We start from the raw sequence: 72,089 nt of genomic DNA on the forward strand, positions 1-72,089 counted from the left end.
GGTATGGGCTTGGTTGAATTTTGGATGAGAGAGGGATGGGTGGAGAGAGAGAGAGAGTTGACTTTAGGAAGACTTGTGTAAGAGAGGGATGAGTTGTGTACTTGACTTGTGATTGATTGATTAATGTGAAAGGTGATAAAGATTCTCTTGGGATTCGCAATGCATGACATTTTCTTGAAATATACACGGGCCCACAAGTCCTGGCTTGGGTATCACATCGACGCACAAGACGTGATGACGGCGCAGTTGTAAGAGTACAAGTCTAAGGTTGAGTCAACTCGGGTTGGCAGGGTGCAACTCAGGGTCACGCACAAATGTTATCTACGTGTCGCGAGTCATCGGAATTCGACGGGGAGGATCGTGGGAGTCTAAGGAATGGTACAGACTAGGTTATAAGCCTTACATGTGAGGCCCAAGATGGACATAGTGGCCTTGGGCCTACGATTCTTGATCCATCTGGGTTCGCAACTCCCAACTGTACACGTACAAAAGGCGAACTGTAACTGGATCACTCACAATCATTGAGGGGAGGCTTGTCACCCCAGCGTAGGCCGATAGCTCAAGCATAGTGTCACAGACCACCATGCTCGGCTCACAAGGCGATTTTAAACCTTAAATTGCTCATGGTTACTATGGGGAGGCTCGTCACCCCAACATAGGCCGAAAGCACGAGAATAATGTCTCATACCACCATGCTTGACTCTCGAGAATTATGTATCGTATCATTGCGGTTTTAAGTAAGCGTTCCAGGGGCGAGGGGTATCCTAGGTTCAGACAGGTATGACTATACATGGTGAACACACATGGTTGGCTGGCTAGTGGAATAATTCAGTTGATTTAGGCGAACTACAACACAATTGGCACTAGGTGCAAGCATTCCTTGTAGTCTAACTACTATCAGTTGTTCCTCTTCTACTTAAATAAGTCAGAATTGCTCATGGTAGCTGATCCAATAAGGTTGCCCTTGTGAGTTTTTCTACTTGCTAGTCAACCTAATTAACCAATAGGCTAAATTTTAATAGTATGTCACAAACATTTCTATTTCAGGAAGAGGCAAACATACATGTTAGTAATTCAGGATATCTCAGTTAATATGAAAAATCAATTGGAAATGCAGGAGCATTATTCGATCATCACAGAATTCACAACATTAAAGTAATTAGGTGCATGTGTGGGGGGAATGTAGAGCATATGGGAATGAAAATTTTAGTAGAGACAATATATTCTAACATGCACTCAATGATCATTTATTCTAGGCAAGCTATAAGTTATGGAGGATGTTCCAACTACGAATTTCTCATATGTTTGCATGAAAATTTCAAATTTCACTACACAATCATCAATTGTTACATAGGTTTGATAATCGGCAACCTAAAGGTAATGGTCTGCACCTAAGAGTAGTCTGTTGGATTTCTAGTGCCACCACTAGGATTCTGGTTCGTAGATGGGTGTATTGAAGCCTACGCTGATGGGATTAACTTTTAAGGGCGCATGCAAATGGCCTACAAGGCCAAAATTTGAAGAGGGCTAGAGGATCACCTTTTTTATCATCATTGGGCCGCCCACTATAGTGGGGCGCATTTGTGAGCTTCGATGTGGGTAGCAGCAAGAGAGAAATTCCCCAAATCTGCTCCCCAAGGAGCTCTCTCACACTTCTCCCCACTCCCTCTTTCCCTTGCAACTGAAATTTCGTATGGGAGTGAGGGGGTGTGAATTTGGGCTTTAAATAGTCTAGAAATTGTGTCTAAATGACCATGAGGGTCCTTTTCTAACATGCATGTCCCTAGTGGGCTAGATTTTGATTTACAGGGACTCTACGGGGACTTTGCTAGCTCATCTGCACTATAGGGTAGGTGCCCCATCATAGAATGAGCGATTGGTCCAAATTGGGTGGAGATTGGATGCCTCAATCGACTATGAGGGCCCTACTTGCAATGGACGGTCGTTGGTGATCAATCGGGGCCACAGTTATACAGATATGAGTAAGCAAATATCATTAACTCATGCCTCGAGTTTAGTTGCGATCCAACGGTCGGAAAGCCACAACTTTGGGAAATAGTGGAATGTCTATTTCACTTAAGTTTTTAGATTTAAGCCTAGGGGATTCGCGTGTTTAAAGCACTTGGCTTCTGGCCCAAGTTGAGTAGTTGTGGGCACTTTCTTAGTTTGCCACTCGCGATGGGCATCAAGCTTAATAAGATGGACATTATTTTATAGTTTAGGAACTAGTGGCCCACTAATGAGTTGTCTAGAGCTTGTTTGGATAATCTAGACATTTCTGTAATAAATTAGGTATCAAGATTTTTTGTGTGCAATGATCAGGGTTTAGATTAACTATGATCATAGTATGGCCTATTCAGAATTAGCAAAAATGGCGATTCGGTCACAATCACTCTAAATTATTGATTCATAGGAAAAATGGATAATTGGGTCACTTTGGTTTATTAATTAAGATTTGACCCATAGTTATCTTGGCTTTGGGTAGATCTCTAATTTAGTTGTGGTTGTCTTGATTAGTCAATGATAGGTCGGCTAGATTTAGGCCCTATGTGAATAAATCACGAGACTAAACTTGATGCTTAAGTGATCGGGCAGACTCGTTGGCTTTATATGGTTGATTAATTGAATTTGTGTGATTCTTTACTGGTACTACCCACATATAGGCTAACATTGAGTATTAATGGTTAGTAAGTGACAACATAAGTGAATTATATAAAAAAATTCAAGGGTTTTTGAAAAATCCAAAATAGTGAAAATTTAGGATGTTACAATACCCTTTTTAATTAGAAAACATTATAAGGATGAAGTAGTATGTGATGTGGTTGACATGGAGGCATATCACATACTACTCGGTCAACCCTGACAATTCGATCGTGACGCCACTCATAAATGGCCAGATAATGTGTATATTTTTGTAAAGGACAGCCGAAAAACCATATTGGCCCCTATGGATCTAGAAGGATCACCTGAAACTTCTAAAGTGGAGGGCTGTTTCCTTTTAATCATACGGGATTTCGTGGAGGAATCCAATGAAACAGGACAGGCTTATTAACTAATTGTAAAAGGGAAAGAACTCGATCACACCAACAACCATGATAAACTAAAACCCTTATTGCATGAGTTTAAAGAAATTTCGCCTAATGACCTTCTCGATAGACTACCTCTCATACAAGATATTCAACACCATATCCACCTCATCCCTGGGTTTGGCTTACCCAATCGTCCTCACTATCGGATGAGTCTGAAGGAGTATGAAATTTTGTAGGGGTAAGTGGAGGACTTGATTCATAAGGGTCTTATCCGAGAAAGTATGAGCCCATGCACCATACCTTCTCTATTAACTTCTAAGAAAGATGAGAGTTGGCACATGTATGTCAACAGTTGAGCCATCAACACCATAAAATATAGGTTTCTCATACCACGGTTGGACGATATGTTAGATATGCTTGAGGGTGTAAATTATTCTTTAAGTTGGATCTAAGGAGTAGCTACCATCAAATTCAAATACAGCCTGGTAATGAGTGGAAGATGTCCTTTAAGACTAAGGAAGGGTTGCATGAATGGATGGTCATGCCCTTCGGTCTTTTGAATGCGCCTAGCACATTCATAAGGTTGATGAATCAAGTTCTGAAACCATTCATTGGGCGGTTCATTTTGGTTTATTTCAATGATATTTTGATATACATTCAAGACGAAACCACCTATATGGACCACCTCAAGAAGCTCCTCCAAGTGCTCACTGAAAATAAACTGTATCTCAATTAAAAAAATGCAGCTTCATGATCGCTAGTCTATTATTTTTGGGCTTTGTCGTGACATGTATGGGTATCCAGGTGGATGAAGAAAAGGTGAAGGCAATTAGGGAATGACCGGTTTGGGAAGAATTTTAGCATCATTATGTCACCAATCATAAATTGCATGAAGAAGGGGCAGTTTCAGTGGACCGACGAAGCCGACAGGAGCTTTGTTAAAATTAAGCACGAGTTGTCCACAACCCTGATTCTTATACTTTCCAACTTCGACAAACTATTTGAAATCGAATGTGATGTGTCATATGTTAGAATTGGGAGAATTTTATCTCAAGAAGGTAGGCTGGTAGCCTTCTACAGTGAGAAACTTAGCGATGCACGCAAGAAATGGTCTACATTTGAGATCAGTTGTATGCAGTGGTCTAGGCATCGCGACATTAGAAACATTACTTGATTTAAAGGGAATTCATACTTTACACAGACCGTCAAGCTCTCAAATTCAGTAATAGCCAAGCTAACGTTAACCGTGTGCATGCTAGGTAGATTTCATTTTTACAGGAATTCACATTTGTATTAAAACATAAGTCTAGGCAATAGAATAAAGTAGCCGATGCACTAAGTCACTGTGCAACTTTGTTAGTCACTATGAGCAGTGAGGTTTTCGGGTTTGAGCACCTCAAGGACATATATGCCATCGACGACGACTTCAAGGACAAATGGGTTAGATGCCAAGAAGGTCACCTCGGTGACTTACATATGCAAGTTCCTTTTCAAAGGGAATCGACTGTGCATCCCTAAAAATTTGTTGAGGGAGTAAAGCAGCTAAGAGCTACATGGAGGTGACCTTAGTGGATACCTTGCGCGGTACAAAATGCGAGCACTTGTTGAAGAATGGTATTACTGTCCACAGTTAGTATGTGATGTGAGTAGAGCAGTGCAGGGTTATCATGTTTACAAAGTCTCCAAGGGGCAGCTTTAGAATTCGGGCCTCTACACACTGTTATTTGTACTTGATGGCCCTTGGAAGGACCTATCGATGAACTTCGTATTGGGTCTCCCATGAACACAACATAGCATGGATTCGGTGTTCGTGGTGGTTGATCATTTCTCGAAGATGACTCACTTCATACTATGTAAGAAGACCTTCAGTGCGACACATGTGACAAATTTATTCTTTAGAGATGTTGTGTAGTTACATGGGGTCCCTAAGACTATCACTTCTGACTACGATACGAAGTTCATTAGCCACTTCTAGCGAATTTTGCGGAACTAATTTGGTATATGACTTCATTTTAGCGGTATGTACCACCTACAGACCGACGGACAAACTGAAGTTGTGAATCGCATGTTGCGGAGCCTCCTTTGATGTATTTCAGGAGAAAAGCCAAAGCAGTGGGATTTAGCCTTATCTCAAGCAGAGTTTGCATTCAACAACATGGTAAACCGCTTAATAGAGAAGTCCCCATTCCAGGTTATTTATGGCCGAGTGCCCACCACACACTTAACTTAATCTCTTTACCCAAGCTTACAGGTATAAGCGTTGTAGTAGAACATATGGTAGATAGGATTATGGACATTCACATTGAGGTATAAAACAAGTTACATGCTGTAACATCCCAAATTTTTGTGGTCAAAGTTTATACTCGTGCCCGAGAAAAATCAGGTGTTAATAATTGAATGAATTGGATGCTTTAAAAATCGCACCATATTTTTTTTCATTTATTTTTATCACATCCAGTTATATTTATGAAGGTAACCATTCACAAGAATAAAATCAACATTATTTATTATTTCATCAAGTAAAAGAATTCAACAAATTATCAAATGCCCTCTTAATAGGAGTTTATTATATTATTGAGTTCGTAGTGGAAATATAAACTAAATCATAAAATTATCTTCTTATTCTTTTAGTACAATCTTGTATAGGGAGAAGGTCTTTTAGGTCTTGAATCTGTACATCACCTGCATCATCTATACGGTTGGAGAGGTCAACGCCCTACTCATAGTGATGGTTATCATTTAAGATTAATAATAATTCAAGAGATTCATAAAAGCAATGTAAAGGTTTTGATACGTCTCTCACTCCACTACTACGAGGGGTATTAGCATGTGCAAACAACCTACATGAGATACATGCTTAGCAAAGTATGTGCCGCTCATCATATATAGTGATTATCACAATGTAAAATACAATTTATAGAAAACCCGACTTGACCCGCATCCCATAACTATGGATATTCATCGGCATGTCCGACGCTACCGTGGATTTATGTGAACACCTCGAGGTGGCATAACACATGAGTCAGATAAATTACGTGACATGATTTTTTCATGAAGCGACTATTTGTGACATCTAATCCCAAAAGTGATATAACACTCATTGTAAATTACTTACATCGATTTGTACACCACTACCCAAAATCTATGGAATTACGTGTTGACTAAGAGGGTCACTACCCAGAGCGCATTACGTCTTCTATAAATATTTGAATCACTAGTTGTGATACCTCTTAACACGTCACTTGCACTGATAGAGGGATAAATTAAATTATGGGGGTTTTAGAAATCCAATGCACATGCCCAAGCCATAAAGGTAAAATAACACAAGGCTAACATAATAAAGGAGATGAGTAGCAATGGCTAACTCAACAAAGAGAAGAGTGGCAATGACGAACTCAATAAAGAGAAGAGAGGCAGTGGTCAACTCAATAAAAGGAGAGTAGCAAGGCTTAACTCAACAAAGAGGATATTGGCAATGGCCAACTCAACAAAGAGGGGAGTGACAATGGCCAACCCAATAAAGATAAGAGTAGTTAGGGCTAACTCAACAAAATTGGTAAAGGCAAGGGCAAGGCTTGTATCCATCGCCTCACATAAATTCATAAAGATCACTCATAATTAACATCACACCATAATCCCAAAGGGTAAATAATTGGTGATGATAAATTAAACAATTGCGGAGAGAAAATCATGAGAACGGATAAAAAAGCAAGACAATTCATATCAACTTAAATCAAAGTAAGCATAAAGGATAAAACCCTCACACAAATTCAGAAATGTCATGTATAATTAACAGCACACCTTAACCATTATTCCGAAAGGATAAATAATTGGTGGTGGTAAATTAAATATTTGTAAGAAGAATTCAAAGCATGTGAGGGAACAGAATAAATCATACCAACTTAAATTAATATAAGCTTAAAGGAAAAACCCTCACCTTAGCCTTAAATCTAAATTCTAGATAGATATCCATATGGGAAAGCCTCTACATGAAAAGCTTCAACATGAATCATGACATCGCTTGAGCAAGAGGGAGACACCATACATATGAAGAAGGAAGATGGCGTCTAGGCTTTTTCTTCTCTTTCTCCTTCTCTTTCTCCTTCTCTTTCTCTTTCTTTCTTTTTTCCTTTTCTTTCTCTTTTTCTCTCTCCTCCTTGGACGTAGGGGGTATGGGCTTGTGAGGGGAGAGGAGACGCATGCCCCTTTTTAAAAGGGGTGGGCATGTGAGAGGGGTTTGTTTCCCATCATACTTGGATTGGGTTTCTCCAATTTACCATTTTCTAATGATTTTTCTTTAAATCTAATTCGTTCATTATATCAGGGTCATCAAATAGAGCCCGCTATATATTTTCTTGCTGATCAGAAATTTAGATTGGCCTATCTTGAAAATTTTTCTAACGGGTGCCCAAACGAACTTGATCTCAATTAACGGTCTACACTTAATGATTAGGACCTAATTTTGAAAAAAAATGTGTAGTCAAGATAAGAAAACGATTGGACAAAATTTGGTGGTTAAACGATGGTAGAAGAAGCCTAAATCTAAAATTTCACCTTTTGTACCAAAATGAAGGAACTTGCTTCAACCTTCAATGGTGTAGGATCATAGATCGGGGCCTAAATTTTGTATAACCTCGTAGTCATATGAGACTAGAGTGTAGTCCAAATTTGAGTTGCGATGGATGGAAGGAAGTAGTTAAATCGAAACATCCAGATTTATAAGGAGTTAGTAGGACTGACAGGATAACTTCGCGCTTAGGGAAAAGCCTACCAAAGTGAGGTCTTCATATTTCACACTTAGTCTATATGATGGGCAATCTAAGTTGTTCGTATGAAGGAAAATATCTTACTACGACTACCCATGGGGTTTCTTGTAACACCCCGTACCTTTCAGTACTCGAGTGTTACCATGTAATCTAATTTAATGTAAATACAGGCATAGCTTCGGCAAACATTCATGTTCATTCTGGCTTAAATCCAATTGTTGAAAACAATCCTCATCCGTATACCAAGCTATCTAGCCATTGACTCTTAGGGTGGACCATCTTGCTATACTGAAACTGAAGTACAAATCATTATAATGAAGACCAAATCCATAGATCCACTAATCAACTAATCCATAACTAACAATGAAAGTTATCCAACCATTGGATTGATATGGATTAATAATTTGAAACCAATAAGATCGCGGGATTTTAAAACTTATAGGGATTATAATTAAATCATTTGTCGCCCACTTATTCACATGATCCACCTTAAAATAGGACCTTGGCCTTAAAAATCTTAGTTATGAAACTACCAAGATGATCCGACTATTAGATTGTTTGTGGCCATCAACTAAACACAAGAACCCATATTGTATGGCCCATTGAGCTATAGATCTGGCTCATGGTCAGATTAGTGGCCTATCCTAAGCCATTGAAACTGATGGACAGACTAGATTTCTCAAACTCATCATGGTGGCTCCACGCACATGGTGCGTGTACACCCATGGTGCACTGGGCGACACAGCTCCGTCAAAGCTGCCTTGACTGAGGATTTCTAAAGGAGGAAATATTCATTGTTCTTTCTGCCAACGTTGAAAAGGCCGAGTTAAAAGTCCGGGGGGGGGGGGAGGGTGGAATAGGACTATGCCAAATTAGAAAATTAACAGAAGAATTTAAATAAATAAATAGAGATAGAGCATAAACAATTTCACAATGCTGAAATGAATAATAACCTCAAATGTACAAGTATTGAGAGGCTGATACAGAAGTTATTCTAAGGACAACCTTACACCAAAAACCAAAGTTTTATGGTAGGATAACCTGATTCCTAGAATGGTCTGTGTATCAAAAACTCAAATTGATACAGAGGAATAAAGAAATAAATAGCAAAGGAAATAACTAAGCTATTACAACATTCCCACACTTGCATAAAAGAAATTACAACATTCTCCACAAATGCATAAAGGAAAATTACAACATCTACAAAATGAAATGAACAATCAATCACCACAAGACCAGAAGTTATAGTGGTTTGTTTGTGTGTACACTAACTATTTAGAAAAACAGTGACACAACTACTCTACTCCTAATATCCTCACACAGTGGATATTAACATTCACTATGAAATAGGTTTTTCAAGGTTCACCTAAAACTCTCACAATTGTGTCTTTCAAGTGGGCTTACACAATTCAAAAACCCCACACTTTGAGTTTTCTGGATCACCTCAGATAAACCAAAACAGAGATTTTCCTGGCACATTTTTAAAAAGTAAAACAGAAATTTATAGAAAAGTAAATAAACTTATCTGGATATTCTCCTTTGATGCAGTCCAGTAGAACTAAATCGGAGTATAAGTTCAACGTAGAAGTTCAATGTCCACACTCACTTATGAAATGGTTTTAGGTTCTAAATGATTTTTAAATTAAATCAAGTTGGGCCAGCTCGATTTGATTTTGATTCCAAGAAATGAAAAAATTTCAATCCCTTCTTCAAATATGATTGGAATGTAGAAACTCAAAATCAAATACAAAGAAAGCTAATTAAAGAGAATATGAAATGAACACTAAATAGCTTAAGAATATCACTAACTTATCTCTTAGAGTGGCGTATTGATTTTGCTTGAATTGAATATCAAACTCTGAATTTCGTGCTCTATTTATAAGTGCAGAAATTATACTCTTGACTAGTCCGGAGGTCGGCACGACTGGTCGAAGAACCAACAAACTTTTAAAAATTCGGGCGCGATAAGATAAGGCCGTTCCACGACTGGTCGAAGGACCTGCTTGACCGGTCGAGTAGCCTCTATGACCGGTCGAGTCCTGTCCATGACTGGTCATGTGGGACTCAATTTAGTTACTGGACTTTGAGTCGAGCCTGCAGGAATGGTCGAGTCCTATTCACAACTAGTCTTGTGGGACTCAATTTAGTTGCTGGACTTTGAGTCGAGCCTACAGGACTGGTCGAGCACTGTTCACACAACTGGTCGACCAGTCTCCAGGACTGGTCGAGGCAATAACAAAACATTCTAAAAATAAGTAACAACCTTAGGACTGGTCGAGGATTTCTTAGACTGGTCGAGCCAGTGTTAGGACTAGTCGAACATAGTCTAAGACTAGTCGAGAAACAGACTATGCATTTATAAAATGACCCAATTTAAATTATGTATTCAAAATGACCTATCCTATGGTCAATTTAGGGTCATTCATACCTTATACATGATGTATGAACATTGAAATTTCTTGTGCTAGTTGATAGTCAATCTTTGAAGTTCACGAAGCTTGAAATGATGAAGCTTGAACTTGAGACTTTTAAAGCTTCAATATGACTAACATTGAAGCTTGAGCTTGAGGTTCAAAGTAAAGAACTTTGTCTTGACTTGGACGAAGGTTTGAAAACTTGAACTATTGAAGCTTGAGAGATTGAATTCACACTTAGTGTTATGCTTGAACATGAACACGTAATCTTGCATTTGAAGTTCTTGAAGTAAAGACCTTTGATCTTGTATATGAGATGCAATGTCTTGAATTTGTAGAAGCGCTACACAAGACACAGATTCCAAGAGGTTTTGGCACTACAAAATTTGACAATAATAGGAGCTAGAAAACATAGCACTTACAAACATTCATTTTAAACAGATTATTGCCATTTAGGTTAATCTGTGGCCCACATCATGGCCCAGGGCCGTGATTTGATCCGTCCATCTGGTAGAGGGGCCACAAGAGACCCAAACCTCATAAGTTTTGCAAGCTGGTGGACCCGTTCACACACACGGCATTGATTGCAAGAAGGCTGGTGTGTATAAGGATTATGATTCTAGCCGCCCCGAAATCAATCCATTGTGATCATGGTGGGCAACCTAGATCCAATCTAGATCATCCAAATGATTCAGATAGTGAGCTCGACTAAAACCCAACTAATTTCTCGGGTTCTTCTAGACATTTGGGCACACAAACTCGGCCTAAATTGGAGTTGTGCATGGCAATATCCAAAAACGGAAATCATTTTTCACCTTACCAACTTGGCAATCCGCGTGCGCCCTCATCCTTAAATCTCAGCCATCCATGGGAAGAAAATCTTGGCTGTCCAATGTCAACAGAATTCCATCTGTGTAAATAAAAGAAAAATAAAAATAAAAATCGTCAGCGATCTGGGAGCCTTGGATTGAATCCCAACCATCCACTATCAATCTAATGGCATGGGGTTCGTTAGGGCAACACTAAACAAGCAATGAAACCCAACAACAACCTCTCTCCTTTGGTCTCATGCAGCAGCCTAAGAGAAAACTGCTGTTTTCTTCTCCTTCCGAACCCACCACCCAAACGAAGGTGGAGCTTTGAAACATCTTATCTATAAGCTCCACGACATCCATACAAACCATCCCACATAGTCGGAATGAAGAAAGAAGTAAAGGGAAGAAATCCACCATTGTCGCTCGGTCATCTTGCTCGTTTGGAGCTGCATCGAGTTGTCACAAGTTTGGGGCAATGTCTGTTCGAGTCTAGACCTCGTGAAAGTCCAGAGAGAGAGAGAGAGAGAGAGAGAGAGAGAGAGAGAGAGAAGAAAGGAGGAGAAATAGAGTGATTAACAACTGAGCTCTAGCTGTTGTCATGCTTAGCTGGCAGGACCGAGATCGACTTGGTTTGGTGGCCTTGGCTCGCTGAGTCTACTCAGTAGGCGCTGAGGTCCACCCAGGAGTCCAACAACATTCCTCCGGAACTCCAGCCAGGTAGTAACATGGATTTGAGGGGACGGGCTCGCTTGGTTTCACATCAAACCGTGACGGCCGAGTCGGGCCTTCACTCACCCACGGTTGCTGAGTTGGGCTGGCTTGACTCGCCCTTGTGGAAGCTAGTTTGGGACCCTTGTGTCATGACTGGATTCTGTGGCTGAGCTCCACTCTAACTGCAGTCGTTGGTCACTCGAGCCAATCTAGACTCGAACCCACCGAGTCAGTTGAAGGATGGCTCAGTGGACCAAGGCTTGATATTCAACTGAAATCCACAGCCCATCTATCTCTCCTTAAGGAACTAAACATTCCAGCAACCTCACACTGCTGTGATGAGTCTACGGGTCGGGTTAGATCACCAATTTTAGCACTCACATGGTGCAACATAGTGACCCATTGAGTCTATTTTTATTTCAGGTTTAAAATCGTCAGTAGGACAGCAACGTGCCCCTCCCGGGTCAACTTGACTTTCGGGGTAAGGCCTTACTTAGGGAGCTAATAATTTCGAATTCAATTTACCTAAATTGAATGTTAAAGCTAAGGCCCAATCCATGGGATACGACCTTAGCCATGGGCGAGGTGTAAGGCTTGAACCTAACTCTATGATCGAAAAACTTAGGGTAAGATTTGATCCTAGGAGCGTGCACATCTTACGACAACACTAGCAATCAAACCAAGCCCAAAGGTGAGGATTCTACCCCTTGAGCTTTCCTCTTCCATGTTCTCAACTCTAATTTTACCTAATAATTGATGACTCTATTTTTAAAACTATTTACGTTAGTTATTAAATTTAATTGCATGTTCAATACTTATTTTGTGGAAACATATATATGTGGTATGTCAATTCATGCTTAAAGGATATTTATGAAATGCATGCTTGTAAACCTTAGACCATTACACTTATTTGAATGTCTACCTAAATTCGCAACTTGCAAATTGGAATAATAATGGCTGGGATTAATCATACATTCATGGCACTTCCACTTTTGAATTGACTGACTATTTGAAAGGTCCTTTTTCTTATTAGGGATGAGCCGACTATTTAAAAGGCTCATCCCCTAGCATGAATGAACCAACTATTTAAAAAGCTCATTCATTGCTTAATTGAGCTAACTGTTTGAAAGGCCTATTATCGTATTTGAACGGGCCGACTATTTGAAAGGTCCACTACTTATTTGGGATGAGTCGACTGTTTGGAAGGCCCATCCCCTAGCATGAATGAGCCGACTGTTTGAAGGGCCTATTCATTACTTAAGTGAGCTAACTATTTGAAAGACCCACTATCATATTTGAACGGGCTAGCTGTTTGAAAGGTCCACTACTTATTTGGGATGAGCCGACTGTTTGAAAGGCTCATCCCCTGGCATGAATGAGCCGACTGTTTAAAAGACCCATTTATTGCTTAAGTGAGCTGATTGTTTGAAAGACCCACTATCGTACTTGAGTGGGTCAACTGTTTGAAAGGCCCGTTCTCTTGTAAGTTGAATGAGCCGACTGTTTGAAAGGCCCATTCTCTTGCCTAATGAACCGACTGTTTGAAAGGTTCATTCCCTTTTAAGGATGAGTTGACTGTTTGAAAGGCCCATTCTCTTGCCTAATGGACTGACTGTTTACAAGGGCCATTCGTTGGCCAACTGGATGTGTATCTCTAGTTGGTGTGCATTCACGCATCAATGCACCTAAATAAGATCACGTTTGTGAATTGTTTTTTAATGTTATATTATCTGGAACAATGCTTAGTTAATTCAGTAGTGTGTAATCTTAAGGGGAGTTCCCACTGAGCTGTCCACTCATCCTTTGAATATATAACTGTATAGGTAGTGTAGGTGGTTTAAATGATATTCATGTTTTGATTGATGAGGAGCATGGTGTCACGCCCCGAACTTGAAAACCGGGCTCACAAAATTCCCGATCGCCGAATCCGGCGCTGACAGCCTCCGTAGAACCCCATTCTCGGCTCCCGGCACCCATTCACTAGGTTCCGATCCTGGGATATTATAAGGAGGATTTATAATCATCAGTCTGATTTATAATGAGCATAACCAAAAGCATAACCCACGAACAATAACCACAAGAACACCACCACAAAATCCACTATGATTAAAAACTTTTAAGTATAATGCATCTAAAAAGGAAAATACAATGTAACGAAAGAAACAAAACTCCAAAAGCTCGGTTGCACGCTCTAATTACGGTGAGACTATGGCTGCGACTGCGTCCTGGCGTCACCTGCACGCATCAATCGTGCATAAGCTTATAGAAAGCTTAGAGGGTAGTGTAAGTATGTGCGCAATATAAGCGTGCTCAAAATACAAGGTCAGAGTAATGCGGAATCATGGTGATGAGCACATGAATGCAATCAGCCGTACCAAGGCTATGCGATGCAAGATATGAATGCTATCGGCTATAACACAGCTATGCGATGCGAGATGCAACTCAAGCATGCCAAACCTCATCATATATCAGTACAGTTCTCATTCTGGATAATCACCGGGGTTCAATACACTCCAAATGACACTGTTGCTCTCCTAGCTGCACAGTCCAAGTGAGCATAAGAAACCTCACTATCCGCCTAGCCAACAGTCTGCCAATACCTATCCGGCACGTCGATAGCGGACCCATTCACGAGCTGGTCAAACTCAGTCTAGTATTGCCCCCTACCCTCGGGCGAGTAAGGCCACACTCCTTTCCAACCGACCACGACACAGTGAGAGACGTGGCTTCCTGGTATTCGGCCCTCGTGCACTCATATATCCACTCGGTATAGATGTTGGAGTCATCCTCTGGTACCATCGGGTTTAGGGATTTTTACCCAGGGACGTCTATGGCGCCCGTATGTTAGAACCAAACATTTTCGATATCTAACCCAGCCATCCACGATGTGTCTATGGTGGCTATGGCCCTGATGTCGCTAGGGCATACAGTAACTACAATCATACAAATGCAAGTGCATGGGTCATATTATCAGTCATGCAACAGTCCTGTATGTACCATGCACTTATATGGGGCAACTCCGCCTATCAGGGAGCCCATAAACAGTCTGCCCAAAGGCATATGCTATGATCGGTCACTCCTCTCATCAGGCATACATACGATGCGAATGATCATGAATCATAGATCTATACTAAACATGTTATATGGTAATGGGCTCTGATCAAAATGAAGATGGGCCTGGACGGCCTATATACTACAGGTATGGGCCTATTAATGGACCTTAGGGAGAATCGTAATGCGGACATTTAACCAACATTATCCTCACAATGTGGACATCAAACCAACATTGCTCCCAAGGGATGGCCTTCCAAGAATCACACATTTCAATGGGCCTTTTGTACATCTTATTGGGCCTCGACCCATGGGCCTCTAATACATCAAATGACCTCATACATGGGTCCCACATATATCAAGGTGGGCTCTCAATGACGGGCCACAAATGCATCAACATGGGCTTAGTCACATAGGCTTGCATACATCACAATGGGCCTCATAATATGGGCCTTATACAAATCAAGGTGGGCCTCAACAAGGACCACCAATACATGAAGATGGGCCTCCACAAAGGGCCTTAAATTATCTCCAAAACGGTTGGACAGTCGAATGAAACACATGCATCCTGATGGAGCCCACACTAATGGAGGGTGTGGTTTACAATACTTACATAAGTGGGGCCCACCATAATGCTTATTTTCCACCCAGCCTAAGGCCCAATATAATGTTTATTTTCCACCCAACTTAAGGCCCAACATAATGTTTATTTTCCACCCAACTGTTCATAAAGCCACCTGAACTAAGGTAGGGCTCACTGGACTGGGCCCACTGGAATGTTTATTTTCCACCCAAACTATTCATAAGGTCACACGGACCGTGGGTAGGGCCCACCATTTATTTACATCCAATCTCGCACACGGTCAGGGAGCCCACCGTGATGATTTTTTTTTAATTTTTATTTATATATATATATTTTTATTTTTTTAAACACGTGGATAGGGAGCCCACTGTGATGTGGTCCACAAATCCAGCCCGCTCATTATGTGTGTCCCACTTGGCTGAGGGTACAGACCAAGTTTCAGCCGCATCCAAATTTCAGGTAGGCCCCACCAAGTGTTTTTATATGTTTAGACATGTCTTCACATGATTTTAGATGGTGTGGCCCACCTAAGTTTCGTATAAAGCTGATTTTTGAGGTGGACGTCCAGTCTGTGGGGACCCATCAAATGCACGGTGTTGATCGTCGAAACGCATCAAGGTGGGGCCCACGGCTGGGGCCGTGAACCCCAGCCGGTCCGTCAACGGCTAGTGCAGGCGTTGCTAGCACCTGCTGTCAGTAGCAGCAGCAGCAGTGCTGCTGTGAGTTGTTGTTTTTTTGAAAAATATCATTTTTCTGCGGTATTTCACAGACGGGGCCCGCATCAGCAAGATCCACACCAGCCATTGGATTCCTTGGTCCAAGACTGACCAAAAGAGTCCAATTGCGCCCCATTTTTGGCAAATAGAAGGGTCACGGTGGATTTTAAGGGTAATACCACTAGTTCCTATGGTATGGCCCGACAGAAGATGGGATCAGCCTCATTTTTCGGCTCAACGTCTAAAGTGATCTGAGGAGAAGGATGGACGGCTTGGATTGTGTCTATACATCAAGGTGGGGTCTACATGAACGGTCCACTCTAAAAGTAACTTTTCCCCTTTTGTTTTTTTTGTTAGTACACACCCACGCCAGTGTGCACTCTCTGTCCAAGGCTAACGTCCAGCGTGCTGGATGACGGACAGTGTTGCTATAACACATGCACCATGGTGGGTCCCACATGGATGTGGCCCACTAATATAAATACATATACATATAATATATATCTTATATCATATATATATATATAAATACATATTATATATATATATAAAATATAACATATATATATATATACATATATATAAAAAGATGCATTGGGTCCATCCAAACAGTGGATGGTGTGGTTCATCACCTGTAATAGAGTGGGCCACACCGTCTGATGTAAATGGATGGGGTAGATATAACACATCTTGGTGGGATCCACACCATCATAACGAAAGGGAGAGAGAAATATACGGTGAGATAGAGAGGAGGGACCCCGCCACTATGGGCCCTCCATTGATACAACACATACATCAAAATGGGTCCCACAACAAGTGGGCCCTAAAGGTTAAGATTTCAACGGTGGATCACCCACCTTTAAGCCTCCTCCTTGCTCCCTTGGCCTCAAATGCTCCTTGCTTTGCTTTTTGATGGAGGTTGATAGAAGATTGATGGTGTGGATGAAAGATGAGAGGGTGTAAATGGAAGATGAGAAGGTGGACCACACTTGGGAGGGAGAGGAAAGCTTGGACGTTTTGGGATTCTTAGTTGCTTGGAGATTTGAGAAATGAGAGAGAGAGAGAGGTGATATGGATGGGTGAGGTGTGATGGGTGATGGGTTGGGTTGAAAAATTGTAAAAGGGGTATGGTTTTTGTTGAAAATGGGAAAAAGAGGAATGGTGAGGTGGAAAGAGGGTGGACTTTTGAAAAAGGAGGGAATGGGTTGAAGTACTTGAGGTATGGGATGCATTTATGATTGATTGATGGGACTAATTGTAGAGATTCTCTCGAAATTCGTAACGCGCGATGTTTCTTCGGAATAAACGCAGATCGACATCTTCTTGCCTGGGTATCGGTTCGGTGCATAAGTTACGGCGTTGGAATCGCGGCGGCGACGCGGTCGCTATGATGCAACTTTTGGATCAAGCCGATGTCGGTGTGTGGGACCTGGCTTAGGATCGCGCGCAAACATCGGATACAGAGCGAAGGTTACCGGAATTCGACCGAAAGGACTGTGGAAGTTAACGGAACGGTACGGATTGGGACACGGGTCTTACACATGGTATAATTATTAAGGATGCATGGTTGTAATTGCCAAGAGAAGCTGTGTGATGTTGCGGTTCAAATTTATACGCATTTTATTATTTCACATATGTTAAATCTTGTAATTCTTGTATTTCATAACATAGAGACATTGGTTTGTATAAGTCATTTTGGGCAGCCGCTTTTATAAATTGAATGTATATATAATTTCCTTTATACTTGATTTGTTCAATTCCGCATGAGTACTCACTCTAAAAGAGAAAAGAAAAAGAAAAAAATACCTGAAATATAACAATCTTTAAAGGTTAAGATTCGGGTTTTCGAAAAACGAGTCGTATACTCAGGTTTTGAAAACCTGGGCGTTATATTTCTTCACTCGATGGACACCAAAATCAATGGTTAAGGGGCTGATTTGTCAATTGGGTCATTTTTACAATGATCTAAAGGCCAAAATTTGACATGTATGGTTAATTTATGATACATAGGAATTGTATAAAATTTCACATGAAACAGATTATGGGAACCATGTGATCTATAATTCAAGTGTCTAGGTTAATGACATTTTCGTAATTATTGCTAATATGAGAGTTTTGGAAAATATAATGGTTTTATATGGTCATAAGCACGTTTCTACGTAATTCTTATAGAAGAACTTATATCTAAATCATTATAAATAAAGAATTATTCACCAAATTAACTAAGGGAACGTACATATATCAACCAATATAATGGATGGTCAAATGACATGTTAAAAATATGAAGACTTGATGGTTAGTATTCTAATAGTGTATATAGGTATATGTACGATCAGTTTTGTAAATGGAAGAACATAAGGTGGGTTTCTGGAGTGATTGGGGGGGGGGGGGGGGGTAAAACATGTATACCGTTAGATTCGACTAACTTGTTGATATGTGTAAGTTTCTCATATTGTAATCCTAATGGTGGGTTAAGCATATTCATATGGGGTGAACAAAATGAATGGATCAAAATCTCAATCTGATAAGTGTATGAACAGATGTAAAGGTCAAGTAGTTAGTTTACTATGATCGGGTGGTCTAAAATCAAAGTGGACGGTCAAATGTCACTATCTATCAGTGAATATTTGATTGAGTGGTTAATTATGATGGACATGTGAGGATACTTAGATATATGATGGTCTTGTTTTAAGATCAACAATCGAATGACTTGATCTAGGGATGAAGATTACTCCCAATGGTTATATTCATGTTGGAGAGTAGATGTAAGGTTACGATAGCTAAATTGGTATCGTACACATGCATATGCTAAGTTAAACTTTATGGTAACACTTGAGAACTTTTAATACTCGGGTATTGAAAAGTTCGGGGTGTTACACACCTATCGAACGATAAGTAAAAGGAGCAAGCTAACAAGCATCAGCGATAAAAGGTGTTAGAGGTAGGCAACCATGTTATGGTTCATCTACGCAATGAGAGATTTTTAATCGGCACGCACAACAAGTTAAATGTAAGACCTGTATCCTAGCCCGTACCATTCCGTAGGCCTCCGCGGTCCTTCCGGTCGAATTTTGGCGACCCGCGATCTATAATCGGCGTCTGCGTGCGATCTTAAGTCTTGTCCCGTATATCAGAGTCAGCTCGACTTAAAACTTGTACCTTTGCGACCACGCCGTCACTGCGGTTCCAACGCTGCGCCTCCAGCACCGAGGCGATACCCGGGCCAGGAGATGTGGGCTCACGTTCAGTTCAAGGAAAACACCGAGTTTTGTAATCCTAAGATAATCCATCACATCAATCACCTCACTTGTCAAAGTACACCCATCACTCAACCCATTACTCTATCACATCCACAAGTATAAAAGCAACCCCAAAAAGTCAACTTTCCATCACTTCACCCATCCCTCTCCCCATCACTCCATCACTCACACCCATCCATCCTCTCTCTCTCTCTCTATCTCTCTCTCATTTTCTCCATTTTTCAAGCAAGCAACCCACGTCCAAGCTCCAAGCTCCAAGCTCCATGGATAGAGCTTGTGTGGCCCACCTTCCTACCACCCAATCCTACCCTCCAAAGATCATCTCAACCGTTGAATCGCATTCCTTGGAGCTCTAGAATGCGTTGGTGGAAGAAGGAAGTGGAGATCAAGGTGGGTATTTAACATCTTGATTTTTATGATTTGAGGGCCCACATATAGTGGGACCCATCTTGATGTATGCATTGTATAGGGAGGGCCCATAGTGGCGGGGCCCTCCCCTTCACACGTTTCTTCCTCCCTCCTTCTTTCTCTTCTTTCATTTTTATGTTAATGAGAGGTGTGTGGCCCACATGGCGTGTGCGTGTGTGTATGGCCCATGCATGATGTATGTATTTCATCCACACCGTCCAGACCTTGGACGGTGAGGATTGGACAACTAGTGTACCTCACTCTAGTTATATAGCTGCTATATTGACGTCCCAGTTTTGTGGATCTGATTATGTGGTACGTGTTATACCCACACTGTGCATCCGTGGGCCACACCATGATATATGTATTTTATCAATGTTGCACAACAGCCATGGGACCCACACTCACATGGAAAACCACGTGGAGCGTGTGATTTATCAACGTTGTCCATCCGTTTTACACCCACGCCGTCCACCTGTTTTGCATCCCCATCGTCCAGATGACTGGATGGTGGGCCACAACATGTTGTATGTGTGTATCCATGCTATCCGTACATCGGACATGGACCCACTTGATGGACCTGTGTATCCACACAGTCCATCCAATGAAACAGATTCAAATCTCTGGTGGAAACCACCTTGATGTATGTGTTTTATCTATGACTATGCATTTGTGCATTTCATGTACAACATAGCTGTTGTACTGCCGCCTGCAAGTTCTGTGGGCCCATCACCATGTCTGTGCATTATCTGCACTATCCGTGGATCCCACTCGCTGCATGAGTGCAGCATCCACACCGTCCACTCGTGTGGGCCCCTTTGTGATGTATTGTATATGCAAGCCGTCCACCTGCTGGGTCCCGTGCAGCAGGCAGCTACCGCTGCCCTGCATGTCAGCAGTTTCGTAGGCCACGCCTTGATGTATGTGGTGTATGCTCACCGTCCAGCTAATATGGACGGTGGACCACACCATGATGTATTTGTTTCACCCACACCATCTAGACAATGATGTACGGTGCTGGACGCGTTTGGACAGTGTTGTGAGCCTGACCGTGATGTATCTGTTCCATCCACACCGTCCAGAGGGTTTGAACGGTGCTGGACAATGTTGGACAATGCTGATTTACATGTCCAATGTTTGGATGATGCTAATTTACATGGATAATGTTTGGACGGTGCTGATTTGCACATCCAATGTTGGACAGTGCTGATCATTATTAGTGGCCATGTGCCCCATAGAATGATTGTGTATAGCGATACACATGTTACACCTGCATCTGATTTGCATGTCCAATGTTGGACAGTGCTGATCATCATTAGTGACCATGTGCCCCATAGAATGACTGTGTACAGCGATACACATGTTACACCTACAACTAGTGAAATGATTTTGGTGTGGTCCAAGCCCATTTGAGGCCCATTGGTGCGGCCCATCCCTGAGGCCCATCATGATGTATTTTTTGCCCATATGCGAGGCTCACCTATTTGTATTGTTGGCCCATGTGATGGGGCCCACCTGTTTTGTATTTGAAGCCCATATGATAAGGCCCGACTTGATGTATACGAGGGCCATTGTGATGTGTATTAGGCTCATATCGTGTGACCCATTGTGAAATGTATTAGGCCCATGTTGTGTAGCCCATTTGATGCATATGAGACCCATGTGTAGGGCCCACATGTTATGTATTTGAGGCCCATGAGCAGGGCTCACTTGTTGTGTATATGAGGCCCATTGGTGTGGTTCATTAATACGGCCCACTCGTTTTATATGAGGACCATTGGTGCGGTCATTGATGCGGCCCACTTGATGTATATTGAGGCCTATGGGTTAGGGCCCATTATGATGTATGCTGAGGCCCATGAATCGTAGCCCATTATGATGTATTTGAGGACCATGGGTCGTGGCCCATGGTTATGTATATTAGGCCTGTGTATTCGGCCTGTCGTGATGTGTATTAGGCCCTTGAGTGAGGCCCATCGTGATGTACATTAGGTCATTGTGTAAGGCCATGGGCCCGCTATACGTTTGGCTATATGTGAGCCACTCCTTGGGAGCAATGTTAGTTAAATGTCCACATTGATGGGCAATGATGGTTGAATGTCCAAATTGTGACCTTCCCTTAGGCCCTTTGTTAGGCCGATTGTCGAGGCCGATTCCGATTGTCGAGGCCGATTTCAATTATCGAGGCAGATTTCAATTGTCGAGGCCGATTGTCGAGGCCGATTGTATAGGCCGATTATCGGTGCCAATTGTCGATACCGATTATGAGTATGTGACAGCATATCATCATGATACATGCCCATACGCATTATCTGCATGTTTAGTATGAGATGTGGTTGACCATTGCATATGTCATTAGGTAGGTTGTTATGAGACTCCCTGATTGGCGAAAATGGTCTCACATAAGTGCACGGTATGCATAGGATTGATGCATGCTCGATTGTATGACTCATGCATCTTGCATTGTGTGTTGTGATTACTGTACACCCTAGCAACATCAGGGTCGTAACCTCCACAGGCATGTCGTGGATGGCTAGATGGGACACCGAAAATATTTGGTTCGAGCATCTGGGCAATTTGGATGTCCGTGGGTGAAAGTCCCTTAACCTCCGTGGCCAGGAGACACCCCAACGTCTAACTGAGTGGATACATGAGCGCCCGAGTGCCGAATACTAATAGGATATGTCTCCCACCGTGTCATGGTCGGTTGGGAAGGAGTGTGGCCTTATCCACCCGATTCGTAGTAGACAAAACTAGGCTGAGTTTGACCAGCTCATAAATGGGTTCGCTATCGACGTGCCGTCTAGGTACTGGTTAACTACTGGCCAAGCGGATGGTGAGGTCTCTTCCACTCACCTGGTTGCACGCAATGGGGCAGCAATCTGGTTTGGAGTGTACTAGACCCCTGTGATGATCCTATAGATGTACAATACTGATACGTAGACTTATTGAGCAGGAGTTGCATATTTATTCATTCATTCATTCACTATTCACTCGGGCTAGTGGTGTGCAACTATTTGTTATGTGTACTTTCGTAATGGCCAGGATTTCGGTTGGGGCGCGCGACTAACCTGAGATCAGGAGTTTACCACATTGAGTTTAATTATCCAAATTTAGGTATGAGACTGGTTTGGATAGAAGTCCCTTGTGGTGGACCCCGTAGCCTGCGATACTACGTACTATCATCCCGACCTCACACTCCAGCTTGGTCATTTCATTCACATCGAATATTACATTACATCCGCGGCATATGACATTTTGAGTTGCTATGTTTTTGTACTTATATAGCCTAGACGGACTTAGTAGGATCTGTATATTGCATTGCATCATCGGCATCTGATTCCGTTTAGCTCTCTATGATTTCACATTTGCATAGTCGATCCGCATTACATATTTTGATATTGAATAATTTATGGATTGCCAGTATTTCCACTTACTCTGATATTTACATGCTTAGCACGTACATTGCACACACTTTTACCACCCTCTAAGGTTTCTATAAGCTTATGCACGATAGATGCATGCAGGTGGTGTTAGGTTGCAGCAGCGTGGAGCTTGGAGCATGTAACTGACTTCTAGAGCTTTAATTTTGACTTATGTAATTTCCTTTCAGCATTGTATTCAAAGTTTATATTAGTGAATATGTGATAACAATGATGCCTTTGTGATTCGGGTAAACTTGTGGTTATGTTTATTTCAAGTTAAATATACATTGAAAAAATCCTCCTTGTAGGATCTCAGGATTAGAATCTAACGTATGGACGCTAGGAGTTAAGAATGGGGTACTACCGAGACTGTTGGCACCGGATTCGGTGATCAGGAATTTGTGAGCTTGATTTCCAGGTTTGGGGCGTGACACTGAAGAACAAGAAGATTTGATCGGTGACGATCTTCCGAAAGATTAGTGACAACGCTTACGTTATTGATCTTCCGAACAACATGGAGATCTCGCAGACTTTCAACGTCGCATACCTGATTGAGTATCAAAAACCAAAGTAGGACCATTTCTTTTGAAGTGGAGGAGACTAATGTAGAGTGGGTCATGGATATTTTCATGGCCAAGATGGACCTGAAAAGGCCCAATCGGAGACGGAGATGATCTAGACCATCAGAACTTAAAACGGAGGTATCTTGCAAACCAAAATCAGTTATCAGACATAAAATGTATGATTTTGGGGTACGACGAGTTACTTTTACCACTCAACCCTGCTATGCCAGGTTACGCATGTTGAATTTGTGAAATACCATCAGATCGACGGTCGTTTCCTTTTTTTAATTCTGTTTTTACTATAAATAGTAATTTTTAGTTTGATCATAACTCTTCATCCGTTGGGCTTTACGAGTTGCGCCCAACATAAAGAGTGCTTAGAATAATTTGAAAAGCACCATGGTGAAACCAAATAGGACACGTACTATTTTTGGTCGAAAACCTTGGACACTAGTAGATATCATGACCGTCTATAAATAGTAAGTTTACTATTTATAGGAAGTTGTGAATTCTAGGAGTTTTAGTTGTAGTTTGATTATGAAATTTCTTCCATTGATTAGTATCCCTATTTAGAAATTTCTTCCATTGCTTAGTATCCCTATTTAAAGGGTTGTGAATTCGTTTATTTTATTCATTAATCAATTTTGAATTTTATATAATTTATTTTCTATTTTCTTGTTCTTTTTCTCATGAATTTGAGAAGTCTTTGTGAGGAATCTAGAGAAGTTCCTTGGATTCGGAACAGTTATCCCCTTGATGAAGATGGTGTTCGACCTCACGTCCTTCCTTGCGCCACTATGCCATTATTTCTAATCTATGTCGTAAACCACATGCCCATGTGTGGATGCGGGTACGAGTATGTGTACTTGATAGACTTTTATGTTATGTAAAAGGATACTCGCACTTGTAAGCTTTCATTTTTTAAAACAAAAATAGTCCTGGTCAGTTGGTCGCATCTAACGGATTTATAGCATAGCCAACCAAACAATTTTAGTGTGTATTTAAAGACCACCTATATTCATTTAAAACAACTACGAAAACCCTTTTTTAATTTTTTTATTTTTATTATTTAAAAAAGGCTCCAATGTTATCTTTAAAGAATTTTGGTTACCGAGTTAGCTGGTGAGTCAACTCAGCACTTTTGGAATTAAACTGCAAGTGATTCGAACATGCATATACAGAATGCACAGTTAATAGCCGTTGTATCTTATTACGCCTCAACCCAGCTGTTTAAATTTTCTACGTTAAATTCTTTAATTATAATTTTATTTTTCCATATTACGTAGTTCATTTGATTTCAACCAATTATTCCGACACCAGTCACTCATCAGGTTGGACCCATCCACGATAACAATTCCCTGATTACCCGGTACAATCATGAGGTGAGCAGCACCAAAAACGTTTTAGACCATTTGTCATCTCTCTTGGGTCTGTTTTTCTCTTACACGTGAGTTGACTGGACTCATTTGCCATACGGATGTGCACACGTATATGCAACTGAGATCGTCTAAAGATGGCCCCCGTGTTGATCGAGGATTGCCCCAGTAGACAAAACTGCCACTGATTGGACAGCTAAAATCATACCTAGCCCACCCACATTGGGCCCACTACATGAATGTTTTTTGAAATTTCAACCTTTTTGCCCCCCTTGAAAAATATCCGAGGGTTGTAAAGGGTTCATCACCTGCTGGCTCCAGCACGCTAACCTGTAATGAAGGCGTATCTTTCCTGCCGGATGCCGACTGTTGGGCACTGTTGGGCCCACCGTGATGTATGTGTACCTTCTATATCTATGTCGTCCATCCGTTTTGCTAGCTCATTTTAGAGTACAAAATAAAAAATGAATCAGATCCAAAGCTCACGTGGACCACACCACAGGAAACGGTGTAGATAATGACACCTACCGTTGAAACTTTCCTAAAGCCCACCGTATTGATTTATTTGCCATCCAACATCTTGATGAGATCACACAGTTCTGGATGAAGGGAAATCACATTTATCATCTTGATTCAAAACTTTTGTGGGCCCAAGAAGTTTTTAATGGTGGGCGCTCAATCACCACTGTTTCCTGTGGTGTGGTCCACTTGATCTTTAGATCTACTTCATTTTTGGTTTCTTGCACTAAAATGAGCTGGAAAAACGGATGGACGGCTTGGATATAAAACATTTACATCAATATGCCCCCACAGCCCTCAACATATCACAACACCACTTATCCACGTCCCTTTCTTGTCAGCCAACGTGCCATTTGTGTAAGGCAACCGTACCGTCAAAACAGTAGGCCCCCATCATAAAAATTACCTGGCATAAAATTCAAGCGTGTGAGCTCATCATCAGGTGGTCCAACCCGTTAGAATGATGAACAACTGACGGTCTAACTCAACATACAGGCGTGGTCCATCTAATCATTTGGATGAGCCTGATCTTTTAGACCAGTGATATTCATCATGCGCCTGCCGTTTGAATGGTACAGATATTCAACATAAGTGGGGGAAGAGAGTGGACCAAACCAATGAACGGTCCGGACAGGTGCTGTGAATTCCGACATATCCAAATGCAAAAGTGAAAAAGGTCAGGTGCATTTATTTGTCATAAGGGGCCCACAAAACAGTCCTAGGATCTCAGGTGGGACCCACTAATGGAGCACTTCACTAAAAGTGGATTTGGTTCCTTGTCATAATGATTTCGCTTAGACTTAATGGGCTACGAAATGATGATGGTTGGAAAAAAGAAAATTAAAAATTAAAAATTAAAAATCCAGAATGGATTCCCAAAAAATCAATTATTAATTTTTAAAATTAATGAAGGGAATTGATATCTAAACGCAAACAGATTGATTTTGCATACACCCATTTGCGATTTTGAGAATTGGAAAGAACAAACCGGGCTGTTTATTGAGACTGGATACACTGAGTGGTATGTGTGCCATCCAAACCGTACATCAAGGGAGTCCATGGTGAAGATGGGATGGCCCAAATTAAGATAAGGTCTACACGATCATGAGGTGGATGATATCGTATAAAGCAATGGACATCCAACTAGAAACTTTTAAATTCATATGGCTTCATTTGTGATGCTTGTAAGGAATTATTTTTTTAATGGGCCTGCTTTCTTTGTGGGGCCCATTTGATGGTTTAAGTTCTTCTTTTTGAGGGGCATGATTTCTTGATGGGGCGACTCGTCTGGACGGGTTGGATTCTGTAAACAATCCACAGTACGGGGCCAGGAGCACGGTTGTAGGGAATGCTTTTCTAAGAAAGCTGGGGAGGATCCGGCCTCTTATTTCTGTTCCCGCAAAGTCTGTGTACGCAAATGGGGGACCAGTCCGGTATTTGTGGCTAATAGAGAACTTCTATGCTATGCCCTGGCTTTTCTTTTTCTTTTTTTTCCTTATATATATATATATATATATATATATATATATATATATATGAATGATACGGGGCTCTTTACTTGCTCTGAAAGGCACCCCACAAAGAATGCAAGAGGGGGCCGCTAAATAAAGCCAGGGAACCTCAGGACGAGCTGTGTGGGCCCTACCATGATGTATGTCAAACATCTACCTCATTAGTCAGATGCACCGTTTCATGGTGTGCCTAGGGCTTAAAAATCAAGCCAATCCGTACTTGTGTGGGCCACACCACATACAAAAGTTGAGAGGGGTTATTCTCCCTTAAAACATTTATAATCATTTGTTGAGCCCACCGAGATGTGGTTCACAAATCTAGCCCATCCATTATGTGTGTCCCACTTGGATGAGGGGGTCAGACCAACTTTCAGACGCATCCAAATTTCAGGTTAGCCTCACCAAGTGCTTTTATATGTTTTAGATATGTCTTTACATTATTTTAGATGGTGTGGTCCACCTGAGTTTTTTATACTTCTGATTTTTGAGATATCCTATAATTTCAAGGGGACCCATCAAATGAACGTTGTTGATGTTCGACATACACTATGGTGGGATCCACACAGCTCAACCTCATAGGAAGCTCCCATGAGCTTGACCGCACGAAACATATATATATATATATATATATATATATATATATATATATATATATATATATATATATATATATATATATATATATCCAAATGCTCAGCTGTGCACTAGTTCACACAGAACTCGTATGAAAGTTTTTGAGAATTCATCATACATGATGTGATTTGCATAATTTGAAATCCCCGGGCTCAAAGTTTACTTTGATCCAAAAACTTTGGTGGACTGTCAAAAATAAAAATAGTTACCCCCTTTGATTTGTATTTTTCTTTGCTATTGCCGAATTTTGAATAAGAGTGGAAATTTGAATCTTGAAATTTTATGAGATTCGGCGTCACATGAATCATTTGGATTAGACACCCATGATACGTGTGAAAAGATGCACAAGTGAGCATCTCTCTCTCTATATATATATATATATAAACCGGATAGGAAAAAGAAAAAGAAAAAAAGCCCACACCTCAATCCCTGGGCGAAGAAAGAAACCCACACAACATCAGGGCAGGAAGAAGAGACGAGGAAAAATGAACAAAAAATACTATGCCTCGAAATTTGTACACATGGGGCTCATGATTTAGTAATCCAAACCTTTGAACTTGTGGCTCCTATTGTTGATGGACCATCCCCAAAGTATCCCCTGGATCTGACATTCCACAAGAAATGGGAAAAAGGGCGAAGATTTGATGGTTAAGATCTTCTAATTGGAAGATTTTGAGCCAATGGTCTATCCATGATTGGGGGCATAAGATGAGTAACTTTGATAACTCAACCATAGGCCAGGCGGGCACGTAATGGGCATTGAATAATAGGAAAGTGTCTAATTAGTCACTTGCAGAGAACTCAACCTCATTCAAATCAACGACTCATGATTTTTTTATTTATTATTATTTATCCAATGATTGTTGGCTACTTAGGCAACAAGGAACAATCGGTATCCATGTCAAACCAAAGGCTCCGAATCCATATCAAATCAAAGACTAACATTTTTTTTTAAAAATAAATAAATAAAAGAAAAGAAAAGAAAGAGAGATGATATTGAAAAGCAAGAAGAGGATATTGGAGATGATAAAGAGAGAGAAGAGCAGAGATGTAGTGAACATGAGGCTTAGGGTTTCAAAACCCTAAGCACCTCATTTTATTACTCGTCAAAGTCGTGTGGTTTTTATGTATGGATGCACATGGGACTTTTAACAAAAGTCCAAGCCCAATAGTTCATCTTATTCAACTCGTTTTACAAACTTGTACAATGTATATAAGACCTGCAACTAATCTCAATACTTGGTGTTTAATATTCCTTCTTAAGTTAGAGCATAGATGTTAATCATGCCTAGCTAGTTACACATAAATGCACCTTGTGCTTAGTAAAAACATCAGCCATCTGGGCCTTTAATGGTGCATGTTTCATATGAACTTTTGATTCAACCTTCTCTCTAACAAAGTCATGACAATGTACTTCTGTATATTTTGTCCTCTCGTGTAACACAAAGTTATTGGCAATTTGTGTGGCCGCCTGGTTATCAGAATCTAAAGTCATTAGTCCCATAAAAATGTGAAGTTCTTGAAGGAAAGGCCTAATTCACTAGAGTTCACACACAATGTAGCCCATAGCACAATATTCTGCCTTGGCACTGAATCTGGCGAACACACTTTGTTTCTTGTTTTTTTCATGTCACTAGGTTGCCTCCAATGATAGTACAATATCCCGCCCTTGATCTTCTATTGGTTAGAGACCTTGCCCAATTTACATTAGTAAAGGCCTTGATTTGAAGGTGCAAATTCAATCGGTAGAGGAGAGACCCTGCCTTAGAGTACTATTAAGGTTGTGTAGAATATGGATGATGGCATCCCAATATTGGGAGCATGGTTGATGGATAAATCGGCTGGCTATTCCTATAGCTAAGGAGATGTCTGGTAGGGTAAGACATGTGAGTTTTTTCACCGATTTCCTATACTTCTCGGCGTCTTCAAGTAACTCACCTTGTTCAATAGAAAGCTTCACAGTTGGATCTATGGGAATGTCACAAGGTTTACACCCCATTAGTTTTGTCTCCGCGAGGAGGTCAAGAGCATACTTCCTTTGAGATAGCATTGAAATTGCAGTAATGGCCACTTTAGTTGAAGTAGGAATATGTCAATCTGTCCTAGAGGGGGGTGAATAGGACTTTTATAAAATTTTATGGTTTGTTTAAAATCCTATCAGACCTATCCTGAGGAAATATTCATAAATCAGGATTTCTTCAATGTAACTCTAATGGCTTCCAAGCCAATTAGATGATCCAATCATAAAACTAATTTAATGATAAATATGATGCAATTTAGAGTTTATGATGGATGTGACTGTGTGTGAGGTGTGATTAAATATGAAAGCATTTGATGAAATCACACAAGTAATCAAGGACAAACATTAATCACAAACACAGTCATTTTTATAGTGGTTCGACTACTTGTCTACTCCATTCCTAGCTAACACACTCAACCCATGAGTGTACCAGATTTCGCCAAGGAGCTTTCACAACAGGTTCACCTCAAACCAAAGGTTTTAAATTAGGTTCACCTCTAACCAGTACAACTTACACCTAGGCTGACAGTTTATGCTCCCACGAGCAAGGGTCAAAACATAGCACCCGATTTTAGGCTCACTGGCCAAGGATCTACTTAAGGAACTTCACTTGTTTATGCTCCCACGAGTAAGGGTCAACACAACGCACCCAACTTTTAGACCACCCTAGTCAATGACCTACACGAAAGACCTAAGGTTTATGCTCTTCACAGAACAAGGGTCAGCACAAAGTACCCACCACGTACACTCTTACAGGAGGCCTCCAACGAGGGCTTGCAAGGGGTAAGAAACACCTTAGACCCAATCTTACAAGGGAATGATTACAAGGGTCCTCTGGACTGTAATAACTTATAGATAAGCAGATGAGTCCCTTTCAGCCCATTGTTGAAGATCTCCTCTTTTGATGAAGAACTTCAGCTTCCTTGATTCGCAACTCAGAAGATGTACCAATACATGGCGACGGGTTGGGTCAAGGTTATAATGGAATCCTACTCTATTGAATATTTTCCTATAAGGGAGGTAGAGTGATTCTAATCATCTATGCATTCAAGGCATCCCAGCTTAATGATTGGCCATTTAGGTGGTAGCTGGAGGATTCTTGAATGCGGAAGTTCATTCCCCAATCCACTCTATTAAATGTCAATGATAAGGGTGGATTGGAAGATAAACTTCCATGAGAGAAAGGGCTTTGGGTATATGATTCAAGGTTAAACACTCAAAAGCACTCTCTTCTTTCTCTACCAGCAACTAAGGATAGACTCTCTATAAATAGGCAAAAGGTTCCAACGGATATAAAACAGTCACATTTATGATAGAGTTCGATATTATTAAGCATATACTTTCGATGACATCGACTGGCCACTCGATGACACAAACTCGAATGTCAAATGCTTTTGAAACATTTTGCCATCTGGTCGAGGAAATCTAACATGCATCGATGTCATCGGATTTTGAACTCCGATATTATCGACATGATGTTCGATTCCTCGACAAAATGAGAGAGACATGCCCTTGAAATATTTCAGGTCACGGATATGATCGAGGTACACTCAATATCATCGGAATTTGAATGTCGATGATATCGATAGTCGTGTCGATGCATCAATAAATCCAAAGGATTTTCCAGTTAAGCTTACTGGACAGTTTATGTCCATTCTCGATGCAATCGACCCAGCCTCGATATCATCGATATTTGAATATCGATTCTATCGAGTGACCCTCAATCCAAGATAAAAACCACTTGAAAATATTGCTGGTTAACTATGTATCCAAGACCGATATCATCGAAGGCCTTCTGATATCATCGACATTTGAATTCCGAGAATATTGAGGAGAACTTCGATATATCAAAGATTTTATGATTTTCCTTAGAAAAACAGGGACACGATATCTCTGTTGTCAATTTTATCGAGTCAATTTCAATAGACTTGAGATTCAAATTTCGATGATATTGATACAACTATCAATACATCGATAATTCTGTCCATAAGTATATGCGGTTGCTGGACAACTTATGTCCTCATTCGATATTATTGAGTGAGCTTCGAGGACATCGACAGCAATACTCGATTATATCGATCATTCTATCGATAAATTGACAGAGGTAGAAAACTTAGAGATTTTTTGAAATTATAAAAAAGTTTTCTAACCCAAAAACCCTAAGATATTCTAATCAAGTTTAAGGGTTTTAATTACCTAGTATTTTGGGACATGGGATGTGAGGCTAAGATTTACCTGTTGCGAGTTCGAGCCCACATCCAGTTGAGGTAGACAGTTGATTGATCTTCCTATGGAGCTTCTTTGTCTAGCCAACTCAACACTCACGCTAATTGACAAACCAGGGCACTTTCAATCTCCCCCTTTGTCAATTACGTGACAAAATACCAAAACACCCTAGAACAACATCTAGACAAACATTTTAAATTGTGTGTACATGCACTTTACACAATTTTACAATATTTAGTGAACCTATATACCCAATCAGAAGCTGTTTCCCCTAACAGCATTCTCCCCCTATCTTGGTGCAGCTGCTCCCCCTAATACCTGCATCACCATTCATAAACAAATATATACAATTTTTCCGTCGGGGTGTTTGATTTGTTCTCCCCCTTTTTGTTAGTCATTGACAAAGGATAATACTATAGTTGATATTGACTGAAGTTGAAGCAATTGAGGAGAACCAATATTCAAAGGGCACATGCATAAGATAGATAGATGTAAACCATGTATGCATAGCAGACAATATATAAATCAAAATATCACATGCATCACATACCAGATAAAACAGGGGATCTCAAAATATAAACATGGCAGTAAAGATCGATGATTTATAAATTGCCATAATAAAAAGTATCCAAACTATACATATACTGCCCAAGATTGGCAGTAGTATGATCATTCATCCCATTCCAAAATAAAATTTAGCCCATCCATGTGCACCCAAAAAGACCAAAACAACCACCAGTGTTAAGCCCATCCACGGGCACAGAAACAATACAACAAAAAAAGCTGTTAGACTTTGCAGGTTAGGAAGCCATCACATACACTCATGTAAACGTAGGGCATACAAAAAGATACCCGTGCCTTAACGTTGAGATGAGAGTAGGGTGTATGTGATGGCACACATATTGTCTTTTCATGGCAGAGGTGTAGAGGAGGATGGTATAGTATCGTCGCGTCGGCAGGTGAGTAGATCCGCCAATTGCTGCACCGTTTGTTGCACTCCATTTACCAGGCGTTCCAAGACAATAAACCATGTATTCACTGACTCCTTGAGCAGGGCGACATCTCGCTGTATTGCTCCAATCCTGTCTTGATGGAGCTTAAATCTTTTCGCATGCCTGGGCTTTGATGTGGATAGAGCTTGATGGGGCATAAGGGGTTCATTCCCAGCCATTCCAGCCCCTTCAGTAGGAGCATCGCCTTTACCTCTTTCTCGTTCTGCATGAATTCCTTCCTCTTGTGGATCCTCGGGAAACTTGTAAAATTTTAGATCCATCCTTCGAATAATATTTTTATTGAAGACATGAAGGGGAAATTCCGAATCGTTGGAAGGTGGAAAGCCGATGGCATTGCACACAGTGTGTATAATCCAGGGATAGGGCAAGTGAACATCCCGGGAGGTATGAATGGCATAGACTAACTGATGTACAATAAGGGTAGGGAGGCAGACCTTGATCCCTATGGCTATGGAGTTGACTATCATGGTCATAAACCCAGTGAGATCGGAATGGTTGGTACTTCCGGGATAGATGTTTGACACGAAGATACCATGCAAAATCCGAAACCATGGTTCCATGAATTTGGATTTTAATGCATTTCCTTTGTACCAAGGAATGTCACGACCAAGGCAGAGAAACTTAGTGACCATGGATCGAGTTTCAATATTTTCAAGATCCATATTTGGAAGACCGACCGGTGACAGGGTAAGACCAAAGATTCCTGCAATAGACGCAGGTGTGAACTCTACGTCATCACCATTGACAGACACAGTGATGGAAGGTGGATCAGACATAGGAGAATGACAAGAGGCGAAAAATTGTATGTCTGTTCATAGTGGCATGGCCAACCAAAGTCAAGAACAAGCAACTAGTCAATGTCAGCAAAAAGAGATTCCAGATTATACGGTAGTAGATAGTCCCTGTCAACCTTTCTCTCATGGATAAGCTTCCTACCGGTATATTTGGATAAAGCTGGACTCACCTTAGGTGGAGGAGGTGTCTGTGCCTTGGATTGGGACCCGCCACGTGTGGTCGGTCATGTTCGCTATTGAGTGGGTGTCCCACAATCAGTAGCTCTTGCTCTTTCTTTTGAAGTAATAACTTTCTGTTGTGATGATCGCGAAGATTCCCCACGCTCGGATGATTTCCCCTTTTCCTTCCCTATTTTTGATGCAACAAAGATTTGAGAGTTTTAGGGAATGATTGGACAAAATTTCTTCTTAAGAGTCTGAGAATACCCAATCCAAAAACAAGAAGGAATCTTGGAAAGAAGGAATGAAAGGGGCAATACGAGTTTAGAGGGACTTCGATGACTCTTGGATGAAGTTTCGCACGAATCGACGAAAGCAAATGAGCAAGAAGAAGGTAAAATGATTTTTAGATGAAAAAAATGTGATTTTTCCTGCTCGGCCGCCTTATATTGGGCGGCAATCTTGTGTTTCGATGATATTGAGAGACCCCACTCGATGTTATCAAAACTATCTTCGTTGTCATCCTCGATCATATGACTCTTCCCATTCTAAAGACGCATCGCTGATATCGACATTTGATCGATTAATCGAGAATCCACATGACTTATCGACTGACATATCGAAGGTGAATAATTTTCATTTTTCCGCAGTACTTCGACAAACATTCATGTATAATGTAGTATATCTTTGAATCAACAGTACATGGCATATTAGGATACGGATACTCAACCAATGACTAGCAGGAAGAATGTTATATATATATATATATATATATATATATATATATATATATATATATATATATATATATATATATATAAGATTAAGGTGAGGGACCTTAGATGTATCATTAGGAGCTCAACAAAAATTGCATCATTTCAGTAAATATCCAGATCTCGATGCATGACCAGGACTTGTTTTTCTAGGCTCAATATTTCTAAGCATAGGGATTAACCTTTCCTTTTCCTTTAATAACATAGCAATGGTTGTTTGTACGAGAACCTTTCATTATTGATCTTCCTGAAAGGTCTAGGATCTCGCATGTTTCTTTGTTAAATGTAACAACATGTTCATTATCACATATTTGAGAAATACTTAAAAGATTATGTGTTAATCCTTTTATGCAAAAGACATTCTCATTTTTGAGCAAATTTATTCCTTTAATAATCCCCTATCCAATTACCTTAGCGGTGCTTTCGTCTCCATAAGTGACTATCCCATTATCATGATCTGAATAATTCGAAAGGAGGGATTTGTCACCTGTGACATGTCGTGAGCAACCGCTATCCAGGTACCACTTAGTATTATTGCCTGTTATATGATTTGAATGAGTAATAAGGCAATTTTTCTTTTCTCTCACTACCCATTTTGTGACAGGATTATTAACTGTGGTAGATTTAGTTTTCTTATTTGATTCAGCCACTTGATTTACTACTTCCTTCATTTTGTTAGTCATTCTAGGTGGTGATGGATGTGTGTTTCTTCTCACTACCAAAAAAAGGGGCAAAGGCCATGGATTAAATCCGTAGCCATAGACCTATGGCTACGGATTCAGTCCGTAGCTAATCCGTAACACGACCATCGTCGTAGGTGCCATAAGGATAGGTTTGGAACCTATAGCTATGGATTAAATCCGTAGTTATAGGTCAATGGCTACGTATTAAATCCGTAGCAATTATATCTATAGCAAAAACTTAAACAGCTACGGATATTATTTGTAGCTGAAAGTCCGTAGCAATAAGCCAAAATTTAAAAGGCTACACCTGTCTAATTATTGACTACGAATTTAATCCATAGCTATATGTTAAATAGCTATAGATATAATTCATAGCAATTATATCTGTAGCAAAAACTTCAAACAGCTACGGATATCATTTGTAGCTGAACATAGCAATATGTCAAAATTAAAAAGGCTACACCTGTCTGACTAGTGGCTACGGTCAATATCTGTAGCTATTTTGTACATTAAAAAATTAAATCATTTGTTCATTCAATTACCACCTATTCATTCAATTACCACCTGTACAATCATTCATTCATTCAATTACAATCATTCATTCATTCAATTACAATTACAATCCTTCATTCATTCAATTACAATTACAATCCTTCATTCAATTAATTACAATTACAATCAATTACAGTTACAATTACAATAATGCTGAAAATACAAATCTTTGGCTTCATTAGAGGAATGTGATCAACTTCACCCTGAAATTTCAACAGCTTCGTATATTCCATCATCCTACAAATAGTTATGTCATTCATAAATTAGAATGCCCATTGGAGAAAAGAAAGACAGTGAAAGAAGTGCATCACGTATAACTACTTTTTTTTCTTAATGAATTTTAAAAAAAACTCAAAGAGGAATGAAATTGACACAAAAGAAATGGTCTCACCATATGATTATAGGTTTAGGTTTTGGTTTAGGTTTAGGTTATAGGTTTAGGTTAAGGTTAGGCTATAGGTTATAATTAAGTTTAAGTTATAGGTTTTAGGTTTTGGTTGAGGTTTAGGTTTAGGTTAAGGTTTAGGTTATAGGTTATAGCTTTTGGGAACTTGATTACAGGTTAAGGTTTAGGTTTAGGAAATCGGGTTCGGGTTCGGGATCGGGTTTAGGTTTGGGTTTTCAAGTTTAGGTTTAGGTTAGGGAGTTGAGATTAGGATTAGGTGTAGGTTTGGGTTTAAGGATTTGAGAATACATTTAGGTTTTAAGTTTAAGTTTAAGTTAAAGGTTTTAGGAAATGTTATAAGTTTAGGTTAGGTTTAGGTTTAGGTTTAGGTTATAGGTTATAGCTTTAGGGAATTGAGAATGGGTTATGGTTTAGGGAAAGGTTAGGTTTAGGTAATAGGTTTTGGGATTTGGGAATAGTTTTAGGTTATAAGTATAGGTTTAGGTTAGGTTATAGGTTAAGGTTTAGGGATTTGAGTTTAGGCTATAGGTTTAGGTTTAGGGAATTGAGTTTAGGTTATAGGTTTAGGGAAAGATTAGGTTTAGGTAATAGGTTTTGGGATTTGGGAATAGTTTTATGTTATAAGTATATGTTTAGGTTAGGTTATAGGTTAAGGTTTAGGGATTTGAGTTTAAGTTATATGATTAGGTTTAGGTTTAGGTTTAGGGATTTGAGTTTAGGTTATAGGTTTAGGTTTAGATTTTATGTTTAGGTTTAGGTTTATGCTTGGGTTTTGGGATTTGAGAATGGGTTCGGGTTTAAGTTATAGGTTTTGGTTTCGGTTTAGGTTATAGGTTTTGGGATTTAAGAATGGGTTCGGGTTTAAGTTATAGGTTTTGGTTCCGGTTTAGGTTATAGGTTTTGGGATTTGAGAATGGGTTCGGGTTTAGGTTATAAGTTTTGGTTTTGGTTTAGGTTTAGGTTATAGGTTTTTGGATTTGAGAATGGGTTATGGTTTAGGTTTAAGAAATTGGGTTCAGGTTCGGGATTGGGTTTAAGTTTGGGTTTTCAAGTTTAGGTTTAGGTTTAGGTTAGGGAGTTGAGATTAGAATTAGGTGTAGGTTTAGGTTTAGGGAATTGAGTTTAGGTTATAGGTTTAGGGAAAGGTTAGGTTTAGGTAATAGGTTTTGGGATTTGGGAATAGTTTTAGGTTATAAGTATAGGTTTAGGTTAGGTTATAGGTTAAGGTTTAGGGATTTGAGTTTAGGTTATAAGATTAGGTTACGGTTTAGGTTTAGGTTATAGGTTTTGGGATTTGAGAATGGGTTCGGGTTTAGGTTATAGGTTTCGGTTTTGGTTTTGGTTTTGGTTATAGGTTTTGGTTTAGGTTATAGGTTTTTGAATTTAAGAATGGATTCGAGTTTAGGTTATAGGTTATGGTTTTGGTTTAGGTTATAGGTTTTGATTTAGGTTATAGGTTATAGGTTTATGTTAAGGTTTAGGTTTAGGTTAAAGGTTTTGGGATTTGAGAATGAGTTCACGTTTAGGTTATAGGTTTTGGTTTTGGTTTAGGTTATAGGTTTTGGGATTTGAGAATGGGTTCGGGCTTAGGTTATAGGTTTTGGTTTTGGTTTAGGTTATAGGTTTTGATTTAGGTTATAGGTTATAGGTTTAGGTTAAGGTTTAGGTTTAGGTTATAGGTTTTGGGATTTGAGAATGGGTTCGGGTTTAGGTTATAGGTTTTGGTTTTGGTTTAGGTTATAGGTTTTGGGATTTGAGAATGGGTTCGGGTTTAGGTTATAAGTTTTGGTTTTGGATTAGGTTTAGGTTATATATTTTTGGATTTGAGGATGGGTTATGGTTTAGGTTTAGGAAATCGGGTTCAGGTTCGGGATTGGGTTTAAGTTTGGGTTTTCAAGTTTAGATTTAGGTTTAGGTTAGGAAGTTGAGATTAGGATTAGGTGTAGGTTTTGCTTTAGGGAATTGAGTTTAGGTTATAGGTTTAGGGAAAGGTTAGGTTTAGGTAATAGGTTTTGGGATTTGGGAATAGTTTTAGGTTATAAGTATAGGTTTAGGTTAGGTTATAGGTTAAGGTTTAGGGATTTGAGTTTAGGCTATAGGTTTAGGTTTAGGGAATTGTGTTTAGGTTATAGGTTTAAGGAAAGCTTAGGTTTAGGTAATAGGTTTTGGGATTTGGGAATAGTTTTAGGTTATAAGTATAGGTTTAGGTTAGGTTATAGGTTAAAGTTTAGGGATTTGAGTTTAGGTAATAGGATTAGGTTTAGGTTTAGGTTTGGGGATTTGAGTTTAGGTTATAGGTTTAGGTTTAGGTTTTATGTTTAGGTTTAGGTTTATGTTTGGGTTTTGGGATTTAAGAATGGGTTCGGGTTTAGGTTATAGGTTTTGGTTTCGGTTTAGGTTATAGGTTTTGGGATTTGAGAATGGGTTCGAGTTTAGGTTATAGGTTATATGTTTTGATTTAGGTTATAGGTTATAAGTTTAGGTTTTAGGTTTTGGTTGTGGTTTTGATTTAGGTTATAGGTTATAGGTTTAGGTTAAGGTTTAAGGGAAAGGTAATAGGTTTTGATTTAGGTTATAGGTTATAGGTTTAGGTTTTAGGTTTAGGTTTAGGTTTTGATTTATGTTATAGGTTATAGGTTTAGGTTTAGGTTATAAGTTTTGGGATTTGAGAATGGGTTCGGGCTTAGGTTATAGGTTTTGGTTTTGGTTTAGGTTATAGGTTTTGGGATTTGAGAATGGGTTTGGGTTTAGGTTATAAGTTTTGGTTTTGGTTTAGGTTTAGGTTATATGTTTTTGGATTTGAGGATGGGTTATGGTTTAGGTTTAGGAAATCGGGTTCAGGTTCGGGATTGGGTTTAAGTTTGGGTTTTCAAGTTTAGGTTTAGGTTTAGGTTAGGGAGTTGAGATTAGGATTAGGTGTAGGTTTTGCTTTAGGGAATTGAGTTTAGGTTATAGGTTTAGGGAAAGGTTAGGTTTAGGTAATAGGTTTTGGGATTTGGGAATAGTTTTAGGTTATAAGTATAGGTTTAGGTTAGGTTATAGGTTAAGGTTTAGGGATTTGAGTTTAGGCTATAGGTTTAGGATTAGGTCTAGGTTTAGGTTTAGGGATTTGAGTTTAGGTTATAGGTTTAGGGAAAGGTTAGGTTTAGGTTATAGGTTTTGTGATTTGGGAATAGTTTTAGGTTTGGGTTTTGTGTTTAGGTTTAGGTTTAGATTTGGGTTTTGGGATTTGAGAATGGGTTCGGGTTTAGGTTATAGGTTTTGGTTTAGGTTTAGGTTATAGGTTTTGGGATTTGATAATGGGTTCGGGTTTAGGTTATAGGTTGTTGGTTTTGGTTTTGGTTTAGGTTATAGGTTTAGGTTTAGGTTATAGGTTTTGGGATTTGAGAATGGGTTCGGGTTTAGGTTATATGTTTTGGTTATAGGTTATAGGTTTATGTTAAGGTTTAGGTTATAGGTTATAGGTTTAGGTTATATGTTTTTGGATTTGAGAATGGGTTATGGTTTAGGTTTAGGAAATTGGGTTCAGGTTCGGGATTGGGTTTAGGTTTAGGTTTTCAAGTTTAGGTTTAGGTTTAGGTTAGGGAGTTAAGATTAGGATTAGGTGTAGGTTTAGGTTTAGGGAATTGAGTTTAGGTTATAGGTTTAGGGAAATGTTAGGTTTATATTATAGGTTTTGGGATTTGGGAATAATTTTAGGTTATAAGTATAGGTTTAGGTTAGGTTATAGGTTAAGGTTTAGGGATTTGAGTTTAGGCTATAGGTTTAGGTTTAGGTCTAGGTTGAGGTTTAGGGAATTGAGTTTAGGTTATAGGTTTAGGTTTAGGTTTAGGTTTAGGTTTTGGTCTGGGTTTTGGGATTTGAGAATGGGTTCGGGTTTAGGTTATAGGTTTCGGTTTTGGTTTGGGTTATAGGTTTTGGGATTTGATAATGGGTTCAGGTTTAGGTTATAGGTTTTGGTTTTGGTTTAGGTTATAGGTTTTGGTTTAGGTTATATGTTTAGGTTTAGGTTATAGGTTTAGGTTTAGGTTATAGGTTTTTGGATTTGAGAATGGGTTCGGGTTTAGGCTATAGGTTTTGGCTTTGGTTTAGGTTATAGGTTTGGTTTAGGTTATAGGTTTTAGGTTTAGGTTTAGGTTTAGGTTATAGGATTTGAGAATGAGTTCGGGTTTGGGATATAGGTTTTGGTTTTGGTTTAGGTTATATGTTTTGATTTAGGTTATAGGTTATAGGTTTAGGTTTTAGGTTTTGGTTGTGGTTTTGATTTAGGTTAAGGTTTTAGGGAAAGGTAATAGGTTTTGATTTAGGTTATAGGTTATAGGTTTAGGTTTAGGTTTTGATTTATGTTATAGGTTTAGGTTTAGGTTTAGGTTATAAGTTTTGGGATTTGAGAATGGGTTCGGGTTTAGGTTATAGGTTTTGGTTTAAGTTATATGTTTAGGTTTAGGTTATAGGTTTTGGGATTAGAGAATGGGTTCGGGCTTAGGTTATAGGTTTTGGGATTTGAGAATGGGTTCGGGTTTAGGTTATAAGTTTTGGTATTGGTTTAGATTTAGGTTATAGGTTTTTGGATTTGAGAATGGGTTATGGTTTAGGTTTAGGAAATCGGGTTCAGGTTCGGGATTGGGTTTAAGTTTGGGTTTTCAAGTTTAGGTTTAGGTTTAGGTTAGGGAGTTAAGATTAGGATTAGGTGTAGGTTTAGGTTTAGGGATTTGAGAATACATTTAGGTTTAGGGTTTAGGGAAAGGTTAGGTTTAGGTAATAGGTTTTGGGATTTGGAAATAATTTTAGGTTATAAGTATAGGTTTAGGTTAAGTTATAGGTTAACGTTTAGGGATTTAAGTTTAGGCTATAGGTTTAGGTTTAGGTCTAGGTTGAGGTTTAGGGAATTGAGTTTAGGTTATAGGTTTAGGTTTAGGTTTAGGTTTAGGTGTCGGTTTGGGTTTTGGGATTTGAGAATGGGTTCGGGTTTAGGTTATAGGTTTTGGTTTTGGTTTAGGTTATAGGTTTTGGGATTTGATAATGGGTTCAGGTTTAGGTTATAGGTTTTGGTTCTAGTTTAGGTTATAGGTTTTGGTTTAGGTTATAGGTTATAGGTTTTAGGTTAGGGTTTAGGTTTAGGTTATATGTTTTTTGAATTTGAGAATGGGTTATGGTTTTGGTTTAGGAAATTGGGTTCAGGTTCGGGATTGGGTTTTAGTTTGGGTTTTCAAGTTCAGGTTTAGGTTTAGGTTAGGGAGTTAAGATTAGGATTAGGTGTAGGTTTAGGTTTAGGGAATTGAGTTTAGGTTATAGGTTTTGGGATTTGGGAATAGTTTTAGGTTATAAGTATAGGTTTAGGTTAGGTTATAGGTTAAGGTTTAGGGATTTGAGTTTAGGCTATAGGTTTAGGTTTAGGTCTAGGTTGAGGTTTAGGGAATTGAGTTTAGGTTTAGGTTTAGGTTTTGGTTTGGGTTTTGGGATTTGAGAATGGGTTCGGGTTTAGGTTATAGGTTTTGGTTTAGGTTTGGGTTATAGGTTTTTGGATTTGAGAATGGGTTCGGGTTTAGGCTATCGGTTTTGGCTTTGGTTTAGGTTATAGGTTTGGTTTAGGTTATAGGTTTTAGGTTTAGGTTTAGGTTTAGGTTATAGGATTTAAGAATGGGTTCGGGTTTAGGATATAGGTTTTGGTTTAGGTTTAGGTTATATGTTTTGATTTAGGTTATAGGTTGTAGGTTTAAGTTTTAGGTTTTGGTTATGGTTTTGATTTAGGTTATAGGTTATAGGTTTAGGTTAAGGTTTTAGGGAAAGGTAATAGGTTTTGATTTAGGTTATAGGTTATACGTTTAGGTTTTAGGTTTAGGTTTAGGTTTTGATTTATGTTATAGGTTATAGGTTTAGGTTTAGGTTTATGTTATAAGTTTTGGAATTTGAGAATGGGTTCGGGTTTAGGTTATAGGTTTTGGTTTAGGTTATATGTTTAGGTTTATGTTATAGGTTTTGGGATTTGAGAATGGGTTCGGGCTTAGGTTATAGGTATTGGTTTTGGTTTAGGTTATAGGTTTTGAGATTTGAGAATGGGTTCGGGTTTAGGTTATAAGTTTTGGTATTGGTTTAGATTTAGGTTATAGGTTTTTAGATTTGAGAATGGGTTATGGTTTAGGTTTAGGAAATCGGGTTCAGGTTTGGGATTGAGTTTAAGTTTGAGTTTTCAAGTTTAGGTTTAGGTTTAGGTTAGGGAGTTAAGATTAGGATTAGGTGTAGGTTTAGGTTTAGGGATTTGAGAATACATTTAGGTTTAGGGTTTTGGGAAAGGTTAGGTTTAGGTAATAGGTTTTGGGATTTGGGAATAATTTTAGGTTATAAGTATAGGTTTAGGTTAGGTTATAGGTTAAGGTTTAGGGATTTGAGTTTAGGTTATAGGTTTAGGTTTAGGTCTAGGTTTAGGTTTAGGGAATTGAGTTTAGGTTATAGGTTTAGGGAAATGTTAGGTTTATATTATAGGTTTTGGGATTTGGGAATAATTTTAGGTTATAAGTATAGGTTTAGGTTAGGTTATAGGTTAAGGTTTTGGGATTTGAGTTTAGGTTATAGGTTTAGGATTAGGTCTAGGTTGAGGTTTAGGGAATTGAGTTTAGGTTATAGGTTTAGGTTTAGGTTTAGGTTTAGGTTGAGGTTTGGGTTTTGGGATTTGAGAATGGGTTCGGGTTTAGGTTATAGGTTTTGGTTTTGGTTTAGGTTATAGGTTTTGGGATTTGAGAATGGGTTCGGGTTTAGGTTATAAGTTTTGGTTTTGGTTTAGGTTTAGGTTATAGGTTTTTAGATTTGAGAATGGGTTATGGTTTAGGTTTAGGAAATTGGGTTCAGGTTCGGGATTGGGTTTAAGTTTGAGTTTTCAAGTTTAGGTTTAGGTTTAGGTTAGGGAGTTAAGATTAGGATTAGGTGTAGGTTTAGGTTTAGGGATTTGAGAATACATTTAGGTTTAAGGTTTAGGGAAAGGTTAGGTTTAGGTAATAGGTTTTGGGATTTGGGAATAATTTTAGGTTATAAGTATAGGTTTAGGTTAGGTTATAGGTTAAGGTTTAGGGATTTGAGTTTAGGTTATAGGTTTAGGTTTAGGTCTAGGTTTAGGTTTAGGGAATTGAGTTTAGGTTATAGGTTTAGGGAAATGTTAGGTTTATATTATAGGTTTTGGGATTTGGGAATAATTTTAGGTTATAAGTATAGGTTTAGGTTAGGTTATAGGTTAAGGTTTAGGGATTTGAGTTTAGGCTATAGGTTTAGGTTTAGGTCTAGGTTGAGGTTTAGGGAATTGAGTTTAGGTTATAGGTTTAGGTTTAGGTTTAGGTTTAGGTGTCGGTTTGGGTTTTGGGATTTGAGAATGGGTTCGGGTTTAGGTTATAGGTTTTGGTTTTGGTTTAGGTTATAGGTTTTGGGATTTGATAATGGGTTCAGGTTTAGGTTATAGGTTTTGGTTTTGGTTTAGGTTATAGGTTTTGGGATTTGAGAATGGGTTCGGGTTTAGGTTATAAGTTGTGGTTTTGGTTCAGGTTTAGGTTATAGGTTTTTGGATTTGAGAATGGGTTATGGTTTAGGTTTAGGAAATCGGGTTCAGGTTCGGGATTGGGTTTAAGTTTGGATTTTTAAGTTTAGGTTTAGGTTTAGGTTAGGGAGTTAAGATTAGGATTAGGTGTAGGTTTAGGTTTAGGGAATTGAGTTTAGGTTATTGGTTTAGGGAAAGGTTAGTTTAGGTTATAGGTTTAAGTTAAGGTTGAGGTTTAAGTTATAGGTTAAGGTTTTAGGTGATGGGTTTTGGTTTAGGTTATAGGTTATAGGTATAAGTTAAGGTTTAGGTTTAGGTTTAGGTTATAAGATATAGGTTTAGGGAATTGAGAATAGGTTAAGGTTTAGGTTTAGGAAATCGGGTTTGGGTTCGGGATCGGGTTTATATTTGGGTTTTCAAGTTTAGGTATAGGTTTAGGTTAGGGAGTTAAGATTAGGATTAGGTGTAGGTTTAGGTTTAGGGATTTGAGAATACATTTAGGTTATAGGTTTAGGTTTAGGTTTTAGGTTTTAGGTTAAGGTTTAGGTTTAAGTTAAGGTTGAGGTTTAGGTTATAGGTTAAGGTTTTAGGTCATGGGTTTTGGTTTAGGTTATAGGTTATAGGTATAAGTTAAGATTTAGGTTTAGGTTTAGGTTTTGGTTTAGGTTATAAGATATAGGTTTAGGGAATTGAGAATAGGTTAAGGTTTAGGTTTAGGAAATTGGGTTTGGGTTCGGGATCAGGTTTAAGTTTGGGTTTTCAAGTTTAGATATAGATTTAGGTTAGGGAGTTAAGATTAGGATTAGGTGTAGGTTTAAGTTTAGGGATTTGAGAATACATTTAGGTTATAGGTTTAGGGAATTGAGTTTAGGTTATAGGTTTAGGGAAAGGTTAGGTTTAGGTTATAGGTTTAAGTTAAGGTTGAGGTTTAGGTTATAGGTTAAGGTTTTAGGTCATGGGTTTTGGTTTAGGTTATAGGTTATAGGTATAAGTTAAGGTTTAGGTTTAGGTTTAGGTTTAGGTTTAGGTTATAAGATATAGGTTTAGGGAATTGAGAATAGGTTAAGGTTTAGGTTTAGGAAATCGGGTTTGGGTTCGGGATCGGGTTTATGTTTGGGTTTTCAAGTTTAGGTATAGGTTTAGGTTAGGGAGTTAAGATTAGGATTAGGTGTAGGTTTAGGTTTAGGGATTTGAGAATACATTTAGGTTATAGGTTTAGGTTTAGGTTTTAGGTTTTAGGTTAAGGTTTAGGTTTAAGTTAAGGTTGAGGTTTAGGTTATAGGTTAAGGTTTTAGGTCATGGGTTTTGGTTTAGGTTATAGGTTATAGGTATAAGTTAAGGTTTAGGTTTAGGTTTAGGTTTTGGTTTAGGTTATAAGATATAGGTTTAGGGAATTGAGAATAGGTTAAGGTTTAGGTTTAGGAAATTGGGTTCGGGTTCGAGATCAGGTTTAAGTTTGGGTTTTGAAGTTTAGATATAGGTTTAGGTTAGGGAGTTAAGATTAGGATTAGGTGTAGGTTTAAGTTTAGGGATTTGAGAATACATTTAGGTTATAGGTTTAGGTTTAGGTTTTATGTTTTAGGTTAAGGTTATATGTTTAGGTTAAGGTTTAGGTTTAAGTTAAGGTTGAGGTTTAGGTTATAGGTTAAGGTTTTAGGTCATAGGTTTTGGTTTAGGTTAAGGTTATAGGTATAGGTTAAGGTTTAGGTTTAGGTTTACGTTTAGGTTATAAGATATAGGTTTAGGGAATTGAGAATAGGTTAAGGTTTAGGTTTAGGTTTTGGGTTTAGGTTTAGGTTTTACGTTTTAACTTAAGGTTTAGGTTTAGGTTAAGGTTGAGGTTTAAGTTAACTTTAGGTTATAGGTTAAGCTTTTAGGTCATAGGTTTTGGTTTAGGTTAAGGGTATGGTCCCTGCAAATACAGATATAAACACGGCCATCCGACACAAATGCCAGGCCCTTCCAATGCTATCCATAAAAAATGGACAGCTTCATCATGGTCATAATAGCGGTTCCCTCTTTCCAGGGAACCCCACTCTTCTGAATAGCTCCGAAGTACATCCGGGTCTGCTCCATTAATTTCGATCAAATACATAAACATGGTCTGTCCAAATGGCCAGGCCCCTCCAATGCTGTCCATAGGAAATGGACAGCTTCATCATGGTCATAACAGCGATTCCCACCTTCCAGGGACCCCCGCTCATCCGGATAGCTCCGACGCACATCCGGGTCTGCTCCATTAATTTCGAGCAAATTTAATGGAGCAAATACGTAACCACTTGGTCCCAAATACTTACTTTATAAAAGAAAATCTCCCCTGTTTTCTCAAATTTTTCATTTCGATTTTTTTAGCTCAAATCCATGTCAATGCATGAGAATCATGCATAAACATGGATTTTAAGCAAAATACATAAGGGAAATTACAACATAGATATCATGCACACAATATCACATAATGTATTGTTTGATGAACTACACATGTGCATTCTTGACAAGAGATATACCAGATGCTTGAATTTGAAATATATAGCTCCAACCCTCCCACATGCAATATCCACCTGAAAGAATGCGCATAACCGTCATGTTTGAGTAATCAATATAGGAATGTACAAGTAAAACTATAAAACCAGAGATACTCACTATATTTTCAAGATCTCCTTCATAGTTGACGATTCATTCTAAAGCCATTCTCCCTCCTCCTCTACCCGGGCTTGGGACCGGCAATGCAAGGAGTTGCATTGGCGGAATTAAAAAAGAGCTTAGGCTCCATTTGGTTTTCAAAGAAAAATATTTTTATAAATACTAATGTGATCACCAAATGGAGCCTAAGACTATAAATACGTTCAAATATGGAGTACAAAATTCATTCAATATTAAAAGAAATAAAAAAAATAAGTGCCAAATTAGTTCAAAATTAGTTCAAAATGCACACAACAAGTTCCAAATTAGTTCAAAATGCACATAACAAGTTTAAAATTAGTTTAAAATGCACACAACACATGTTCAATTATACAGTACCAAATTTGTTCAAATTATTGAATTCTCAAAGCCTCTTTCCCCCATTGCACAAATAATCCTGGACCGGCCTCTCCAAGTGTAGATGCGAACCCATCTTCTTTCCACAAAGGAGTGTAAGGTTGTATAACCTTAGTCAGGACAACAACAAAAGCTCCATCCTCCAACGGCTCGCAATGGACAGTTGCATTTGGATTAACTTCGTGTACTTCACCACGAGCAACTACACCACGTTTTTCAAAACCAAGCAAGTCGCATCTCTTACCGATATATATAATATTCGGCTACATTTACACATAAAATGGCATTGGTATTGTTAGCGTTTATAATATAATTGTAAGCTCATTATAGTAAAAAATTTATACTTGCATACCGACGACGCCTGAGTAGATTTAGCGACTGTTGGTGATGAGAGATTTTGAGTATACTGTCTATCTTTCTGCATATCAACCAATGTTTTCTTCATCTCAACTATATCTTGGGTTATACCATCCAATTTTTTCTTCACCTGAGATAACTCTTGAGTTACGCTCTCTTTTTCTTTTGTCACATTCTCTACCTTTGAACGAGCAGGGGCTGACTTCTTCAGTCCTACCTTGCTTATTGAGCAACCTAGACCCCGCATTCGCCCTCTATTGTCAGACCCAACAAACTGTAAAACATTGTAAATTAAGTTATTAGGATATTCATAATTACCATAAAACTTAAGTAATTTTTAAATTTTATTAGTACCTCTGTAAGGGCATCATCCATGCCGGTCATCCTAGAAGTAGGATTGCTACTATAGAGCTCATCTAGTTTTTCCTGTGAAAAAATACAAATGAATACAATATAATTCAAAGTTATACTTAGGCTTTTCATAAGGGTACTAGTTAGTGGTACGAGGGATGCACTTACAGCAAGGTCAGGATATTGGACAACTTTGTCCTTTCTTGTATGGGCTCTTAAGAAGACTTCACATCTACCTATCTCGACATCAGAGGTAAGATTCTTCTCCATCGCCTTTGGCACATTACATATCATTCAAATACACATCATTAATAGATTTAGATGAATGATAATTCAAATTTAAATTCAATTTTAAACTATAATATCTATTTTTAAATACATTCCATCTTATGGTGAGTAACAGCCATGCTGTGCCTCCCAAGATATGTAGGTCATTTTAGCTTGGCCCGATTGACTTTATTCCTTGCGGTTACCCTCTTGAATTCCTCGGTGGTACGTTGATCCACGAAGGCCTTCCAATCCTCCATAGGGATACCTGGGGGGGCAAGACCATCTCTTACAACAATAGGATCCTTGTTTGTAATATATTTTGCAGTCAATCTTCTCTTGTAATTCCTCCACGCTTCATTAATGCGTTTTTTAATGTAATCAAGACTTGCAGCCCAACTTTGACCCTCAAACTCATAAAACTGTGACAATCTTTCTGTGACCATATGAATTTGTTCATGAGGCACTTGGCGAAAGTCCATGTCACGCCCCAAACTCAGAAATCGGGCTCACAAAATTCCCGATTGCCGAATCCGGTGCCGACAGCCTCCGCAGAACCCCATTCTCGGCTCCCAACGCCCATTCGCCAGGTTCCGATCCTGGGATGCTACAAGGAGGATTTTCAACATCAGTTTGATTCGTAATAAGCATAACCAAAGGCATAACCAACAAACAACAACCAAAAACTTCATCACATTTCCACTATGATAAAAAACTTTACAAGTACAATGAGCAAAAAGGGAAATACAATGAAGATAGACCAAAAGCTCCAAAATGATCTGCCACACGTCCAAGCCTCAGCGCTGTTGCGATCCAACGTCACCTACACGCAACAGTCGTGCATAAGCTTATAGAAAGCTTAGAGGGTGGTGAAAGTGTATGCTCAAGGTGGTAATGCAGCTGTGCAGTATCAGAGTAATGCGGAACATGCTGATGAAAGCCAGGAATACCATAGCCGTACCAAGGCCATGCGGTGCAAAGAATGATGTTGGCCATACCAAGGCCATGCAAATGTGAAATGCAACTCAAGCATACAAATCCTCATCTAAGTCCACATCAATACAGCTCAAAATCTGGGATATCACCGAGGTCTAGTACACTCCAAGCCAGATTGCCGCCCCATCGCGCGCAATAAGGTGAGTGAAAAGAGACCTCACTATCCGCTTACCAAAAAATTGGGCTCGGCTCGTCAATAGCGGACCCATTCCTCGAGCTGGTCAGACTCAGCCTAGCTTTGCCCCCTACTCTCGAGCGGGTAAGGCCGCACCCCCTTCCAACCGACCACGACACAGTGGAAAGCGCAACCATCTGGTAATCGGCACTTAGCGCTCATGCACCCACTCGGTCTAGACGTTGGAGCAACCTCTTGGTATCATAAGGGTTTAGGGACTTTCACCCAGGGATATCTATCGCACCCCATGTAGAACAGTATTTTCGGTATCCAATCCTACCAACCATGATACGTCTGTGGAGGCCACGGCCCTGATGTCGCTAGGGCGTACAGTAACCATATCACACAATGCGAATGCATGAATCACACTATCCAATCATACAGCAATCCCGCGCGTATCATGCACTCATGTAGGGCAACACCCCCTGTACGGGAGCCCCTAAACAATCTGCCCGAAGGCATATGCTATGATCAGTCATTTCTCATATCAAGGATACGTATGATGCATATGATCATGAATCATGGAACTAAACATGTTATATGGGATGGATGATGTTCATAACGAAGATGGGCCTAGACGGCCTTCACATTACATGTACGAGCCTAACAATGGGCCCTAGGGAAAGATATAATGCGGACATTTAACCACACTATACTTACAATGTGGACGTCAAACCAACATTGCTCCCAAGGCACGACTGTCACAAATATCATTACATAAATTATGTTGGGATCACACATTGCAATGGACCTTAGGTACATTCGATTGGGCCTTAAATACATCAAATGGGCCAAATCACATGGGCCTTATATTCATTAGGTGGGCCACATCAATGGGCCGCACCAATGGGCCTTATGTACATTGCAATGGGCTATAACCCGTGGGCCTTAGAATGCATCAAATGGGCCTAATCTCATGGGCCTTATGAGTATCAAATGGGCCACACCAATTGGGCCCCATATGTACATCAAGTGGGCCTCAACCTATTGGCCCCACTACATATACATCAAAGTGGGCCTCGACCCATGGGCCTTACATATACATCAAAGTGGGCCCTAATCATGGGCCACAAGTGAACTGAGATGGGCCTCCCATCACCTGTATATTAAATATGATATAATATATAATATACATATATAGTACATATAATATTATATATATATATATATATATATATATATATAAATATACACACACGCACACACCACACACGCATGCACACAACAGGCCCACACACGCACGCACACAACCATCACAGTGGGCTCCACCGTCCGCCTGGACGGTGGCAGCACAACACACAAGGCTGTGGGCTCCACGTGGGGCCCACCATAATGTTTATACCCCATCCAACCGTTGATAAGGTCAAGTAGACCTAGATAAAGGGTGAAAATAAATTTCACCCTGTTCCAAAACTTCTGTGGACCCCAAAAGGGTTTCAAAGGTAGAGGTTCAATCCCACTATTTCATAAGGTGTGGGCCACCTGAGTCTTGGATGGGCTTGGAATTTTGAGGGTGGTCCACTGACCTTAGGGCCCACCATTTGAACGGATTAGATGACAAATAAACCTCAAGGTGGGGCCCACGGCTACAGCCGTGGGTGGCTGTCCGCCAGCCCGTCTGTCCGGACGTTGGTGTACAGGCAGCGCCTGCTGCCTCTCTGACACAGCAGCCGACGCTGCTGTATTTCTTTAATTTTTTTTTTTTTTGGATTTCTATTTTTCTGTAGTTTTCGCAGGTGGGGTCCATATTTTGACAATCCACTCCGTCCAATGTTCTTCTATGGCTCACCACGAGCAAAACAAGTCCAATATTAGACATATTTTGGCATATAATAATTTTAGGGAAGGTTTCAATGGTGAAAACTACCATTTGCTATGGTATGGCCCGCCCGAAGGTTTGATTGGTCCCATATTTTGGCTCAATGCCTATAACAATCTTAGGAAAGGAATGGATGGCATGGATTTAATACATACATCAAGGTGGGACCCATATGAATGGGCCACCCATATCCTTTGAAACAAGGTGATATTTGTGATTTCCAACAAACGTCCAGCGTCCAGGGACGCTGGACGGTCTGGCCATGCAAGTGGGCTGCTCAGGTGGGCCACCAATGATGGGTAGTGTGGGTACTACAACATGAAGTGGGTCCCACTTAGGCGACTTAGACAAAATACATAGTTCATAGTGGGGTCCATTCAAGTGGGCCACACAACCTCATTATCACAAAAAAAATAAAATAAAGGGGAGAGAGATAGAGAGTGAGACCCGCGTGATGGAGGGACCCCGGCACTATGGGCCCTCCCTTGCACTAAATCATACATCAAGTGGGTCCCATTACATGTGGGCCCATTAAAATTAAATCCAACGGTGGAGATCCCTTCTCCACTAAATTAGACGGTCTAGATGACCCTAAATATGCAAGAAAGTAAACATCATGATGGGGTCCATGGAGAATGGCCCCATCATGGAATGATCATGATGATCCAAGTGGGCCATTAGCCACATTTTAGGGTCCAAAGTGAGATCCAAACCATTAATCGGTTGGCCTCACTTGGCCCATCTTAAAAAAGATCAAAAACTACCCTATCAAGACACCCATCACTTGATCTTCTTGCTCCCTTGGCTTCCTTAGCTCCTTGTGCTTCTCTTTGATGGAAGAAGATGAGAAATGGGTGGTTGAGATGAGAGATCTAAGGATGGAAAGGTGGGCCACACATGTAGCTTGGGAGATAAGGGGAGGGGCTCATACGTATAGGATTTTTGTTGCTTGGGAAAGTTGAAAATAAGAGAGAGACTTGTAAGGGAGAGAGAGAGAGAGAGAGAGAGAGAGAGAGAGGGAGTTATGGGTGATGGAGTGATGGATGTGGTGGTGATGGGTGTAAGAGGCTCTTTTTGACTTTTTTGGTAAAAGTTGTAAGAGAGGTAAGGCTTGTGTAAGAACTTTTTGACTTTTGGGGCTTGCTTGGGAAAGGGTGAAAGGTGATGTGTACTTGACATGATGGGATTGATAGATTGATTGATTGATGTGACACCTTGTAGAGATTCCCTCGGAATTCGCATGCGCGGCATTTTTCTCGCACCGAACGCTGGCCCACATCTTCCGACCAGGGTATCGCCTCGAGCGCGAGTCGCGACATCAGAACCACGGCGACGACGCGGTCGCTAAGGTATAAGTCCTGGGTTGAGTCGACTCGGGTTGACGGCATGAGAATCCAGGTCGCGCGCAAATACCGGTTAAGGGTCGAAGGTTGCCGGAATTCGACCGGAAAGACCGCGGAAGCCTATGGAACGGTACGGTCTAGGATATGGGGCTTACAGTCCAGGTATATGATCGAGATATGAAAACGGGTGAGGACACCGACATGCGATGCAAAGTCTCTGTGATCGGAACAATCCTCATTCGGTTGCCCGAATTCATTCGTCTTTAGGACTTTTTTCCTATCAGGTGGCACAAGTAAAGAGACCCCCCTAGTAATGCCTCTTTTTTTAGATGAAGAAGAAGCTGACACAATTACATAAAAAGAATAACAGTTATATATACACATCATTGATTACTGCCAATATATAAGGAAAAGGAAATTTACATATATAATTAAGGAGAAGTATCTTATTACCTTTGGTATTGCTTAAATCTATACTCCTAAGCACCTGCGCACCCAATACCTCTGGTTGTGAATCCATGTGCCTATTTCTTCCCTAATATGAAAAGATAAGAAAAGATTTTTTTTTAAAGCTAATAGTTAAGAAATAATTTAGATCACAGATAAAGTACAAAAAATTCACTATATTATCCAAACCTTGTTTAGATTTCCTCCAATAAATATTATTCTGTTACATGCTTAGAAAATACAAATAAATCAGTACATTCTCTTCGATCGTTTTCTTTTCTTTGTTTTCTCGACCACAACACTGACATCTTCAGATTCATTGAATATCAACTCATCAACATTGCTAATGAGGTAAGATCAGGTCCTGCATCGGCATTACTTACAACCTTTAATTGTTCCGATAGAACGCACGTCTTTTCTTCGACAAAAATTTTTTTGGGAACCTCCAAGACCACATGTCAGTCAGGATTTTTTGGATCTCTGGAGTAGAAAACTTGCATGGCATGCTCTGTAAGAATGAAGGGCTCGTCACCGACTTTGTTTGAACTGTAAAGACTAGCCAAATTTACTAATCTCAAATTCGCTTCTGCATCAAAAGAAATACCATGATGTGTCACTTTCACCCAATCACACTTAAATAGGACAGGCTTGTACCCTGTTCGGTACTCCAATTAGATAATTCTACGAAGGACTCCGTAGTAAGGTTGATTTTCATCCACTGTATTGATATCCTTAGCACTTGATCGAAAGGTTGTCATACCCTCTGTCCTAACCCCACTGTTTTGGTTTGTTTTATTCTCCTCATAGTCCTTAGTGACAAAGAGAAAACCATTAATACAATATTTATTGTATTGCATAGAAAAAGCTAGAGGTCCTCTCACAACATCTTTAAATTCATTATCGTCAGATTCAATGAACTCTGGTTGCCTCTTCAACCAAGATATGAATTCGTCCTCGCTAGGCACCCTGTTGATCCTCTTATAGCATTGCTGCAAGAAATCTTTGTGCTTCCTGCGCGATATTCGATAACATTGTTATATTGAAATCGCATAAAGTAAGGAAGATATATATATATATATATACACATATATATATGAGCTTATTATACATAACATTCCCACTCGTCATAGCTGGGATGACTCTTCAGTACCCATCTACGAGCTTGTTCGTATTCGATACCCGCTAGGATAACACTTTGACCCGAACCTACTGACCAACATCGTCATCATTAGGGTCATCATCAACGATATCTTCCAACTTACGTAGTCCTGGAATGACTCTGTTAAACCATTTTTTCAGCTTTTTCAGTAGGCTTGTTTTCTGTTTTTCATGAACTATGCGACATACTGAAAGTGCCGAATGGGTTAAACCCATCTGTAGCCAAACCCAATCGAACATTGTGAGGCTCAGCTGAAAAATCTGTATACTTGTCATCAAGATTCTTCCATGCAATAGAATCAGCCGGATGCTCCATCTTTTCACGTTGAAATTTTCTGGTTGTGTGCCAAGACATTTCTTTCACCAACCATGGCACACTGAACATTCTTTGTAGCCTTGGTGTTAATGGAAAATACCTTAACACCTTCCTAGGTATTGTAGATCCTTTTTTCTCAGAACCCATTTCAGTCTTGTACCTAGAAGTTTTACAATTTGGACAAATGGTTTTCATCTCGTTCTCTCTCCAGTATAAGATGCAGTCATTTGGACAAGCATGGATTTTCACATAATTAAGACCCAACTTTGTAATGATCTTCTTCGCTTGGTAGGTATTAGTTGGGGCCTTGTTACCGGAAGGTAGTACCTTCTTTAGTAGTTGAAGGAGCTCTGTAAAGCTTTTTTCACTCCATCCATGATTCACCTTTAATTTAAAAAGCTGTACAATGAAAGTCAGCACGGTGAAATCTTGGGCCCCAGGGTATAGCTCAGCCATTGCGTCCCGTAGATTTGCTTCAAACTCATTAGTTTCATTTTCTCCGAAGACGCCTTCAACTATAGGGGTCATGTTGGGCTCATCCTGTACAACTTCATCTAGGTTATTACCACCAAGTTCTTGAACGATCGCGTTGTGAACCTCATTTAAGTTCGTGACACTATGGTATTGTTGGGAACTTGATTCACGTACAGTACACTTAGGTGATACATGTTCCCCATGCATGTTCCAAACCCTATAGCTTGGGTCGAATCCATTTTTCATTAGATGTATTTCCATATCATCATAAGAAACCGAAAAACATGCACATCTGCAAGTGGTGCATGGACAAGGAATAAATTCTCTACCAGGAAGGTTTTCTTGTGAAACTTTGAAAAACTTCTGATTCCAGAAGGAAAACGCGGGTCAGGGAAACTTAGTGTCATCCACTCCCTATTCATTACAGCCAAATCTCGATTAACCAATGGGTCCATTTTCAACCTGCACCTTACCAAAAATTAAAGTTGGAAATTAACCTAATGCACCATCCTCCTCAAAAGTTGGAAATGAAGGAAGTGCTATCAGATGATTGGACCCATACAGATATTATCTACCAAATACAATGTATTAAGGAGTTTGTAATCATTGTATTTTTACAATAAATTAATAATGTAATTAATAAGTAAAATCTTAAACCACTTGTATAGATGAAAAGTCTCGCATGCAATTCTAATATATCAAGCTAAATGATGGATCGTACTAGTTAAAGACTTCACCAAACAAGGGCAATGGAATGCTTACAAAGACCTAGGATGAAGAAACCACACAAATATCAGCTCTATCCAAAATTTCTTCAACCCACATTAAGTTTTAATGGTGAATTACCACTGTTTCCTGTGCATCCAATCCATTCATATAGTATTGGCTCATCATGATGAAAAAAACTACCCAAAAATTGTATTATTCCGAGACTGAAGTGGACCATACGATGTATATTTAGAATTTTTAGGTATAATTTTATAAGTGGCCAGACTAGGAGTTGAAACAGCCTGATTTTTTGAATAAAAGCCAAAAATGTTTACCCCCAAGCTTGATTCCTGATGAATGCAATGCAGTGGATTAACATGTTTTATGACACGTGTGGTGGATGAGTCACCAACATTTTAAAAAATGGTGTAAATGCACATGCTAGTCTAGCACTTCAATCATATTTCTCAATATATATATATATATATATGAATGCCTATGCCAGTAACATAAAAGACATTGTAAAAAAAATAAAATAATAAATAAACATAGAAATTCAAATTGATGTCACAATCTGACAAACCCCAAAAAAAAAATATTCTGGAATTCCTTTCAGGATCTTAAGACAATCCACTGACATCACCATCATTACCTTTAAATCCCATCTAATCCACCCCAATCCCTTTAAAATTGCTTGGGACGTGTTTGGTTCAAGGGATTAAAAGGGATTGGAAGGTTTAATCCCGGGATTGGCCAGGTGTCCCAAACAGACCAGAAATAGCCATCCCGGGATATAGCAATCCCATAGATCTTGCACCAATCCATTGACGCAACTATCATTACCTTGAAATCTGTACAATCTACTCTAATACCATCCAAATCCATCCAATCTGCCCGGCCAAAGAGGCCCTAATGGTGGGCATTCAATCACCACAGTTTCCTATGGTGTGGTCCACCTGAGATTTGGCCCTAAAATGAAGTTGAAAAAATGAATGGCTTACATACACATATTATGGTGGAGCCCACAAAGCATTTTTAGGGCCCGTTTGGCTGGGTGGATTGAAAGGGATTGAATGGTATTATGGTGGATGGCCTGGATTTCTAGGTATTGATGGTGTTGTCAGTGGATTGTCTTCAGATACATGGGATTGCTATATCCCTGGATTGATATATCCAGTCTGTTTGGCACACCCGGCCAATACTGGGATTAAACCTTCCCATCCCTTCCAATCCCTCGAGCCAAACACGTCTCAGGGATTGGGATCAGATCACCGACTCTGTTTGGCACGCCCGACCAATCCCAGGATTTAACTTCCAATCCCTTCCAATAACATCCAATCCCTTCCAATCCGACCGGCCAAACGGCCCTTAGATTTCAGAAACAGAGAGAGGGGCAAATCCTTCCAATCCCTTCCAATAACATCCAATCCCTTCCAATCCGACCGGCCAAACGGCCCTTAGATTTCAGAAACAGAGAGAGGGGAATGCGGATTGAACCTCTGAAAGATTTGAGAAAGAGATAAAGAGGGAGAAAGAAAGAAACTAACCGTACGATGCTTCTTCTTCTTCTCCTTCATGCAGCGAAATGGGTTTCGGGAGATGCGGAATGCGGCCTTGAGACAGGGAGAGAGGGTGAGGGAGATCGGGAGATGAAGAGAGGGCAAGGGAACGAGAGAGACTGAGTGCGAGAGAGAGAGAGAGAGAGAGAGAGAGAGAGAGAGAGAGAGAGATGGAGACAGAGATGGAGAGACGGGTTTCCGTTTTGGAGGGCGGGAGAAAATGAGGATGGGTTTGGGTTTTGGAGGGAGCTGCGGTTTTGGACGGGCGCGTGACGGACGGCCCTGAGTGGTTTTAAAATTTTAGTTACGTGGGGCCCACTGTGATGTATTTCATATATCCACTCCATCCAATAAATTTAAATTATTATTTTAAGTGTGATAAAAAATTTATTTAGATCAAATCTTTAAGGTGACCACACAACAAATTAACAGTAAACATTTAATTTATATTATTTCTTATGGTGTGGTCCACTTAGATATTTAATCCACATAATTTTTGGGCTTATGGAATAAAATTGTATATCCGAATTTTTAGATAGCTTAAATCAAACACATATATTCCAATGGACCTCATGGATCCCCGTAAGCACCATCTATATTTAATATGCTTTAGGTTGAGAGGTACGCTTTAGCTACAGAGCACTTAGGCTATAGATACGGATTAAATCCGTAGCTAAAAGCTTTCAACTTCCATAGCCATTACTCGATTTTTTGGTAGTGTCTATCCATATTCTTAGGTGGACTCTTGACGATTTGTATTTCTCTGGTTGGTTTGAATTTACCAATATGATTTTGACCAGAGTTATGTTGAGTCCTCCTAGGTGTCAAGCATTCAAACTTATAATGACCCGAATCACCACATAAATAATAAATAGGAGTAGTTCTTATATTACTACATGAAGCATTAGATTTTTCAGTTATTGGAGCTGCATTTCCAGTCTTTGTTTTAAATTTATCATATCCTAAGCCGCTCTTGTCCTTTCCAGGTCTTCCCATACCTAAGAGTTTTTCTTACTTCTCACCACTCTGGGAAAACTTATAGTTTAGCTTAGCGATTTTTCTGGATTCTTCTAAATCAAACAGGAGTGTATGATTTTCATTTTGAAGGAGCATGTTTTTGTCTTTCAATAGCTCAACCTGTTTGTTTAGTTTTTTAGACTCAGATTTAAGGAAGGTGTTGATTCTTTCTAGTCTATCATTATTTAAGTGATATTGTTGTAGATCATTGATTAAATGTGTATTAATTTCTAAAGTTTTATCCAGATCTTTTTGCAGCAATTCCTTTATGTTTTTCAGATATACCAAGTCTTCTAATTATGTTGATGCTATGGATGTAGAGTTGATTGTAAGCATCATGTAGTTTATTTTGTCCTTTTTCTTCTTCCTTTTCAGTTTTCTCATTGTCTGATGGAAATGATTCAGTGCCTTGTGGTTCTTCCTCGTTCTCAGTTTTAATGGGAATGATTAGGGTAGTGGAGACCATAAGAATTTTTAAAGATTTTTGATCTCCATCACTCTCTAAGTCGTTAGATTCTCAGTTTGACTCTTCTGTATCATCCCATGTGGCAACCATTGCCTTACCCTTATTTTTTCTATTTGGGCACTCTAGAGACAGGTGTCCAAACTTCTAACATGCATAACATTGTGGTTCTTTGGTCTTTTTACCAAATTTACCTGCAGAATGCTTGTTGTCCACCTTTCTTCCTTTCAATGGACGACCACGATTTTTCTGAAAGAACTTCCTGAATCATTGCGCCAACAAAGCCACTTCCTCATCATCGTTTTCTCTTTCACTTTCAATGTCCTCATTTGTTGTATTCTTTGAAGTTTTGAGGACAGTAGTTTTGGATTTAGGGGTTTGTTTGAAGTGTAGTTCAAATGTTTGTATGGAACCTACTAGTTTTTCGACTTTCATTTCATTGATGTTCATACACTTTTCAATGGCTGTTACTTTAGGATTGAACCGTTCCGATAATTATCTTAGTATTTTTCTACAGATTTTTGGGACTGGAACCTTCTCACCTAATCCACCCATGGAGTTGCAAATGATATTCAATTTTATGAAAAACTCTAAGAAGGTCTCATGCTCTTCCATTCTGAGACTTTCGAATTGTGATGTTAGGAGTTGTAGTTTAGATCTCTTCACAGTGCTTGTACCTTCATGGGTTGTTTCCAACAAATCCTATGCTTCTTTGGCTGTCCCACACATACTGATTGGATTAAAAATATCTTGGGACACAGCACAGTAGATAGCATTCATTGCTTTAGCCTTAGCAGTTTAGTTTTCTTTATTGAATGCTATCGACTTTTCTTTGGATTTTGGTTTAGTGATAGTTGTGCCATTTTCAAGTACTATTTGTTCAGATGGTGACACATATCCTCTTTCAACTATATCCCAAACATCATGATCCAAAGATCTCAGAAATTAGTGCATTCTAGCCTTCTAGTATGTAAAATTTGATCCATCAAATACTGGAGGTCTAGAGACTGATGAGCCCTCTCCTTTTGCCATATTACCAAGTTCAGTCAAGATCACTCTCTAGGCGGTGAAGCCCTTTAAGAGAGACCCGCTCGGATACCAATTGAAATTGCGGTAATTACCGTTTCAGTTGAAGTAAGAATATGCCAATCTGTCTTAGAGGGGGGTGAATAGGACTTTTATAAAATTTTATGGTTTGTTTAAAATCCTATCAGACCTATCCTAATGAAATATTCATAAATTAGGATTTCTTCAATGTAACTCTAATGGCTTCCAAGCTAATTGGAGGATCCAATCATAAAACTAATTTAATGATAAACATGATGCAATTCAGAGTTTATGATGGATGTGACTGTGTGTGAGGTGTGATAAAAAAAATGAAAGCATTTGATGAAATTACATAAGTAATTAAGGATAAACATTAATCATAAACACAGTCATTTTTATAGTGGTTTGACTATTTGTCTACTCCACTCCCGGCTGACACACTCAACCCTTGAGTGTACCGGATTTCACTAAGGAGGTTTCACAACAGGTTTACCTCAAACCGGAGGTTTTAAATCAGGTTCACCTCTAACCAGGACAACCTACACCTAGGCTGACAGTTTATGCTTCCACGAGCGAGGGTCAACACATAGCACCTGATTTTAGGCTCACTGGCTAAGGATCCACTCAAGGAACCTCAGTTGTTTATGCTCCCACGAGCAAGGGTCAATACAACGCACCTAAATTTTAGACTACCCTAGTCAAGGACCTAACATTTATGCTCTCCATAGAGCAAGGGTCAACAAAAAGCACCCACCACGTACACTTCCACCGCAGGCCTTCTACGAGGGCTTGCAAGGGGTGAGAAATACCTTAGACCCAATCCTACTAAGGAATGATCACAAGGGTCTTCTAGACTCTAATAACTTACAGATAAGCAGAAGAGTCCCTTTCAGCTCATTGTTGAAGATCTCCTCCTTTGATGAAGAACTTCAGCTTTCTTGATCCGCAACTCAGAAGATGTACCAATACATAGTGACGGGTTGGGTCAAGGTTATAATGGAATCCTACTCTATTGAATATTTTCCTATAAGGGAGATAGAGTGATTCCAATCATCTATGCATTCAAGGCATCTCAGCTTAATGATTTATCATTAAGGTGGCAGCTGGAGGATCCTTGAATGCAGAAGTTCATTCCCCAATTCACTCCTGAATGGCAGTGATGAGGGTGAATTGGAGGATGAACTTCCATGAGAGAAAGGGCTTTGGGTATATGATTCAAGGTTAAACACTCAAAAGCACTCTCTTCTTTCTCTACCAGCATCTAATGACAGACTCTTTATAAATAGGCAAAAGGTTCCAACAAATATAAAATGGTCACATTTGAGACAGAGTTCGATATCATTGAGCTATACTCTCGATGACATCGACTGGCCGCTCGATGACACGAAATTGAATGTCAAACACTTTTGAAACTTTTTGTCAGCTGGTCTAGGAAATCGAACATGCGTCGATGTCATCGGATGTTAAAATCTGATATTATCAACATGATGTTTGATTCCTCGACACTTTAAAAAATGAGAGAGACATACCCTTAAAATATTTTAGGTCATGGATATGATCGAGGTACACTCAATATCATCAAAATTTAAATGTCGATGATATCGATAGTCGTGTCAATGCATCAATAAATCTAAAGGATTTTCCAGTTGAGCTTGCTGGACAGTTTATGTCCATTCTCGATGCATTCGACCCAGCCTCGATATCATCGATATTTGAATATCGATTCTATCGAGTGACCCTTAATCCAAGATAAAAACCACCTGAAAATATTGCTGGTTAACTGCGTGTCCAAGACTGATATCATCGAAGGCCTTCCGATATCATCGACATTTGAATTCCGAGGATATTAAAGAGAACTTCGATATATCAAAGATTTTATGATTTTTCTTAGAAAAACAGGGACACAATATCTCCGCTGTTGATTTTATTGAGTCAATTTCGATAGACTCGAGATTCAAATTTTGATGATATCGATATAGCTATCAATACATCGATAATTCCGTTCAGAAGTATATGCGGTTGCTGGACAACTTATGTCCTCATTCGATACTATCGAGTGAGCTTCGAGGACATCGACAGCAATACTCGATTATATCGATCATTCTATCGATAAATCGATAGAGAAAGAAAACTTAGAGATTTTTTGAAATTATAAAAAAGTTTTTTAACCCAAAAATCCTAAGATATTTTAATCAAGTTTAAGGGTTTTAATTACTTAGTGTTTTGGGACATAGGATGTGAGGCTAAGATTTCCCTATGGTAAGTTCGAGCCCACATCTGGTTGAGGCAGACTGTTGATTGATCTTCCTATAGAGCTTCTTTATCTAGCCAACTCAACACTCGCGCTAATTGACAAACCAAGGCACTTTGAAGCATCATTCTAGAGCAAGACCTTGCTACCTCAATTCCTAAGCACTCAAGGAGACCCAAGTCTTTAATTTAATACTACACCTGGATATAGCGCTTCAAATTAATTATCCCTTTATTATCGTTACCTAATATGATAATATCGTCCACGTACATAATTAAGATTACTACTCCCTTGGGTCTATGTTTGTAAACATATAATGATCGATCCTACACTGATGAAAGCCATAGTTCTGAAGTGCACAACTAAACTTATCGAACCAAGCCCAAGGAGATTGCTTTAGTTCATAAATAGCTTTCGGTAGTCTACATACTTTGCCAGTCTCCACCTAAGCAACAAACCCAGGATGTCACTTTATATACACTTCTTTATAAAGGTCGTTAAGAAAATTGTTCTTTACATTGAGTTGGTAAACATGCCACATCCTATTAGCAGCAATAGAAAGTAAAGGTGGGCATCGAGTCGAGTCAGACGAATTGGGTCCAACTCGACTCGATCTGATTTTTCTAAGAACCTAACTCGAACTGGATCCGATCCGGGATTGAGTCCAGTATGGCTGACTCAATCCGATTTGAATCCTTGTTGGCTTGACCCGAACTGAGTCCGACTCAGTTAGGGAAACCAAGTTGGATCGAGTTGAGTATGTCCGGTCAATTTGAACTGGGCTAGGTCAAGTCGAGCTAGAGACTCTCATGCTAGGAAGGAAATAGGAGGGAAATCGGGAGAGAGAGAGAGAGAGAGAGAGAGAGAGAGAGAGATGAGGGAAATCAAGAGAGAAAGAGGGAGAGAAAGGAGGAGAGTCAAGGTCGGACGCTGCAGCCGAGCTAGTTATGTCCTAACCATGGCCGAACCACTAGTGAGCCAGGGCAAAATACAGAGAGAAATTTCAAAACAAACGTTGAACATACCTGATGAATGGAGGAGGATGAACAGTGAAGATGGGTTACTGGATTGCTGAGTGGCCTGGATTCGGATTCAGATGGGTGTGGCGCTGCTCGGGTAGGAATGGGTTAGGGTTCACCGTTCGGGTAAAAAGAGGGGTAAAAGTTAAAAAATAAAATAAAATTAAAAAGATACGTTATACTACCCGACCAGATCGGATCGGATTGGTTACTAACCCGAACTTGACTTGTTTTGCAGTCGAATCTGAGTGGGTCTACTTGATCCGACATGATCCTTGCCTTCAGTTTGGGTCGGATCGGATCCAATCAGTTCGATCTAGTCAGATCTAACGAGTCAGGTTGGATCCTGCTCACCACTAATAGAAAGTAACACTCAAACAAAGTTTAGTTTAGCCATAGGTAAAAAAAGGTTTCTTCATAATCCAAGCCAATATTATTTGTGTACATCCCTTAGCCACAATGCATGCTTCAAGGTGTTCAATCGACCCATCAAGATAGGTATTTGATGGTGTAAACCCTACAACATCCAACCAAACATTTTCCTAGAGGAAGAGTAGTTAAAGTCCAAGTGCTTTTATGATACAACACGGAGATTTCATCCTCCATCTCTTTCTTCCATCCAGGATGGATGAGTGCATCATGAAAAGAATTGAGGACCACACCATGAGATAGGCGCAATGCAAAGGAGTGATATTATAGGTGAAGGTGATGATAAGAGGCAAAATTGGAAATAGGATGGAGAGTACAAGATCGTATACCTTTTTATAAAGTGATATATAGGTAGGTGCATGTCAAGTACTAGTGAAGATGTTTAAGTGGTATTGAGGACCTCAAATGGCGATGGTGGGGCTAGATGCGAATCACATGGTTTATTCTCAGTCCCATTAGGTGGAGCAACCAAAAAAATTGGAGTGGGATGAGATTGTAGTGATGGACTGGCAAAACCTGGTGCACCCATTTTTGAGACAATAGAGTAATGGGGGTCGATTAATGAGTAAATATTGAATAGGTTAGATGCACCACACTTTAAAAACTTGATAGAACTTAAGTGATTTCCCCAGGACTCATAGTAAAACTTGATTTGGTCATGGCTCAATTAAACTTGACTTCACTTGGTAAAGCCTGAGAAAACCCCGATAAAACTCTACCAAGTCAGTATTGCTTGACATTATTTGTCTTTAACTTGAAATTCGATCGTTGGTATGTGTGATTCAAACCGAACACCTATACACCCATGAGCCAAGATAAATAAAGAGAACATGAGCAATCATCCATGATCGTAAACTGAAATAGTTCAGCCGTTTATTCAGACACCTATCAATGAAACCTAACGATTTGTGAAAGAGAGATTGTCCTTCTAATAAGTTTTTTTTTTTTAATTTGCCTTTCAGTTGAAAAGACTTTTCTCACCATGATACTAGAGATATTCGATTTATACAATGTGAAGGTAGAAGGAACTCAATTGTAATGAGAAAATTGAAAATGAATCTAATGTATAAAGATAATCCCCAATGATCCAATGTAGATGGAGAGATTCTAGAACTAAGTCTTCCTTGGTCCAACAAATTGGGTATGGATGAAGGGATTACACTATTAAAAAGAAAAGAAAAGTAATCCCTCCTAAGCTGGGTCAGTCCAGCATATTAGTATAGATGGTCAAAATTACACTAGTCTTATGCTAAAGTCGGTCCAACGTAGATAGGTTGGATTAAACTACTCATAGGCCAGGATAAATAAAGATAGGATTGACAGTGCTGCATTGCATATTTTATCTGTATTAGGTTGGCGATGGCCTAGAGCTCTTTGATCTTTTTCCTATTTTATAGAAATTTGAAATATTAACGAGACAGAGAGAGAGAGAGAGAGATCTTCATAGTCACTCTTCACGTCTTATAACATCCCGAATTTTCACGGTCATAGTTTATTCTTGTGCCCGAGAAAATCAGGTGTTAATAATGTAAAACTTGGATGCTTTAGATATCACACCTTATTATTATTTTTAAAAAAAATTTAAATCGCATCCCGATACATTCATGAAGGTAACATTCGGAAGAATAAAATTGACTGGATTAATTATTTCATCAGAGTAAATAAATTCAATAAAGAATCAAATGCTTTCTCAATGGAAGCTTGGATGCTTGGATGCTTTAGAAATCGCACCTTATTATTATTATTTTTTTAAAATTTAAATCGCATCCCGATACATTCATGAAGGTAACATTCAGGAGAATAAATTTGACTGGATTGATTATTTCATCAGAGCAAATAAATTCAATAAATAATCAAATGCCTTCTCAATGGAAGCTTATTATATTAATCGAGTTCGTAGCGGAAGTATAAAACTAAATCATAAAATTATCTTCTTATTCTTTCAGTATAGTCTTTCATAGGGAGATGGTCCTCTAGGTCTTCAATCTGTACATCACCTGCATCATCTATACGGTTGGAGAGAGTCAACGCCATACTCATAGTGATAGTTATCCTTTAAGATTAATAATAATTTAAGAAATTCATAAAAGTAATGTAAGGGTTTTGATACGTCTCATACTCCATTAATACATGAGATATCAGTGTGTGTAAATAACCTATATGATATACATGCCTAGCAAAGTGTGTGCAGCTCATCATACGTAGTGATCATCACAATATGGAATATAATTCATTGAAAACCTGACTTGACCTGCATCCCATAACTACGAATATTCGCCGACATGGCCAACGCTAATATGGATTTACGCGAACATGCTAAGGTGACACAACAACGCGGTTGGGGGATTTACGTAACACGATGTGTTTATGGAGCGATTATTTGTGACATCCAATCTTGAAAAAGTGATGTAACACGTATGACGATTTACATACATCGATTGTACACCACGTTAACCGACCTACGAAGTTACGTGCCGACCAAGAGGGCCGCTACCCGTAACGCATTACGTCCATGATAAATATCTGAGTCACTAGTTGTGATACCTTCAACACATCAATTGCATTGATAAAGATCGTAAACTGAATTACGGATTGGAATAACAAGACACATGCCCAAGCCTTAAAGATAAATAGCATATCGGCAACATAATAAAGAGAAGAGTGACAATGGCCAACTCAACAAAGATAAAAGTGGCAATGGCCAACATAACAAAGAGGAGAGTGACAATGGTCAACTTAATAAAAGAAGAGTAGCAATGACTAACTCAATAAATAGAAGAGTGGCAATGACCAGCTCAATAAAGAGATGAGTGGCAGGGACAACTTAATAAATTTGATGAGGCAAGGGTAAGGCTTGTATCCATGGCCCCACATAAATTAGAAAGATCCCCAGCAATTGTTGATGATAAATTAAACAAATGCAGAGAGAAAATCTGAATAACATGAGAATAGATAAAAGGCAAGATAAATTACATAAATTTAAATTAAAGTAAATTTAAAGGGAAAACTTTTATATAAAGATAAATTAAATTTTACCAACTCAAATTAATGTAAGCTTAAAGGATAAAACCCTCACCACGATTCCTAGCACCACAAGACCCAAAACTAGCTCGATCCTGGCCCTGACTCAGTCCAGAACTCTATGAATCGACTTAACACCCAATATTTTTCTTTCTCAAGCTTTCTCTTTCCTTCCTTGCTGATCGGACAGAGAGTCTGGAAGGACCAGACTCCTATCTAAACTCTTTTTCTCTCCCTTTTCTCTTTTCTTGCTTCTCTTTCTTTCTTTTGTTGCTTCCCCTTCTCTTCTTGGTCGGACGTGTAGGAGCTTTTATAGGCAAGGAGTTTTCCTTGCACCAACTCCCTTTACACAGCACCTTACGCAGGTCTTGGGAAATGTAGCAAGGATCGGAGCCGCGTGATGGTCCACAGTGTTGAGGATCCTCTGCCTAATCTAAGGCCTTCTATATGTGCATCCATTGACCCTCAATTATAGGATCTTATTTAGCTAATTCTTATGTGTAATTACTATATTATACAATCAGTAAATAAATATATATTAAAAGCTCTCACCACTCAAACGTGTGGTGGTTTTCCAAATATTCTTACGGTATCAGAGATATACCTAGATTAGCATCCCACGATCCCTAATGGCCTCTGATTCCTCTCCCACCCTTCTTCCCTTCAACACCATGATCCACATGGTTACAATCAAGCTCTCCTCCTCCAACTATCTCCTATGAAAGAGCCAACTTCTTCCAATTCGCCAGAGCCAAGGTTTGCTAGGTCATGTGGATGGCACCCTTATGCCGCCACCTCCATTCAACCCTCCCACCTCTCAAATGCCAAATGACAAACACCTGGTGTGAAAAGCAACCAACCAACACCTCCTTAGCCTTATCCTCTCCTCCCTCACAGAGGAAGCAATGGCTGAAGCCATCGGCCTCTCCACATCCCTCGAGGTCTAGACCGCCTTGGAGAACACCTTCAGCCACAGCTCCAAGGCCCGTGAAATTCGCCTCAAAGATGACCTCCAATTGATGAAGTGTGGCACCCGTTTAGTCATTGCATACGCCCGTGCCTTCAAGGCCTTATGCAATTAGCTTCACGTAATTGGTCACCCCATTAATGGAACCGACAAAGTTCACTGGTTTCTTTATGGCCTAGGGCCCGATTTCTCCAATTTCTCTACTGTCCAAATGGCACAAACACCCCTCCCCTTCTTCCCAGATCTTGTGTCCAAAGTTGAGAGTTTTGAACTTTTTCAAAAATCTCTAGAGGCTCCGGCGCCCTCAGATGCAGCATTCATTGCTACCCGGACCTCTTCTCATCGCGGGGGTGGCTCTTCTTGCCACATACGTGGCCAGGCAAATGGCTTCAGCAGCGAGTCTTTCAGTCATGGATAGGGTCGTGCCAACACCACTCAAGGTCGCCGTCCACCATGCTACCAGATTTGTCGCTTGGAAGGTCACTATGCAGATCGGTGCAGGCAACAATATGATCGGCATGAACCCCTGGCGCAACTTGCAAAAGCTTTCACCTCTTTATGCTTTCTATCTGGAAATGAAGCTGCGGACTGGTTCTTGGACACTGGGGCTTCGGCCCACATGACTCCAACCCACTCAACTTTGGACCACTCCACCACCTACATGGGTAAGGATTGTGTGATTGTAGGGAATGGTGCGTCCCTACCCATTACCCACACTGTTCACATTTCACCTTCCCCGGATCTTCAACTATTAGATGTTTTGGTTGTCCCTCACCTCACTAAAAATCTTTTGTCAATTAGTAAATTAACGAATGATTTTCCTTTAACCATTACATTTACTCATAATTTTTTCACTATTCAAAATCACCAAATGGGATGGGTGGTGGCAACCGGTAAACGAGATGGAGGCTTATATATGCTAGAGCACGGTAATTCCGCTTTTATTTCTATCCTTAAAAATAAATCTCTTCATACTTCGTATGATCTATGGCATGCTTTCCTAAGACATGTGCATCATTCTGTTATCTCTTTTTTAAATAAAAAAGGACACCTTATCTTACCTCTTTATTGCCATCTCCTGCGTTATGTAGTACATGTCAACTTGCGAAGAATCACCATTTACATTATTCTCGTAATGAACATAGGTCGTCTAATGTGTTAGATCGTATTCATTGCGATATATGGGGCCCTTCACCCATAAAATCAAATTTGGGTTTTTCCTACTATGTTTTATTCGTTAATGATTATTCTCATTTCACTTGGCTTTATCAATTGAAATTGAAATCTGACTTCTGTGATACATTTATTCAATTTCAAAATTTTGTGAAAAATCAACATTCTGCTCGTATAAAATTTTTCAAAGTGACGGTGGTGTAGAATTTACTAGCAACTACTTTAAAGCTCACCTTCGTACCTCTAACATTCATCATCAACTCTCTTATCCATATACTCCCGCCTAAAATGGTCGCACTGAAAGAAAACAACGTCATTTGACTGAGACCGGCTTGGCCCTGCTTTTCCATTCCCACACTTCTCCTCACTTCTAGGTTGACGCCTTTAGCACTACAGCCTACATCATCAACTATTTGCCCACACCACTTCTTGGAGGTAAGTCCCCCTTTGAGCTTCTATATGGTTACTCTCCAAATTATGAAAATTTTGTCCTTTTGGTTATCATGTTTATCCTTGTTTACGTGATTATATGCCTAAAAATCCCCCCCCCCCCCCCCCCTCCCATAGTATTCCTTGCATTTTTCTTTTGGGTTATAGCTCAACTTATGAAGGGTTTCATTGTCTTAACCCCACCACCTCTAGGCTATATATCTCCCGACATGCTCAATTTGATGAGAATCACTTTCCCTTCCTAGATACCTCCCAGGCTCAACCCATATCCTCCCTCTAATTTTCAAAATTTCTGGAACCCAGTCTTCCCCATACAGAAATGCCCCCATCTTCCCCTACACCAAATTCCCGGGACATTGCTCAATCCAGATCTAGCCCATGTGTTATTTGTACTAATCCAGTGGATGAGTCTTTGCATGTTATTAATTCTCTTGCAGGTCCATCTTTGTAGGCTAATAATTCTCTTACAGGTCCATCTGACCTGCCTCACTCTGCTCCTGCTGCGGTTATTTCGTTGTGTTCTCATCCTATGCTCACACGACCCAAAAATGGTATTTTTAAACCTCGCCACCCTGTGAATCTTGCTCTCTTGGGGTCCTTTGGTCTTCTCTCTGCTCTCCTTACATCCACTGAGCCTAAAGGATTCAAATCTATTGCTAAGAATCCTGCTTGGCTAGCCACCATGGATGAAGAAGTTCAAGCTTGCAAAATAATCGCACCTGGATTTTGGTCCCTCGACCTGCCAACACCAACATTGTGGGTTCCAAATGGGTGTTTCAGACCAAATACTTGCCTGATGGATCTATCGAGTGTCTCAAAGCCCACCTTTATTTCCAAGGGCTATACACAGGTACCTAGTCTTGACTACACTGACACTTTTAGCCCTATCATCAAGGCAACCACTGTCCGTGTTGTACTCTCTCTTGCTGTGACCAACAAATGGCCTCTCCACCAACTTAATGTCAAGAATATATTTCTCAATGGTCATCTTACTGAACATGTCTATATGGAACAGCTTCCTGGGTACATTGACCCTCGTTCCCTAATCATGTTTGTCAGGTGAAGAAAGCTCTTTAAGGCCTAAAACAAGCCCCTCGTGCCTGGTTTCAGTGATTCAGTTCTTTCCTCATTCCCCTTGATTTTTATTCCAGTCGTGCAAACACATCACTCTTTGTCTTTCACAGGCAGTCTGACATTATTTATTTGCTTCTTTATGTTGATGACATCATTATTACAGGCAACAACTCCTCTCTTCTTGACAGCTTTACTTGTAAGCTCAATTCTGAGTTCGCTACTAAGGATTTGGGTTCTCTTAGTTACTTTCTTGGTCTTGAAGCTACACCCACCACTAATGGTCTCTTTATCAGTCAACTAAAATATGCACGGGACATTCTCACGTGGGCTCAGTTACTTGACAACAAGCATGTTCACACCCCCATGGTTGTTTCCCAGCACCTGTCTTCTGATGGTCCTCTGTTTTCGGATCCCACTCTTTACAAATATCCTGTTGTTACTCTCTAGTATTTGACTATCACGCGTCCTGATATTACTCACGTTGTAAACTCTTCAGTCAATTTCTACACTCTTTGATTAAAGATCACTTTCTTGTTGTAAAGCACATTCTTCGCTATGTTAAGGGCACCCTGCATTTTGGCCTCACTTTTCGTCCATCCGTGACTCCTGGTGCTCTAGTTGGTTACTCTGATGCCGATTGGGCAAGATGTTCTGACACTCGTCGCTCTACCTCTGGTTATTCTATTTACCTTGGTGACAATTTGGTTTCCTGGAGTGCTAAGAAGCAACCTACTATTTCTCGTTCCAACTGTGAGTCTGAATATTGTGCCCTTGCTCTCACTGCCACCGAAATTCTTTGGCTCACGCATTTCCTTCGTGACCTCAAAGTTTCTCTTCCACAGCGACCTCTTCTATTATGTGACAACAATAGTGCCATTTTTTGAGCTCCAACCCCATTTCTCACAAGCGGGCCAAGCATGTTGAGTTAGACTACCACTTTCTTCCCGAACTTGTTGTCGCTAGCAAACTTTGCACACAGTATGTGCCCTCTCACTTACAGGTTGTTGATATCTTCATCAAAAGTGTGCCTAGGCCTCTCTTTCAATTTTTTCGATCCAAGCTCCACGTCTGTTCACATTCGACGCTTAGCTTGCAGGGGGTGTTGAGGATCCTCTGCCTTAAGGCCTTCCATATGTGCATCCATTGACCCTCAATTATAGGATCTTGTTTAGCTAATTCTTTCCATTTATTTTGTAATTAACATTTATGTGTAATTACTATATTATACAATCTGTAAATGAATATATATGAAAAGCTCTCACCACTCAAATGTGTGGTGGTTTTCCAAACATTCTTACACAGTCCCTCTTCCGATCATCTCTGCCATCGTGGAAGGGTTCAGATTCCCCCTCTTTGTGGTCTAGATAGTTCAAATCTAATGTCATGATCCATGTTCGGCTGTCTTGAGTAATGTGAGTTTGGAATGCGCATGGTTGTCACAGTTTGCATGAGTGTCCGGCCAATCCAGAAATCCTCAGCGTGATCGGCTTTTCTCTAGCCTTTCTGGAATCTCTGGGATGGTCAGTTTTACCTCCCCTGAGATTTCAGCAGCTAAGATTGAAGGGATCTTCCGTAATTAGGAGTTCTAACTGAGTTCTCTTTCTCTCTATATCCCCTTTTTTGTCTGTTATTGCAGTGGGCGGAACTTCCTTATATCCAGTGCTTGTTGAGCCCATGGGGTCCACTATCATGGACATCTAAGGGATCTGATCCTTCCATCAAGTTTGCCATGATGGGTTGCCCCAAGAGCCAAGATATGAAGTAGGTCCGAGCCCTGAGTGGGCCACACCATCAGCCAATGTCCACCGTTGAAACGGCTTTCATGTTGAGAAGTTGTTATGTCTCTTGCGTGCGTTTCTTGGTTTAAGGAATGTCTGGGAAAGGTGGGGTACACTTGTGATGTCTCTTGGGTGATCCACTCCATTCACGAATGTAGTAGGGTCATGTTATGTTATAGGTTCAACTATAAGCTAGATTCAAGCCTTACATAATTTAATCTCGAAGTCCTCCTAGCGGCGTCGAAATGAACTTAATCTCAATTAATGGCCCACACTTAATGATCAGGGACCAATCTTGGAGGAAATGAATAACCAAGATAGGTTGACAATTGGACAAATTTTGGTGGTTGATCGATGGTGGGAAAGGCTTAGATATGAAGTTTCACCTTTTGTGTCAATAAGAAGGAATTAGCTTCTGCATTCAACGGTGTAGGATCATAGATCAGGAATTAAATTTTATGTAACC

Source organism: Magnolia sinica, chromosome 6 (genome assembly GCF_029962835.1).
Source record: "Magnolia sinica isolate HGM2019 chromosome 6, MsV1, whole genome shotgun sequence".
In the NCBI taxonomy this organism is placed as follows: domain Eukaryota; kingdom Viridiplantae; phylum Streptophyta; class Magnoliopsida; order Magnoliales; family Magnoliaceae; genus Magnolia; species Magnolia sinica.